This window comes from Podarcis tiliguerta (assembly GCF_965153285.1).
Source record: "Podarcis tiliguerta genome assembly, chromosome: 13".
In the NCBI taxonomy this organism is placed as follows: Eukaryota; Metazoa; Chordata; class Lepidosauria; order Squamata; family Lacertidae; genus Podarcis; species Podarcis tiliguerta.
In genome coordinates, this window is record NC_139546.1 from 41,140,104 (window position 1) to 41,209,997 (window position 69,894).

The 69,894-nt window shown below is 41.4% G+C and overlaps 4 protein-coding genes across 4 annotated transcripts; all 4 read left to right on the plus strand.

Moving 5' to 3' along the window:
- Positions 1-2,565: 2,565 nt before the first annotated feature.
- Positions 2,566-7,454, plus strand: LOC310662341 (vomeronasal type-2 receptor 26-like; the record flags this gene model as incomplete). The annotated part of the gene is made up of 4 exons (XM_083409139.1): positions 2,566-3,420; positions 3,854-4,081; positions 4,822-4,948; positions 6,553-7,454. Exons 1-4 carry the CDS (start codon positions 2,584-2,586, stop codon positions 7,452-7,454), a joined length of 2,094 nt encoding a protein of 697 aa, XP_083265265.1. The 5' UTR covers positions 2,566-2,583.
- Positions 7,455-13,914: 6,460 nt separating this feature from the next.
- Positions 13,915-19,768, plus strand: LOC310663285 (vomeronasal type-2 receptor 26-like). Its single transcript, XM_083410921.1, has 4 exons — positions 13,915-14,769; positions 15,255-15,482; positions 16,437-16,563; positions 18,634-19,768. The coding sequence occupies exons 1-4, from the start codon at positions 13,933-13,935 to the stop codon at positions 19,533-19,535; spliced, it is 2,094 nt and encodes a 697-aa protein (XP_083267047.1). The 5' UTR covers positions 13,915-13,932; the 3' UTR covers positions 19,536-19,768.
- Positions 19,769-27,892: 8,124 nt separating this feature from the next.
- LOC310662997 (vomeronasal type-2 receptor 26-like) lies at positions 27,893-33,629 on the plus strand (the record flags this gene model as incomplete). The annotated part of the gene is made up of 4 exons (XM_083410464.1): positions 27,893-28,747; positions 29,233-29,460; positions 30,415-30,541; positions 32,728-33,629. The coding sequence occupies exons 1-4, from the start codon at positions 27,911-27,913 to the stop codon at positions 33,627-33,629; spliced, it is 2,094 nt and encodes a 697-aa protein (XP_083266590.1). The 5' UTR covers positions 27,893-27,910.
- A 13,474-nt stretch (positions 33,630-47,103) lies between these two features.
- LOC310663286 (vomeronasal type-2 receptor 26-like) lies at positions 47,104-52,445 on the plus strand (the record flags this gene model as incomplete). The annotated part of the gene is made up of 4 exons (XM_083410922.1): positions 47,104-47,958; positions 48,479-48,706; positions 49,243-49,369; positions 51,544-52,445. The coding sequence occupies exons 1-4, from the start codon at positions 47,122-47,124 to the stop codon at positions 52,443-52,445; spliced, it is 2,094 nt and encodes a 697-aa protein (XP_083267048.1). The 5' UTR covers positions 47,104-47,121.
- Positions 52,446-69,894: the final 17,449 nt, after the last annotated feature.

Here is a 69,894-nt window from a genome sequence, read left to right on the forward strand (position 1 = left end):
CGGAGACTTGCAGCCTCAAAATAATGACTAAGGCTGCAAACTTCTGCCCATTTACCTAGGAAGAACAACTTTGCAAATCAGTGGGACGTAGGCTGATGTAAAAATTCTTAAGAATGTCTTGTGAATTAAGAGAATACTGAAGAAGCTCCCATTTCTCAATAGGAAAAATAAATATTGATTTCTTTGATCAGCTAATTTCAATAGGCCTTATCTGAACTAGAGTGTTAGTAAGAACGCATTTTTGAAAAACCTGTTCTGAAGCTGAATATCCTTATGCTTTCATTTTCTGAACTTAGACTAAGCTTTGTTTCAGCACCGAAAGGTACTTATTATGAAGTATAGAATTTAGTGAATTCCAACGACCATCACTGACTCATGAAAATGAAGTCACTGCAGGGAGGGACTAGAGGGACCAGAGACTTTGTAAGTGTCAGAAAAAGACCTCAGACATGTAAGGGAAGTCGTCCCATGGGCCCCACATTAGCAACTCCTGCTCTAGATACACCTTAAAATATTGGAAAACTGGGACAAAAATGACACAAGAATTCCAATACGGAGAAATGCCTAAATCTAAGATGAGGAACACTTGGCTTGCCAGTAGTACATGTGGAAAGGTTCAAGGGATCTGCATCAAGAGAGGTATAGTGTCCTGATGAAAGGAAGTAATAGTACCTCTCTATTCTGCCTTGGTCACCTGGAGTCCTGTGTCCAGTTCTGATCACTACAATTTAAGAAGGATATTGGCAAACTGGAACATGTGCAGAGGATGGCAACAAAGATGGTCTAGAAACCAAGTCAAGTCTTATGAGGAACAGATAAGGGAGTTTGGTATGTTTAGCTATGATGAGAATGAGGGGAGGAATGATAGCCATTTTCAAATATCTCAAGGGCTGTCACCAGGAAGATGGAGCACACTTGTTTTCTCTGGCTTCAGAGGTTAGGACTCAAATTAGCTTCTTCAAGTTACAAGAGAGGAGATTTCAAGTAAACATCAGGAAGAATTTTTCATTGATAAGAGCTGTTGAATAGTAGAATGGACTGTGAGTTAATCCGAATGAACACAATATAATTAATTGCTGTGTTGTTATGTAAAAGGATAGATCTGCTGAAGTTCCTGCTGATACCATTTGCAACTCTCATTCTAGGGTGGTGCCTAAGATTTACCAGCACATCGTGGCCTTGGCATTTGCAGTCAAGGAGGTCAACGAAGACCCTCACATCTTACCCAATATCACCTTGGGCTTCCACTTATATGACAGCTATAACAATGCAAGGAGCACATATCTTGCCACACTGCAACTTTTATCCATGCTGAAGAAATTTGTCCCTAACTATATATGTGATGTTGAAAATAATCTGGCTGGGATCATTGGGGGACTGGATTCTGAAATCTCCTTTTATGTGGCCACTGTTTTGGATATCTTTAAGATTCCACAGGTAAGGCACGCATGCACAATACCTCTATTAGCTTGCATAGAGGAAGAGGCAGGTTCCTCAGCATCAGTTCAGGGTGTATCATCAGTTCTGGGTGAAGATGAAATTACAAGGAGAACCATGTACAGCACCTTGATATCCTTGGAAAATAATGATTGTACATAATTATAATATAAACAAACAAACATCAATAAGGGGAAATGTGCAATACCAGAAAAGATATGTCACTCCCCCCCACCCCGTCTTAGACACACATCTAAAATACTGTTATCACAAAGGCCAGTGATGGGAAAGTGGGCTTCTCCCTCACCAGCTGCTTTTTGGTTATGCAGTACTTTCTGCTTAGTGCGGAGGTTATTTGAATTGAATAACTGGGGTATAGAGGAACTTGCTTACAGGATAAAAGCTGACAGGTAGGTGTCAATAGTAAAATTAGTGATCAGGGCATCTCAAAAAAGCTGCTGGGGAAGAGGGGGGAAATTGCTTATAGCTAAAACAACTGACAGGTAGGTTCCAGTACCATAATTCTTCTTCTTTATTGCACCAAACACAAAGAAGTTATGTAAAATTGAAGATACAATCCAGTTCTGCAGAAGAACAGTAATAATAGAAAGCAGCTGAGTTACAAGTGAAATAAATGTTCATAAATAAAGTCTGAGAAGAATCAGCACAGTTTTGCTGTGTGAGGGGGCATGTGCATCACAAAGAAGAAAGAAGCTCCAGAGAAGAAATATGTATCTGATCCAAATTGCGAATTTGACAAAGGCAGATAATGTCTAGGAATCTGCTGCTTGGGGCATGGTATGTTCCCATTCAGTTTGATCCATTATACAAGACCTTGGCAAATTTTGCAACGACTCAAAAAATGTTTGGTTTTTTAAAAGTAAAATAGACACAATGCCATACTCCAGTCATAAAAGTGAAAGGTTTAAAAATGAGAAAAGGGAGAGGATCCCAGGTTTCAGCCCATCTGCATGTGTGTATTTTGTAAAACTGAGACAGAGGCAAACAAACCATGAAACATTGGCAAAGGGCATATTTGACTAACAGGGTTCAGCACATAATTTATATGAATAGTGTGATAGGAATCTACTTTGTCTCTTCTATTTTCCATTTACTTTTTAGCTCATTTATGGCTCTGCTCCAGTGATGAATGATAAAAGCCCAGGGCTTCCCTTCTACCAGATGGCACCCTCAGAAGCCCTTCAGTATGAGGGAATTCTCTCTTTGCTTCTGCATTTCAGGTGGACGTGGATTGGAGTCATTGCGACGGACAATGAAAATGGAGAAAGATTTGTGCAAACCATTTCCCCAATGTTTACCAAGAGTGGTGTGTGTTTTGCATTCCTAGAAAGAATCCCTGATTTTAGTTTTATTTCTGAAATTAATGGCATGCTACAACAGGGGGCAATTATAAACCATAAAATTCTTAGCAGCAAAGCTAATGTTATTGTGGCAAATGGAGAATCTTATTCCATGGCAACTTTTAGATGGCTTCCATACCTATCAGAACATGATGACATGATAAACAATATAAAAAGTAAAGTATGGATAACAACTGCCCAGATTGAGTTTGCTTCATTTGTCATTCAAAGGAACTGGGATTCAAGAGTATTCAATGGTGCTATAGCCTTTGAAATTCACTTCAGAAACCTACCTGGATTTTATCAGTATGTTATGCACAGAAACCCTTCCAGCACAGATGGGGATGGTTTTATCAGGGACTTCTGGCAACAGGCCTTTGAATGTGTATTTCCAGATATGACTGCAGACAAGGTGGAGGGGAATATTTGCACCGGGGAAGAGATGCTGGAGAGCCTTCCTGGATCATTTTTTGAAATGAGCATGACAGGCCACAGTTACAACATCCACAGTGCTGTATACACCATGGCCCATGCTTTAAATGCCATGTTCACATCCAGACTCAAGCACAGAGGAATGGCATACAGTGGGAGAGGGAAGAATCAGAATCTACAGTTTTGGCAGGTAATAGGCTGGACATCCTCAACTGGAAGAAACCTGCTATTCTCTGATAAAGTATGGGTTTCCAAAATGTTGTCAGTTTGCTCATTCCTCTCAGGGAAAAAACGGTTTTGTATGACAGTAGTTTGGAGATCAATGAAATGCCACTGTATTCACAGATAACAAGCAGTAGTCATGGCCAAGAGAGATGGTCAGCATTCTCTCTATCCCATATACACCAAATCCTCGCTCAGAGCAGGTAGTTGCAAACCACTGTTGTGTCTCCTGAGACGAAGAGGGAGAGAGGAAAAGAAGTGGGGTGGGAGAAAGAAAGACAGTTGACTTAATCAGCGCACACCAATTGCTGTAGGTCCTGCCCATAGGAAAAAAGATACCTCAGTCCTGTATTAGAACAGCAGTCTTTTCCAAACAATTGCCTTTTCTGTTTTCAATCTAGCTCCATCACTTTCTGAGAAGTATCTCATTTAACAATACGGCAGGAGATGTGGTCTTCATCAACCAGAATGGAGAGGTGGTATCTAGCTTAGATATTGTCAATTTGATAATATTCTCCAACCAAAGTTTGCGCAGAGTGAGCGTTGGGAGGATAGATCCGCAAACTTCTCGAGACCAATCATTCATCCTTGATGAAGATGCCATAACATGGCACAGTTGGTTTAATCAGGTAGGACCACATTATCAGATAATTCCAAAGTAATTCAGTATTGCCTAAGCAATGACCATTCACCTGCAGGTCTACTCACTGTCTTTTAAACTGCATGTTCCTGTGTAGAACATGACCAATGCGTACAGAGAGCCAGTGTGGTGATCCTGCTCCTCCACATGCAGCTGCTGGGTGGCCTTGGGGCAGTCACCCTTCTCTGAGGTCTCTCAGCCTCACTCACCTCACAGAGTTTTTGTTGTGGGGGAGGAAGGGAAAGGAGAATGTTAGCCACTTTGAGACTCCTTCGGGTAGTGATAAAGTGGGATATGAAATCCAAACACTTCTTCTTCATCCAAGTACCAGATTAAGAGCCAAAAGCTTACTGCTAGAAGTCACTCAAGGAATAAAGGCAAATATTTTATTTTATTATATTATATTTAGAAATATTTTATAAATATTTCTTAACAATTATAAAATACTGATTTTTAACTGAAGAAAAGAGGATAGATAAGCCCCAAGATTTTGCCTTTCTTGCTAAAAAGTGGGGAACTGCTATGTAATCACAACAGCTACACATCGCAGAACAATAGAGGGATTATTACATCACTTCAAACATTACTACTACTAAAAAAATAAAGCCATTCTACATGTTGTTGGAATGCTGAATCAGTTTAGTAACATAGAAAAGGGCCCAGGAACATGAAGATTTCCAAACTCATTGTTCTCTTGCTGACCCTTCTGCTCTTTCATTTACGGAATAGACTCGGCCTCTTTCTCTCTGTACTGAGAAATGTCTTCCAGGATCCAGCAAGAAAGTGAAGGAGGGACAGCCACCTTGCTGCTACGATTGCATCCCATGTGCAGAGGGGAAGATTGCAATCCAGGATGGTAGGAGAAATAAACAGATTAAATAGATCCAGACTCAGCACTAATAATTGAAAGGTGTTGTAAGGACGGCTGAGTTTATTTTCAAAAAAGATAATCTACTGTATATGTGATCCTGCCTCTTTCTGATCATTGCCTTTCATATAATTTAAATATGCTAATCAAATGAGAATGACCATGCATTCAGAGTAGTTGTGAAGTGTGAAGCAGGTTCCTGACACACCTCACGCTGCAGCTTTTATATCCCCCCACCATCACCCCACAGAAAAATGATTGGTCAAGAAGCCGGGGTGATTGTGGTGCCATCCTGGCATGATGGCATTACTCCGCCCACGCTGGGGGGGGGGGGGACAAGGTTGGGGGCCTGACCGCAAATGATCCCAGTTCTGCTTCTTAGATTACTCATAGCCGAGTAAGATTTTCTTCCATAAACACAGTTTTAACAATGAGTCTGTAAGTGACTTTGGAGGCAAATTCTGGATCCACATGTCCTTCCATAGTGGGGATATTGGTTTCTGGATGAGAGTTGATCATGATGTGGATTTGCCAAGCATGCTTTCTCTTTGCACGTTTCTACCTTGCGTCCTGAGCATATCTAGAGGGGGCTGTGGCACTCCTTCTGACTTACACAGGCTGCACCCTGGCTAGTGTGAATAAACATTCAGATGGCAACGGCACTGGTTGTGGCACTTACAGGACCACATAGCTCTCCACCAGTTAAATTCAAGAATACTGTAGTAATTAAATACAGAGAATTATACCATATAATGTTTTGACATAACAAGCATGCTCAGACTGTGGTCAGACTATTCACGGTAACTAGAGTGAAATAAAATACTGCTGTGGAAACTAATCCTGCACTACAATTTTAGCAGACCACGAGGAAGCTTCTTTGTTTAAACTGGGAGTCAGTATGCATGCTCACACTGTTTGTAATTTGGACCAATCATAAGGAGACAACAAAGTGCCTTAAGAGGAAATGGGGTGAGGGAAACAAAACCTTTCAATTAGATAGGAAATTTAAACTAAATGGAATGTGTGGAATTTGTGCCAAACGTATAAAACTGTTTTGAACCCTTTGTGTGACATTTAGTTGTTTTAGGTTAGTTAGGTTAGTTATCCCCAGTTGAACCTTCTGTGCAGAATTAAATATTTTGGACTACAGTGGTACCTGTGGTTACATACTTAATTCGTTCCGGAGGTCCGTTCTTAACCTGAAACTGTTCTTAACCTGGAGCACCAGTTTAGCTAATGGGGCCTTCCGCTGCCGCCACTCCTCAGCCTTGTGATTTCTGTTCTTATCCTGAAGCAAAGTTCTTAACACAAGTTATTATTTTTGGGTTAGCGGAGTCTGTAACCTGAAGCGTGTGTAACCTGAAGCGTATGTAACCTGAGGTACCACTGTACTTTTCCCCTCAAGGTCTCATGTGGTTTAGTGCCATATCCATGACATAGAGAAAGATTAGATTGCAACAATATCACATTACGTAGCATATGACGGTACTAAACATGTACTTGGTTTTAAACAGAGCTCTTTTCTTCTCAGACAGAAAGTAAACATTTCACTAAACTGAAATCTATGACCTAATATATTTGTTTCCCCCCAGATATGAATGACTGTAATAAATGCCCAGACAAAGACTATCCAAGCAGGAACCGTGACGCATGTCTGCCCAAGGATATAAGCTTCTTGTCTTATGAAGAACCTTTGGGCATAAGTTTAGCCTGTTTCTCTCTTTCCCTCTCCTTGATCACAACTTTGGTACTAGGTACATTTTTGAAACACCACGACACACCCATTGTCATTGCAAACAACCGAAACCTCACCTACACTCTCCTCATCTCTCTCCTGCTCTGCTTCCTTTCTGCATTGCTTTTCATTGGCCGACCTGATAACGTAACATGCCTCCTCCGCCAAACAGCTTTTGGCATCATCTTCTCAACCGCTGTTTCTGGGGTCCTGGCAAAAACCTTCATGGTGGTTTTGGCCTTCATGGCTACAAAACCAGAATCCAGGATGAGGAAATGGGTGGGGAAAGGACTAGGCCACTCCATTCTCCTTTCCTGCTCCATAGTTCAAGTAGGCATATGTACTGTGTGGCTGGCAACCTCTCCCCCATACCCAGATGTGGACATGCACTCAATAACAGAAGAAATTATACTAGAATGTAATGAAGGGTCTGTGACCATGTTTTACTGTGTCCTCATCTACATGAGCTGCCTGGCAACTGTAAGTTTTGCTGTGGCTTTCCTCGCCAGGAAGTTACCAGACAGTTTCAACGAAGCCAAGTTCATCACCTTCAGCATGTTGGTCTTCTGCAGTGTTTGGCTGTCCTTTATTCCTTCCTACCTGAGCACCAAGGGAAAATATATGGTAGCTGTGGAGATCTTCTCCATCTTAGCCTCCAGTGGTGGGTTGCTGGGTTGCATCTTCTTCCCCAAATGTTACATAATCATTCTGAGGCCTGAGCTGAACAATAGGGAACAGCTAATAAGGAAGAAAAATTAAAGAAATGAGAAACCTGTCATCTGCTTTATTTTGTGTTTTCCTCTGTGTTTACAGTAGAATATTTGGAAATATAAGTTCAGCTGCTCCCTTTTACAATTTTTTCTAGACTCCAAATTCCCATAGTTGAAATTTCCTTTGTAAAATTGACTTATTTGCTTTGAGGAAAACAATCATGCATTTACACATACATTATTCTCTTGTAGCATGTGTTGACAAGAAGACTCAGAGCAATTCTTGTCAAAATATACATGTAAGCATATCTGTATCTAGCCTTAATTCTCACAGCTTTCAGCATAATGTGAAACTGTACTATTGCAGGCATGGAATATTTGAGTATTCATTTATGGCCTCTTGTTCTGTACTGCTCACAGTCAGATTTCATCATCAACCTATCCATACTCAAGATCGTAGAAATGTAAGATGATCCTCTTGAGTCAGGCCAATGGCCCATCTTGTATGGCAACCTGTACTCACACTGACCAATCAGATTCCTGTGGGAAATAGAAATACTTTATTGTCACTGTACCACTTGTTTACAGTGAGATTAAACCTTCCAGGCATACCCAAAAGCAAATGCACTGTCTCCACCCTTCTTTCCTATGGCAGTGAGTTCTATATATTATCTATGTACTGTGAAATAATTTACCCCCCCCCCCATTGAATTGGGTTCCCTCCCCCCAAGATTTTGTCTGAATCAGGTCTCCTTGGTGAAATTCAGAGAACTAGATAAGAAAATGTGAATGATTTCTGCCCTGGTGCTTGGAAAAGATGGCAACAAAGAACCATGCACAATTCACTGGGAAAAGCATTCAACAAAGCCACAACTGAAAAGCTTTATTTTCACCAACACAAGTGATGGACCAGAACACTATATTCTTAATACAAATATGTATTGTATTTGTGGCAAGTATATTCTTGTACTTTCCACTGACTGTTGGCATCCTTCAGCCAATGTTTGATGAGCAGTAAAATTGGTTAGACCTAACCATGATGAATGGAGAATACAAGCAAACCAGAGCTTCATCAGATTGAAAGTGGAATCAAAGAGGACAAAGGTTGTATGTGTATTCCCAAAGCGGACCTCAGCTTTCTAGAATTCAGGCTTAACCTCTGAATTATACCTCCTGTTATACAGCTCTTAAGGGCACAAAGCCACAGCTTTCTCTTAATTTCAACCATAAACCAGAGCCTACATTACCAGTTTATCATTTATCTGGGAGCAAGGCCCATTAAATCTTAAAACACTTATTTCTGAGTAGACATCTGTACTGTTATACAGCAAGCTAACTATGTTTGTTAATGAGTGTCTATGTCCAGATATTCAAGTGGTGACAGGAATGGACAGAAGTAGGGCAAATAATGATGATAATGATAGTAATAATTTTATTATTTATAACCCACCCATCTTGCTGGGTTTCCCCAGCCTCTTTGGGTGGCTTACAGCAGATATAGAAACACTGTAAAACATATTATTTCTTATCTTGCTATCTGATTTCCGTCCCCCTAGTGCGGGGATGGGAAGCCTATAGCCCTCCAGATATTGCTAGACTACAGCCCTCATCATTGCTGACCATTTTCCATACTGACTGGGGTTGGTGGGTTTTGGAATCCATCAGCATCTGGAGTGCCACACATCCCCAACCGCTGCCCTAGTGGAAGTGAAGCAGAATACATATTTTAAAAATAAAATTCAGAAGTTTGGAGAAGAAGCCAGAGACATCAGCATCACTGAATGAAGGTGTACACTGACTTAAAATTCACCCAAAACGCTGGAAAGTCAGGCTCGACAACTTTGGGAATCCTGATCCCCTCACCTGGGTGTGGATGAACTGTGGGGTCTGAGATATTTCAAGAATCCTCTGTCTCCCTACGGTACCAGCTGACATAGGCTTACAGAATTAGGAGATAATTTTCATAAGTCGCTATAAAAGGAGTCATACAGAGGGCATGGGGCACCAACTCAACCTCTCCAGAGTCATCAAGTTGGCTTGCATTGACACAAATCCCCTGGAGGTAATGATGATCACCAGCAGTGGAATTTTGTCACTAGTTTCTTTTATTGGCCTGCTCATCTCATATGGATTCATTCTCTACACAATCTGCTCCCAGGGTCCCTATGAAGGGACCACCAAGGCTGCCTCCACATGCACCTCTCACCTCATTGTGGTCACCATGTCTTTGGGCCATGTTTGTTTATTTAAGCCTCACTGCCAGGCCAGACGAGACAGCAGCCAATAACTACAGCCAGCAAGGCACTGCCCTCCAGGAGGCACCAGTGAGTGGCCCATTCATGGTGCCTTTTGGATTGGAAAGACCCCTCCCTTTTGAGATCCACCGGCCAAGGAGAATTCCCCCCCCCCCAAAAAAAGGCCAGCAAATGTGTGTGCCTAGGCCATCGGGGAAGGAGGCTGAAGGTGAGGAAATGCAACTGCCCCCCCTAGAAAAGTGGTGAGGGGTCATTGCCACATGGGTGATGTGGATCTAGGTCCACTCAGTCAAATTTCAAGATGCTGAAAACACCGTACTACGTGTTGGAGACCCCATTGTTTACAAGGTCTTCTATTATGAACTTCTAACATCACCAATATTTATTATTATCCACTGAAAGGGAATTAAACACAACAGTTCTGAATCTGTCACAAACACATTTTCTTCTGCAATTCCACAGGGGTTCACAAGCATTGAATAAATAACTATATTCCAGCTTGGTTATTAACAGGGCTATAATTAAATCTGCTGCTTCTCAAAAAAACCCTGTGGACTTTCAGTGGGCACTTGCAAAAAGATAAAAGATACCCAAATTAACCAGAATGATTTAAATAGGGTCTGGGATCCACAAGTCTGTTCTTACATACTCACAGATTGCATCATCTCAGGAGGCATTACTACCATTCAAATGATACAATTTTAAACTGGAGAAGCTAATTATAATATTGCTTGAGAAATCATGGGTTCTGTGTAGAACAAACAATTGTTTTTTTAGTGAGAATGTTTGTTTTAGTGTTCTTGCTGCTGGAACTGATTTCTTATAATGTATGTCAGGCTCATGTAGCAAAATGTAGGCTCCAAGGTCCACACGATCCTCTTCACATGTATCATCAGCCAGGAGAGTTCCTCATTGGTGGCATTGTTTCCCATGGTGGCTTCATCTCGTCTGCAGCAACATTCACTGAGGAACCCCCACCAGCGCTGCCTGAAGAGCTTGTGTAAGAACTAAGCCACTCATTTATTACATACGTGGAATGATCAAACGTAGAGTTGCAGCCTCAAAATAATGACTAAGGCTGCAAACTTCTGCCCATTTACCTAGGAATAACAACTTTGCAAATCAGTGGGACGTAGGCTGATGTAAAAATTCATAAGAATGTCTTGTGAATTAAGAGAATACTGAAGAAGCTCCCATTTCTCAATAGGAAAAATAAATATTGATTTCTTTGATCAGCTAATTTCAATAGGCCTTATCTGAACTAGAGTGTTAGTAAGAACGCATTTTTGAAAAACCTGTTCTGAAGCTGAATATCCTTATGCTTTCATTTTCTGAACTTAGACTAAGCTTTGTTTCAGCACTGAAAGGTACTTATTATGAAGTATAGAATTTAGTGAATTCCAACGACCATCACTGACTCATGAAAATGAAGTCACTGCAGGGAGAGACTAGAGAGACCAGAGACTTTGTAAGTGTCAGAAAAAGACCTCAGACATGTAAGGGAAGTCGTCCCATGGGCCCCACATTAGCAACTCCTGCTCTAGATACACCTTAAAATATTGGAAAACTGGGACAAAAATGACACAAGAATTCCAATACGGAGAAATGCACAAATCTAAGATGAGGAACACTTGGCTTGCCAGTAGTACAAGTGGAAAGGTTCAAGGGATCTGCATCAAGAGAGGTATAGTGTCCTGATGAAAGGAAGTAATAGTACCTCTCTATTCTGCCTTGGTCACCTAGAATCATAGAATCATAGAGTTGGAGGAGACCACAAGGGCCATCGAGTCCAACCCCCTGCCAAGCAGGAAACACCATCAGAGCACTCCTGACATATGGTTGTCAAGCCTCTGCTTAAAGACCTCCAAAGAAGGAGACTCCACCACACTCCTTGGCAGCAAATTCCACTGTCAAACAGCTCTTACTGTCAGGAAGTTCTTCCTAATGTTTAGGTGGAATCTTCTTTCTTGTAGTTTGGATCCATTGCTCCGTGTCCGCTTCTCTGGAGCCGCAGAAAACAACCTTTCTCCCTCCTCTATGTGACATCCTTTTATATATTTGAACATGGCTATCATATCACCCCTTAACCTCCTCTTCTCCAGGCTAAACATGCCCAGCTCCCTTAGCCATTCCTCATAAGGCATCGTTTCCAGGCCTTTGACCATTTTGGTTGCCCTCCTCTGGACACGTTCCAGTTTGTCAGTGTCCTTCTTGAACTGTGGTGCCCAGAACTGGACACAGTACGCCAGGTGAGGTCTGACCAGAGCAGAATACAGTGGCACTATTACTTCCCTTGATCTAGATGCTATACTCCTATTGATGCAGCCCAGAATTGCATTGGCTTTTTTAGCTGCCGCTTCACACTAAAAAAGCCACACTAAAAAACCTGGAGTCCTGTGTCCAGTTCTGATCACTACAATTTAATAAGGATATTGGCAAACTGGAACATGTGTAGAGGATGGCAACAAAGATGGTCTAGAAACCAAGTCGAGTCTTATGAGGAACAGAGAAGGGAGTTTGGTATGTTTAGCTATGATGAGAATGAGGGGAGGAATGAGCCATTTTCAAATATCTCAAGGGCTGTGACCAGTAAGATGGAGCACGCTTGTTTTCTCTTGCTTCGGAGGTTAGGACTCAAATTAGCTTCTTCAAGTTACAAGAGAGGAGATTTCAAGTACACATCAGGAAGAATTTTTCATTGGTAAGAGCTGTTGAATAGTAGAATGGACTGTGAGTTAATCCGAATGAACACAATATAATTAATTGCTGTGCTGTTACGTAAAAGGATAGATCTGCTGAAGTTCCTGCTGATACCGTTTGCAACTCTCATTCTAGGGTGGTGACTAAGGGTTACCAGCACATCGTGGCCTTGGCATTTGCAGTCAAGGAGATCAACGAAGACCCTCACATCCTACCCAATATCACCTTGGGCTTCCACTTATATGACAGCTATAACAATGCAAGGAGCACATATCTTGCCACACTGCAACTTTTATCCATGCTGAAGAAATTTGTCCCTAACTATATAAGTGATGTTGAGAATAATCTGGCTGGGATCATTGGGGGACTGGATTCTGAAATCTCCTTTTATGTGGCCACTGTTTTGGATATCTTTAAGATTCCACAGGTAAGGCACCCATGTACAATACCTCTATTAGCTTGCATAGAGGAAGAGGCAGGTTCCTCAGCATCAGTTCAGGGTGTATCATCATTTTCTGGGTGAAGATGAAATTACAAGGAGAACCATGGACAGCACCTTGAGATCCTTGGAAAATAATGATTGTACATAATTATAATATAAACAAACAAACATCAATAAGGGGAAAAGTGCAATACCAGAAAAGATATGTCACTCCCCACCCCGTCTTACACACACATCTAAAATACTGTTATCCCAAAGGCCAGTGATGGGAAAGTGGGCTTCTCCCTCACCAGCTGCTTTTTGGTTATGCAGTACTTTCTGCTTAGTGTGGAGTTTATTTGAATTGAATAACTGGGGTATAGGGGAAATTGCTTACAGGATAAATGCTGACAGGTAGGTGTCAATAGTAAAATTAGTGATCAGGGCATCTCAAAAAGCTGCTGGGGAAGAGGGGGAAATTGCTTATAGCTAAAACAACTGACAGGTAGGTTCCAGTACCATAATTCTTCTTCTTTATTGCACCAAACACAAAGAAGTTATGTAAAATTGAAGATACAATCCATTTCTGCAGAAGAACAGTAATAATAGAAAGCAGGTGAGTTGCAAGTGAAATCAATGCTCATAAATAAAGTCTGAGAAGAATCAGCACAGCTTTGCTGTGTGATGGGGCATGTGCATCATGAAGAAGAAAGAAGCTCCAGAGAAGAAATATGTATCTGATCCAATTTGCCATTTTGACAAAGGCAGATAATGTCCAGGAAATCTGCTGCTTGGGGCATGGTATGTTCCCCATTCAGTTTGATCCATTATACAAGACCTTGGCAAATTTTGCAACGACTCAAAAAATGTTTGGTTTTTTAAAAGTAAAATAGACACAATGCCCTACTCCAGTCATAAAAGTGAAAGGTTTAAAAATGAGAAAAGGGAGATGATCCCAGTTTTCAGCCCATCTGCATATGTGTCTTTTGTAAAACTGAGAGAGAGGCAAACAAACCCCGAAACATTAGCAAAGGGCATATTTGACTAACAGGGTTCACCACATAATGTATATGAATACTGCGAAAGGAATCTACTTTGTCTCTTCTATTCTTCCATTTACTTTTTAGCTCATTTATGGCTCTGCTCCAGTGATGAATGATAAAAGTCCAGGGCTTCCCTTCTACCAGATGGCACCCTCAGAAGCCCTTCAGTATGAGGGAATTCTCTCTTTGCTTCTGCATTTCAGGTGGACATGGATTGGAGTCATTGCAACGGACAATGAGAATGGAGAAAGATTTGTGCAAACCATTTCCCCAATGTTTACCAAGAATGGCATCTGCTTTGCATTCCTAGAAAGAATCCCCAATTTTAGTTTTATTTCTGAAATTAATGGCATGCTACAACAGGGGGCAATTATAAACCATAAAATTCTCAGCAGCAGAGCTAATGTTATGGTGGCAAATGGAGAATCTTATTCCATGGCAAATTTTAGATGGCTTCCATACCTATCAGAACATAATGACATGATAAACAATATAAAAAGCAAAGTATGGATAACAACTGCCCAGATTGAGTTTGCTTCATTTGTCTTTCAAAGGAAGTGGGATTCAAGAGTATTCAATGGTGCTATAGCCTTTGAAATTCACTTTAGAAACCCACCAGGATTTCATCAGTATGTTATGCACAGAAACCCTTCCAGCACAGATGGGGATGGTTTTATCAGGGACTTCTGGCAACAGGCCTTTGAATGTGTATTCCCAGATATCACTTCAGACGGGGTGGAGGGGAATATTTGCACCGGGGAAGAGAAGCTGGAGAGCCTTCCTGGATCATTTTTTGAAATGAGCATGACAGGCCACAGTTACACCATCCACAGTGCTGTCTATGCCATGGCCCATGCTTTACATGCCATGTCCACATCCAGACTCAGGCACAGAGGAATGGCGTACAGAGGGAGAAGGAAAAATCAGAATCAACAGTTTTGGCAGGTAATAGGCTGGACATCCTCAACTGGAAGAAACCTGTTATTCTCTGATAAAGTATGGGTTTCCAAAATGTTGTCAGTTTGCTCATTCCTCTCAGAGAAAAAACGGTTTTGTATGACAGTAGTTTGGAGATCACTGAAATGCCACTGTATTCACAGATAACAAGCAGTAGTCATGGCCAAGAGAGATGGTCAACATTCTCTCTATCCCATATACACCAAATCCTCGCTCAGAGCAGGTAGTTGCAAACCACTGTTGTGTCTCCTGAGATGAAGAGGGAGAGAGGAAAAGAAGTGGGGTGGGAGAAAGAAAGACTGGAGAGAGTGGGGAGAGATCACTCACAGTTGACTTAATCAGCTTCACTCACAGTTGACTTAATCAGTGCACACCAATTGCTGTAGGTCCTGCCCATAGGGAAAAAGATACCTCAGTCCTGTATTAGAACACCAGTCTTTTCCAAACAATTGCCTTTTCTGTATTCAATCTAGCTCCATCACTTTCTGAGAAGTATCTCATTTAACAATACGGCAGGAGATGTGGTCTTCATCAACCAGAATGGAGAGGTGGTATCTAGCTTAGATATTGTCAATTGGATAATATTCTCCAACCAAAGTTTGCACAGAGTAAGCGTTGGGAGGATAGATCCGCAAACTTCTCGAGACCAATCATTCATCCTTGATGAAGATGCCATAACATGGCACAGTTGGTTTAATCAGGTAGGACCACATTATTAGATAATTCCAAAGTAATTCAGTATTGCCTAAGCAATGACCATTCACCTGTAGGTCTACTCACTGTCTTTTAAACTGCATGTTCCTGTGCAGAACATGACCAATGCGTACAGAGAGCCAGTGTCCTGATCCCGCTCCTCCACATGCAGCTGCTGGGTGGCCTTGGGCCAGTCACCCTTCTCTGAGGTCTCTCAGCCTCACTCACCTCACAGAGTTTTTCTTGTGGGGGAGGAAGGGAAAGGAGAATGTTAGCCACTTTGAGACTCCTTCGGGTAGTGATAAAGTGGGATATGAAATCCAAACACTTCTTCATCCAAGTAGCAGATTAAGAGCCAAAAGCTTACTGCTAGAAGTCACTAATGGAATAAAGGCAAATATTTTATTTTATTATATTTATAATTTTTTATAAATATTTCTTAACAATTATAAGATACTGGTTTTTAGCTGAGGAAAAGAGGATAAGCCCCAAGATTTTGCCTTTCTTGCTAAGAAGTGGGGAAGTGCTATGTAATCACAACACCTACACATCCCAGAACAATAGAGGGAGTATGACATCACTTCAAACACCTCGGGTTAAGTACTTAATTCGTTCCGGAGGTCCGTTCTTGACCTGAAACTGTTCTTAACCTGAAGCACCACTTTAGCTAATTGGGCCTCCCACTGCTGACGCGCCGCCGGAGCACGATTTCTGTTCTCATCCTGAAGCAAAGTACTTAACCTGAAGCACTATTTCTGGGTTAGCGGAGTCTTTAACCAGAAGCATATGTAACCTGAAGCGTATGTAACCCAAGGTATCACTGTACTAAAAAACCCCCACCATTTTACATATTGCTGAAATGCTGACTCAGCTTAGTAACATAGAGAGGGGCCCAGGAACATGAATATTTCCAAACTCATTGTTCTTTTGCTGATCCTTCTGCTCTTTCATTTACGAAATAGACTCGGCCTCTTTCTCTCTGTACTGAAAGATGTCTTCCAGGATCCAGCAAGAAAGTGAAGGAGGGACAGCCACCTTGCTGCTACGATTGCATCCCATGTGCAGAGGGGAAGATTGCAAACCAGGATGGTAGGAGAAATAAATAGATTAAATAGATCCAGACTCAGCACTAATAATTGAAAGGTGTTGTAAGGACGGCTGAGTTTACTTTTCAAAAAAGATAATCTACTGTGTATGTGATCCTGCCTCTTTCTGATCATTGCCTTTCATATAATTTAAATATGCTAATCAAATGAGAATGACCATGCATTCAGAGTAGTTGGATGGTATGTGGTTCAAAGCACTTCTTCTTCTTCTTCTTCTTCTTCTTCTTCTTCTTCTTCTTCTTCTTGTGTGGCAAGGTCGCCAAACCAGCCCCTTGTTAGAATAAAATTCACACTGACACATAATTTTGGTTTAAGATTATTGGGCAAAATTATAGGCCACAACTATATTGATTACAGAAATGTGAGTGGTATTGGCATAGGAATTGGCAGCAGACCATATCAGACTCCTGCCCCTTTTGCAGGAAGTCAGTAAGGATAAACCAGGCCCTGGATTCCTTTAACAGAATACCCTTGGTCAATGGAGGGGCAGGAGATGGCTGACTTCCCCTCCCCCACAAAGCAATGAGCCAATGCCTCACCGCCAAACCTTACAAAGTTGTGACAATTTCTAAGAGGTAGGCGAAAGCCAAGTGGCCATTGCCAATCTACCAAATGCAAAAATTCCTACCCGGCTCCCGGCCCAAGACAGGTGACCATCCAAAGTCCAAAGTAAGGCCAGAGGACACATAAGATAAAGGGGGGGGTGTTCAGCAGTGTGAAGCAGGTTCCTGACAGCCTCATGCTGCAGCTTTTATTTCCCCCCACGATCACCCCACAGAAAAATGATTGGTCAAGAAGCCGGATTGATCATGGTGCCACCCTGGCATGATGGCGTTACTCCGCCCACGCCAGGGGGCGGGGACCGGGTTGGGGGCCTGACTGCAACCAGGAGACCCTTAAAAATGATCCCACTTCTGCTTCTTCGATTACTCATAGCCGAGTAAGATTTTCTTCCATAAACACAGTTTTAACAATGAGGCCATAAGTGACTGTGGAGGCCAATTCTGGATCCACATGTCCTTCCACAGTGGGGATATTGGTTTCTAGATGAGAGTTGATCATGATGTGGATTTGCCAAGCATGCCTTTCTCTTTGCACGTTTCTACCTTGCGTCCTGAGCATATCTAGAGGGGGCCTTGCCACTCCTTCTGACTTAAACAGGCTGCACCCTGGCTAATGTGAATAAACATTCAGATGGCAATGGCACTGGCTGTGGCACTTACAGGACCACATAGCTCTGAACCAATTAAATTCAAGAATATGGCAGTAATTAAATACAGAGAATTATACCATATAATGTTTTGACATACTGAGCATGCTCAGACTATGGTCAGACTATTCACGGTAACTAGAGTGAAATAAAATACTGACGTGGAAACTAATCCTGCACTACAATTTTAGCAGACCACGAGGAAGCTTCTTTGTTTAAACTGGGAGTCAGTAAGCGGTTCAATTGGATAGGAAATTTAAACTAAATGGAATGTGTGGAATTTGTGCCAAACATATAAAACTGTTTTGAACCCTTTGTGTGACATTTAGTTGTTTTAGGTTAGTTAGGTTAGTTATCCCCAGTTGAACCTTCTGTGCAGAATTAAATATTTTGGACCACAGTGGTACCTTTGGTTACATACTTAATTCGTTCCGGAGGTCCGTTCTTAACCTGAAACTGTTCTTAACCTGAAGCACCACTTTAGCTAATGGGGCCTTCCGCTGCCGCCACTCCGCAGCCTTGTGATTTCTGTTCTTATCCTGAAGCAAAGTTCTTAACACAAGTTATTATTTTTGGGTTAGCGGAGTCTGTAACCTGAAGCGTGTGTAACCTGAAGCGTATGTAACCCGAGGTACCACTGCACTTTCCCCCTCAAGGTCTCATGTGGTTCAGTGCCATATCCATGACATAGAGAAAGCTTAGATTGCAACAATATCACATTACATAGCATAAGACAATACTAAACACGTGCTTTGATTTAAACAGAGCTCTTTTCTTCTCAGACAGAAAGTAAACATTTCACTAAACTGAAATCTATGACCTAATATATTTGTTTCCCCCCAGATATGAATGACTGTAATAAATGCCCAGACAAAGACTATCCAAGCAGGAACCGTGACGCATGTCTGCCCAAGGATATAAGCTTCTTGTCTTATGAAGAACCTTTGGGCATCAGTTTAGCCTGTTTCTCTCTTTCCCTCTCCTTGATCACAACTTTGGTACTAGGTACATTTTTGAAACACCACGACACACCCATTGTCATTGCAAACAACCGAAACCTCACCTACACTCTCCTCATCTCTCTCCTGCTCTGCTTCCTTTCTGCATTGCTTTTCTTTGGCCGACCTGAGAACGTGACGTGCCTCCTCCGCCAAACAGCTTTTGGCATCATCTTCTCAACCGCTGTTTCTGGTGTCCTGGCAAAAACCTTCATGGTGGTTTTGGCCTTCATGGCTACAAAACCAGAATCCAGGATGAGGAAATGGGTGGGGAAAGGACTAGGCCACTCCATTCTCCTTTCCTGCTCCATAGTTCAAGTAGGCATATGTACTGTGTGGCTGGCAACCTCTCCCCCATACCCAGATGTGGACATGAACTCAATGACAGAAGAAATCATACTAGAATGTAATGAGGGGTCTGTGGCCATGTTTTACTGTGTCCTCATCTACATGAGCTGCCTGGCAACTGTAAGTTTTGCTGTGGCTTTCCTCGCCAGGAAGTTACCAGACAGTTTCAACGAAGCTAAGTTCATCACCTTCAGCATGTTGGTTTTCTGCAGTGTTTGGCTGTCCTTTATTCCTTCCTACCTGAGCACCAAGGGAAAATATATGGTAGCTGTGGAGATCTTCTCCATCTTAGCCTCCGGTGGTGGGTTGCTGGGTTGCATCTTTTCCCCCAAATGTTATATAATTATTCTGAGGCCTGAGCTGAACAATAGAGAACAGCTAATAAGGAAGAAAATTTAAAGAAATAATAAACCTGCCCTTTGCCCTCTTTCGTCCTTTTCTCTGTGTGTACAGCAGAATATTTGGAAATATATGTTCAATTGCTGCCTTATATAATTTTTTATGTACTCCAAATTTCCATAGTTCAATAGAGAACAGCTAATAAGGCAGAAAAATTAAAGAAATGAGAAAATGTCACCTGCTGTATGTTATGTTTTTTTCTGTTGTTACAGTGGAATATTTGGAAATATAAGTTTAGCTGCTGCCTTATATAATTTTTTTCTAGAATCCAAATTAGCATAGTTGAAAATTCATTTGTAAAATTGACTTATTTGCTTTGAGGAAAACAACCAAACATTTACACATACTGCTTTTGAACTACCAGGTTGGCAGGAACAGGGACCGGGCAACGGGAGCTCACCCCATTGCAGGGATTTGAACCACTGACCTTCTGATTGGCAAGCCCTAGGCTCTGTGGTTTAACCCACAGCGCCGCCCGCGTCCCTGTCAAAATATACATGTAAGCAAATCTGTATCTAGCCTTAATTCTCAAAGATAAAACTTGTCTCACATCTTTCAGCATAATAGGATCTGTGAAACTGTACTATTGCAGGCCATGGAATATTCGAGTATTAATTTATTTTCTCTTGTTCTGTACTGCTCACAGTCAGATTTCATCCTCAACCTATCCATACTCAAGATTGTAGAGATATAAGATGATCCTCTTGAATCAGGCCAATGGCCCATCTCGTACGGCAGCCTGTACTCACACTGACCAACCAGATTCCTGTGGGAAATAGAAATACTTTATTGTCACTGTACCACTTGTTTACAGTGAGATTAAACCTTCAAGCCGTATCCAAAAGCAAATGCACTGTCTCCAGCATTGTTTCCTATGGCAGTCAGTTCTATAGATTATCTATGTACTGTGAAATAATTCCCCCCCCCCATTGAATTGGGTTCCCTCCCCCCAAGATCTTGTCTGAATCATGTCTCCTTGGTGAAATTCAGAGAACTAAATAAGAAAGTGTGAATGATTTCTGCCCTGGTGCTTGGAAAAGATGGCAGCAAAGAACCATGCACAGTTCACTGGGCAAAGCATTCAACAAAGCCAGAACTGAAAAGTTTTATTTTCACCAACGCAAGTGATGGATCAGAACACTGTATTCTTAATACAAATACGTACAGTGGTATCTAGGGTTACAGATGCTTCAGTTTACAGGCTCCACTAACCCAGACATAGTACCTCGGGTCAAGAACTTTGCTTCAGGATTAGAACAGAAATCGTGTGGCAGCATGGTGGCAGCAGGAGGATCCATTAGCTAAAGTGGTACCTCACATTAAGAAAAGTTTCAGGTTAAGAACAGACCTCCAGAAAGAATTAAGTTCTTAACCAATGTTACCACTGTATTATATTTGTGGCAAGCATATTGTTGGACTTTCCATTGACTGTTGGCATCCTTCAGCCAATGTTTGATGAGCAGATAAAATTGATTAGACCTAACCATGATGAATGGAGAATACAAGTAAACCAGAGCTTAATCAGATTGAAAGTGGAATCAAAGAGGACAGAGAGACTTCAGGTTGCATCTGTATTCCCATAATGGACCTCAGCTTTCTAGAATCCAGGCTTAACACCTCTGAATTTACTCCTGTTATACAGCTCTTAAGGGCACAAAGCCACTGCTTTCTCTTAGTTTCAACCATAAACCAGAGCCTACGTTGCCAGATTGTACTCACTTCTCTGGGAGTAAGGCCCATTAAATCTTAAAACACTTATTTCTGAGTAGACATCTGTACTGTTATACAGCAAGCTAACTATGCTTGTTAATGAGTGTCTGTAAGATTATGTCCCCCCCTTGGAGAATGTCCAGGTATTCAGGTGGAGAAAGTAATGGAAAGAAGTAGGACTAATAATAATGATAATGATAGTAATAATTTTGTTGTTTATAACCCACCCATCTGGCTGTGTTCCCCAGCCGCTTTAACACAGTAAAATATATTATTTCCTTTCTTGGTTTCAATCCCCCTAGAGCAGGGATGGGAAGCCTATAGTCCTCCAGATATTGCTAGACTACAGCCCTCATCATTGCTGACCATTTTCCATACTGACTGGGGTTGGTGGGTTTTGGAATCCCTCAACATCTGAAGTGCCACACATCTCCAACCCCTGCCCTAGCCGAAGTGAAGCAGAATACATATTTAAAAAATAAAATGCATAAGTTTGCAGATGAAGCCAAAGACATCAGCATCACTGAATGTATTTGGACACAATTAAAATTCACCAAAAAGCAGGAAAGTCAGACTCAGCAACTTTGTGAATCTTGAACCCCACACCTGGGTGTGGATGAACTGTGGGGTTTGAGAGATTTCAAGAATCCTCTTTCTCCCTACGGTACCAGCTGACATAGGCTGACAGAATTAGGAGAGAGTTTACATAAGCCACTATAAATGGAGTCATACAGGAGGGCATGGGGCACCAACTCAACCTCTCCAGAGTCATCAAGTTGGCTTGCATTGACACAAATCCCCTGGAGGTCATGATGGTCACCAACAGTGGAATTTTGTCACTAGTTTCTTTTATTGGCCTGCTCATCTCATATGGATTCATTCTCTACACAATCTGCTCCCAGGGTCCCTATGAAGGGACCACCAAGACTGCCTCCACATGCACCTCTCACCTCATTGTGGTCACCATGTATTTAGGCTCTGTTTGTTTAATTACCTGCCTCCATCAGCCCAGTTCATGATCGATAAAGTGTTTTCTGTCTTCCATATCTGTGTCACCCCCTTGCAAAACCCAGCCATTTATGCTTTGAAGAAGGAGGAGGTAAAGGCTGCAATCAGAAGCCTTTCAACAAGGCTTTCTGGGCAGGTTTCCTCTCAGGGCCATCCCCACCATTAGGCAGCATGAGGCAGCCACCTCTAGCAGCTGATTTTGGCTGTCTCAGAACGGTCAGTTATTTAATTCACTGTTTCAATGCATTTATACAAGGTGGAAAAAGTGAATAAGGAGAAGTGAATAAGGAGAGATTTTCCCCTCTCCTGATTGTATAACCCAGGCTCATTCAATGAAGCTGAAAAGAAAATAATTCTTTATATTGCACACTTTGGAACAATAGACTTTGCTTGGGCCAAGTTCAGGAAAGACAGGCACAGATTGTCCCAGTATGGGGTGGGATATGCAGAGTGATCTGGAATTTTCAGGGTTTGAGTGGTGGGTGGGAAGGCTGCGACAGTCTATTTCACCACCATGTTCCCTGCAGAAACTTCTGCTTAGCAGCTGGTTTGGGGGAGAATTTGATTCAGCTGGTTTCAGGGTGCTCCTATGCAAGCAGCACCCATCAGGATTCAATTCCTGTTCTCAGTTGGGAGTGGAGGAAGGGGACACATCATCTCCTTTTTTAATACATGAAATAAGACAAAAAATATAAATTAAACTTTGATTGCTGTGCACAGATTGCATTTTTAGTATAGATGTGTGTGTTATGCTATAATAACATGTTCCCTTTATTCAAAACCAATTGCCTCTCCATAACCAGGGAGAGTTTTCTGTCTAAACAGCCACAGGTTCTCTGTACCTGCAGTTGCCAGTTTGTTACAGCAGGGATATTTAATTATTAATCACCCATCATTCACCCTATTAAAAACAGTTTAAAACAACATTAGTCAATCAGGTTTCTAGGTCCCAGGCTGTACAGAGCTTTAGGCACCAGTGGCTGGTGAAGTCATTTGGGTAAAGGGGGCAGAAAATTGCAGAAATATGAGGGCTTTGCGCAGTTCCATCACCCTCAACCTGGGGTGACCATCCAGTCAGGACTCAAGGTAATTTTGGGTGCAGGTAGAGCTAATGGGGTACCCAGAATACATCGCTCATTCGGTCCTTGGGGAGCCACTACTTCACCCAATGCTTGAAGACTGGGATTGCACCTGTGGCGATCACACAGGGCCCCCGGACGTTTCACGGTCTATTTACCTTGTCCCGCCACTGCGGTTGCTTTCTTCGCTGCCACCACCCCGCTGCCACCACCCCGTCCAGACAGTTGTTAACATAAACAAATAATCAAGTTTATTTTTAAGTGCAGGAATAAGCGTATGGTGTTGGTTTATTTTGCTCTTGTCAGTTTCTTAAATCTTAGTTCCTACAACTTCAAACTGAATTATTCCCAACTATCTATCTAACTCCCTAACAATTCCTCTCACTCCCTCACAATACAACTCAACCACCCCACTGTGTGTTCCACCCTCTTCCTTCTCCAACCCCCAAGCCTCAACTCCCAACTGACAAACCTCCACTCCCAACTCCCAAACATCTTTCAAAACCTCCCACTCTATCTTTTACTCCCCCCTTGCATTCTCACTGGCCAATCACACCCATTTTAACCCTTTCCTTGACCCATCCTAGGACGCAAACGCCACAGCACCCAATGACTTAACCACCAAAAGTTTTGAAGTTTTGCTACTAGGAAGGCAAAACCTACGGCCAATTTGTCTAAAGGCAAATTCCTTCCCAGCTCTGAATAAGGCAACTGTAAGCAACCATAGTAAGGTCAGCAGGTAGAAGAAAAATAAAGTGGTCAAACGGAATGACGCTTAGGGAGAAGAGCTATTTTAGATAATGACCTGAAAAGGAAAATACATTTTACAAGCACAATAATTAATTGACCTGAATTGTGAATGGATATAAAAAGGGAGGGTGGGAGGGTGTCACTCTTCACCCAGCCTTGCTGCGAGAGCCTCCTGCAACCATCCTTTTAAGCCTCACTGCCAGGCCAGACGAGACAGCAGCCAATGGCTACAGCCAGCAAGGCACTGCCCTCCAGGAGGCACCAGTGAGTGGCCCATTTATGGTGCCTTTTGGGTTGGAAAGACCCCTTCCCTTTGAGATCCAGCAGCCAAGAAAAATTCCTCTCCAAAGGCCAGCATATGTGTGTGCCTAGGCCATCAGGGAAGGAGGCTGAGAGTGAGGTTACGAAACTGTCACCCCGTGGGAAAGTGGTGAGCAGCCATTGTACTCATGCCACATGGTTGATGTGGATCCAGGTCCACTCAACCAAATTCCAAGATGCTGAAAACACCATAATACATTTTGAAGTCTCCATTTTTTACAAGGTCTTCTATTATGAACTTCAAACTTCAAAATTCACCAATACACCACTGGTCCCTTATTATCTACTGAAAGGGAATTAAACACAACAGTTCTGAATCTGTCACAAACACATTTTCTTCTGCAATTCCACAGGGGTTCACAAGCATTGAATAAATAACTATATACCAGCTTGGTTATTAACAGGGCTATAATTAAATCTGCTGCTTCTCAAAAAACCCTGTGGACTTTCAGTGGGCACCTGCAAAAAGATAAAAGATACCCAAATTAACCAGAATGATTTAAATAGGGTCTGGGATCCACAAGTCTGTTCTTACATACTCACAGATTGCATCATCTCAGGAGGCGTTACTACCATTCAAATGATACAATTTTAAACTGGAGAAGTTAATTATAATATTGCTTGAGAAATCTGTGTAGAACAAACAGTTGGTTTTTTAGTGAGAATGTTTGTTTTAGTGTTCTTGCTGCTGGAACTGATTTCTTATAATGTATGTCAGGCTCACGTAGCAAAATGTAGGCTCCAAGGTCCACACAATCCGCTTCACATGTATCATCAGCCAGGAGAGTTCCTCATTGGTGGCATTGTTTCCCATGGTGGCTTCATCTCATCTCCAGCAACATTCACTGAGGAGCCCCCACCAGCGCTGCCTGAAGAGTTTGTGTAAGAACTAAGCCACTCATTTATTACATCCGTGGAATGATCAAACGTAGAGTTGCAGCCTCAAAATAATGACTAAGGCTGCAAACTTCTGCCCATTTACCTAGGAATAACAACTTTGCAAATCAGTGGGACGCAGGCTGATGTAAAAATTCATAAGAATGTCTTGTGAATTAAGAGAATACTGAAGAAGCTCCCATTTCTCAATAGGAAAAATAAATATTGATTTCTTTGATCAGCTAATTTCAATAGGCCTTATCTGAACTAGAGTGTTAGTAAGAACGCATTTTTGAAAAACCTGTTCTGAAGCTGAATATCCTTATGCTTTCATTTTCTGAACCTAGACTAAGCTTTGTTTCAGCACTGAAAGGTACTTATTATGAAGTATAGAATTTAGTGAATTCCAACGACCATCACTGACTCATGAAAATGAAGTCACTGCAGGGAGAGACTAGAGAGACCAGAGACTTTGTAAGTGTCAGAAAAAGACCTCAGACATGTAAGGGAAGTCGTCCCATGGGCCCCACATTAGCAACTCCTGCTCTAGATACACCTTAAAATATTGGAAAACTGGGACAAAAATGACACAAGAATTCCAATACGGAGAAATGCACAAATCTAAGATGAGGAACACTTGGCTTGCCAGTAGTACATGTGGAAAGGTTCAAGGGATCTGCATCAACAGAGGTATAGTGTCCTGATGAAAGGAAGTAATAGTACCTCTCTATACTGCCTTGGTCACCTGGAGCCCTATGTCCAGTTCTGATCACTACAATTTAAGAAGGATATTGGCAAACTGGAACATGTGCAGAGGATGGCAACAAAGATGGTCTAGAAACCAAGTCAAGTCTTATGAGGAACAGAGAAGGGAGTTTGGTATGTTTAGCTATGATGAGAATGAGAGGAGGAATGATAGCCATTTTCAAATATCTCAAGGGCTGTGACCAGTAAGATGGAGCATGCTTGTTTTCTCTTGCTTCGGAGGTTAGGACTCAAATTAGCTTCTTCAAGTTACAAGAGAGGAGATTTCAAGTAAACATCAGGAAGAATTTTTCATTGATAAGAGCTGTTGAATAGTAGAATGGACTGTGAGTTAATCCGAATGAACACAATATAATTAATTGCTGTGCTGTTATGTAAAAGGATAGATCTGCTGAAGTTCCTGCTGATACCGTTTGCAACTCTCATTCTAGGGTGGTGCCTAAGATTTACCAGCACATCGTGGCCTTGGCATTTGCAGTCAAGGAGGTCAACGAAGACCCTCACATCTTACCCAATATCACCTTGGGCTTCCACTTATATGACAGCTATAACAATGCAAGGAGCACATATCTTGCCACACTGCAACTTTTATCCATGCTGAAGAAATTTGTCCCTAACTATTTAAGTGATGTTGAGAATAATCTGGCTGGGATCATTGGGGGACTGGATTCTGAAATCTCCTTTTATGTGGCCACTGTTTTGGATATCTATAAGATTCCACAGGTAAGGCACCCATGTACAATACCTCTATTAGCTTGCATAGAGGAAGAGGCAGGTTCCTCAGCATCAGTTCAGGGTGTATCATCATTTTCTGGGTGAAGATGAAATTACAAGGAGAACCATGGACAGCACCTTGAGATCCTTGGAAAATAATGATTGTACATAATTATAATATAAACAAACATCAATAAGGGGAAATGTGCAATACCAGAAAAGATATGTCACTCCCCCCACCCTGTCTTACACACACATCTAAAATACTGTTATCCCAAAGGCCAGTGATGGGAAAGTGGGCTTCTCCCTCACCAGCTGCTTTTTGGTTATGCAGTACTTTCTGCTTAGTGCGGAGGTTATTTGAATTGAATAACTGGGGTATAGGGGAACTTGCTTACAGGATAAAAGCTGACAAGGTAGGTGTCAAGTAAAATTAGTGATCAGGGCATCTCAAAAAAGCTGCTGGGGAAGAGGGGGGAAATTGCTTATAGCTAAAACAACTGACAGGTAGGTTCCAGTACCATAATTCTTCTTCTTTATTACACCAAACACAAAGAAGTTATGTAAAATTGAAGATACAATCCAGTTCTGCAGAAGAACAGTAATAATAGAAAGCAGCTGAGTTACAAGTGAAATAAATGTTCATAAATAAAGTCTGAGAAGAATCAGCACAGTTTTGCTGTGTGATGGATTATGTGCATCACGAAGAAGAAAGAAGCTCCAGAGAAGAAATATGTATCTGATCCAATTTGCCGTTTTGACAAAGGCAGATAATGTCCAGGAAATCTGCTGCTTGGGGCATGGTATGTTCCCCATTCAGTTTGATCCATTATACAAGACCTTGGCAAATTTTGCAACGACTCAAAAAATGTTTGGTTTTTTAAAAGTAAAATAGACACAATGCCCTACTCCAGTCATAAAAGTGAAAGGTTTAAAAATGAGAAAAGGGAGAGGATCCCAGGTTTCAGCCCATCTGCATATGTGTCTTTTGTAAAACTGAGAGAGAGGCAAACAAACCATGAAACGTTGACAAAGGGCATATTTGACTAACAGGGTTCAGCACATAATATATATGTATACTGTGAAAGGAATCTACTTTGTCACTTCTATTTTCCATTTACTTTTTAGCTCATTTATGGCTCTGCTCCAGTGATGAATGATAAAAGCCCAGGGCTTCCCTTCTACCAGATGGCACCCTCAGAAGCCCTTCAGTATGAGGGAATTCTCTCTTTGCTTCTGCATTTCAGGTGGACGTGGATTGGAGTCATTGCAACGGACAATGAGAATGGAGAAAGATTTGTGCAAACCATTTCCCCAATGTTTACCAAGAATGGCATCTGCTTTGCATTCCTAGAAAGAATCCCTGATTTTAGTTTTATTTCTGAAATTAATGGCATGCTACAACAGGGGGCAATTATAAACCATAAAATTCTCAGCAGCAGAGCTAATGTTATGGTGGCAAATGGAGAATCTTATTCCATGGCAAATTTTAGATGGCTTCCATACCTATCAGAACATAATGACATGATAAACAATATAAAAAGCAAAGTATGGATAACAACTGCCCAGATTGAGTTTGCTTCATTTGTCTTTCAAAGGAAGTGGGATTCAAGAGTATTCAATGGTGCTATAGCCTTTGAAATTCACTTTAGAAACCCACCAGGATTTCATCAGTATGTTGTGCACAGAAACCCATCCAGCACAGATGGGGACGGTTTTATCAGGGACTTCTGGCAACAGGCCTTTGAATGTGTATTTCCAGATATCACTTCAGATGGGGTGGAGGGGAATATTTGCACCGGGGAAGAGAAGCTGGAGAGCCTTCCTGGATCATTTTTTGAAATGAGCATGACAGGCCACAGTTACAGCATCCACAGTGCTGTATACGCCATGGCCCATGCTTTACATGCCATGTTCACATCCAGACTCAGGCACAGAGGAATGGCGTACAGAGGGAGAAGGAAGAAGCAGAATCAACAGTTTTGGCAGGTAATAGGCTGGACATCCTCAACTGGAAGAAACCTGTTATTCTCTGATAAAGTATGGGTTTCCAAAATGTTGTCAGTTTGCTCATTCCTCTCAGAGAAAAAACGGTTTTGAATGACAGTAGTTTGGAGATCACTGAAATGCCACTGTATTCACAGATAACAAGCAGTAGTCATGGCCAAGAGAGATGGTCAGCATTCTCTCTATCCCATATACACCAAATCCTCGCTCAGAGCAGGTAGTTGCAAACCACTGTTGTGTCTCCTGAGATGAAGAGGGAGAGAGGAAAAGAAGTGGGGTGGGAGAAAGAAAGACTGGAGAGAGTGGGGAGAGATCACTCACAGTTGACTTAATCAGCTTCACTCACAGTTGACTTAATCAGTGCACACCAATTGCTGTAGGTCCTGCCCATAGGGAAAAAGATACCTCAGTCCTGTATTAGAACACCAGTCTTTTCCAAACAATTGCCTTTTCTGTATTCAATCTAGCTCCATCACTTTCTGAGAAGTATCTCATTTAACAATACGGCAGGAGATGTGGTCTTCATCAACCAGAATGGAGAGGTGGTATCTAGCTTAGATATTGTCAATTGGATAATATTCTCCAACCAAAGTTTGCACAGAGTGAGCGTTGGGAGGATAGATCCGCAAACTTCTCGAGACCAATCATTCATCCTTGATGAAGATGCCATAACATGGCACAGTTGGTTTAATCAGGTAGGACCACATTATTAGATAATTCCAAAGTAATTCAGTATTGCCTAAGCAATGACCATTCACCTGCAGGTCTACTCACTGTCTTTTAAACTGCATGTTCCTGTGCAGAACATGACCAATGCGTACAGAGAGCCAGTGTCCTGATCCCGCTCCTCTACATGCAGCTGCTGGGTGGCCTTGGGCCAGTCACCCTTCTCTGAGGTCTCTCAGCCTCACTCACCTCACAGAGTTTTTCTTGTGGGGGAGGAAGGGAAAGGAGAATGTTAGCCACTTTGAGACTCCTTCGGGTAGTGATAAAGTGGGATATGAAATCCAAACACTTCTTCATCCAAGTAGCAGATTAAGAGCCAAAAGCTTACTGCTAGAAGTCACTAATGGAATAAAGGCAAATATTTTATTTTATTATATTTATAATTTTTTATAAATATTTCTTAACAATTATAAGATACTGGTTTTTAGCTGAGGAAAAGAGGATAAGCCCCAAGATTTTGCCTTTCTTGCTAAGAAGTGGGGAAGTGCTATGTAATCACAACACCTACACATCCCAGAACAATAGAGGGAGTATGACATCACTTCAAACACCTCGGGTTAAGTACTTAATTCGTTCCGGAGGTCCGTTCTTGACCTGAAACTGTTCTTAACCTGAAGCACCACTTTAGCTAATTGGGCCTCCCACTGCTGACGCGCCGCCGGAGCACGATTTCTGTTCTCATCCTGAAGCAAAGTACTTAACCTGAAGCACTATTTCTGGGTTAGCGGAGTCTTTAACCAGAAGCGTATGTAACCTGAAGCGTATGTAACCCAAGGTATCACTGTACTAAAAAAACCCCACCATTTTACATATTGCTGAAATGCTGACTCAGCTTAGTAACATAGAGAGGGGCCCAGGAACATGAAGATTTCCAAACTCATTGTTCTCTTGCTGATCCTTCTGCTCTTTCATTTACGAAATAGACTCGGCCTCTTTCTCTCTGTACTGAGAGATGTCTTCCAGGATCCAGCAAGAAAGTGAAGGAGGGACAGCCACCTTGCTGCTACGACTGCATCCCATGTGCAGAGGGGAAGATTGCAATCCAGGAAGGTAGGAGAAATAAATAGATTAAATAGATCCAGACTCAGCAGTAATAATTGAAATGTGTTGTAAGGATGGCTGAGTTTACTTTTAAAAAAAGATAATCTACTGTGTATGTGATCCTGCCTCTTTCTGATCATTGCCTTTCATATAATTTAAATATGCTAATCAAATGAGAATGACCATGCATTCAGAGTAGTTGGATGGTATGTGGTTCAAAGCACTTCTTCTTCTTCTTCTTCCTCTTCTTCTTCTTCTTCTTCTTCTTCTTCTTCTTCTTCTTCTTCTTCGTCTTCTTGTGTGGCAAGGTCGCCAAACCAGCCCCTTGTTAGAATAAAATTCACACTGACACATAATTTTGGATTAAGGTTATTGGGCAAAATTTTAGGCCACAACTATATTGATTACAGAAATGTGAGTGGTATTGGCATAGGAATTGGCAGCAGACCAAATCAGACTCCTGCCCCTTTTGCAGGAAGTCAGTAAGGATAAACCAGGCCCTGGATTCCTTTAACAGAATACCCTTGGTCAATGGAGGGGCAGGAGATGGCTGACTTCCCCTCCCCCACAAATCAATGAGCCAATGCCTAACCGCCAAACCTTACAAAGATGTGGCGATTGCTAAGAGGTAGGCGAAAGCCAAGTGGCCATTGCCAATCTGCCAAATGCAAACATTCCTACCCGGCTCCTGGCCTAAGACAGGTGACCAACCAAAGTCCAAAGTAAGGCCAGAGGACACATAAAATAAAGGGGGGGGGTGTTCAGCAGTGTGAAGCAGGTTCCTGACACGCCTCACGCTGCAGCTTTTATATCCAACCACAATCACCCCACAGACAAATGATTGGTCAAGAAGGCATGGTGATCGTGGTGCCACCCTGGCATGATGGCGTTACTCCGCCCACGCCGGGGGGGGGGAACCAGGTTGGGGGGCTGACCGCAACCAGGAGCACCCTTAAAAATGATCCCACTTCTGCTTCTTCGATTACTCATAGCCGAGTAAGATTTTCTTCCATAAACACAGTTTTAACAATGAGTCTGTAAGTGACTTTGCAGGCAAATTCTGGATCCACATGTCCTTCTACAGTGGGGACATTGGTTTCTGGATGAGAGTTGATCATGATGTGGATTTGCCAAGCATGCCTTTCTCTTTCCACATTTCTACCTTGCGTCCTGAGCATATCTAGAGGGGGCTGTGGCACTCCTTCTGACTTACACAGGCTGCACCCTGGCTAATGTGAATAAACATTCAGATTGCAATGACACTGGCTGTGGCACTTACAGGACCACATAGCTCTCAACCAATTAAATTCAAGAATACTGTAGTAATTGAACACAGAGAATTATACCATATAATGTTTTGACATACTGAGCATGCTCAGACTGTGGTCAGACTATTCATGGTAACTAGAGTGAAATAAAATACTGACGTGGAAACTAATCCTGCCATAAAATTTTAGCAGACCACGAGGAAGCTCCTTTATTTAAACTGGGAGTCAGGATGCATGCTCACACTGTTTGTAATTTGGACCAATCATAAGGAGACAACAAAGTGCCTTAAGAGGAAATGGGGTGAGGGAAACAAAGCGTTTCAATTGGATAGGAAATTTAAATTTAATGGAATGTGTGGAATTTGTGCCAAATGTATAAAACTGTTTCGAACTCTTTGTACGACGTTTAGTTGTTTTAGGTTAGTTAGGTTAATTATTCCCAGTTGAACCTTCTGCGCAGAATTAAACATTTTGGACTACTGTGGTACCTCTGGTTACATACTTAATTCATTCCGGAGATCCGTTCTTATCCTGAAACTGTTCTTAACCTGAAGCACCACTTTAGCTAATGGGGCCTCGCGCTGCCGCTGCACCGCCGCGCGATTTCTGTTCTCATCCTGAAGCAAAGTTCTAAACCCGAGGTATTATTTCTGGGTTAGCGGAGTCTGTAACCTGAAGCATATTTAACCTGAAGCGTATGTAACCCAAGGTACCACTGTACTTTTCCCCTCACGGTCTCATGTGCTTTAGTGGCATATCCATGACACAGAGATAGGTTAGATTGCAACAATACCACATTGCATTGCATAAGACTGTACTAAACATGTACTTGGATTTAAACAGAGCTCTTTTCTTCTCAGACAGAAAGTAAACATTTCAGCAAACTGAAATCTGTGACCTAATATATTTGTCCCCCCCCCCCCCCAGATATGAATGACTGTAATAAATGCCCAGACAAAGACTATCCAAGCCGGAACCGTGATGCATGTCTACCCAAGGATATCAGCTTCTTGTCTTATGAAGAACCTTTGGGCATCAGTTTAGCCTGCTTCTCTCTTTTCCTTTCTCTGATCACAGTTCTAGTACTAGGTATATTTATGAAGCACCATGACACACCCATTGTCATTGCAAACAACCGAAACCTCACCTACACTCTCCTCATCTCTCTCCTGCTCTGCTTCCTTTGTGCTTTGCTCTTCATTGGCCGACCTGAGAAGGTCACATGCCTCCTCCGGCAACCAGCTTTTGGCATCATCTTCTCAACTGCTGTTTCTTGTGTCCTGGCAAAAACCTTCACGGTGGTTTTGGCCTTCATGGCTACAAAACCAGAATCCAGGATGAAGAAATGGGTGGGGAAAGGACTAGGCCACTCCATTCTCCTTTCCTGTTCCATAGTTCAAGCAGGGATATGCACTGTGTGGCTGGCAACCTCTCCCCCATACCCAGATGTGGACATGCACTCAATGACAGAAGAAATTATACTAGAATGTAATGAAGGGTCTGTGACAATGTTTTACTGTGTCCTCATCTACATGAGCTGCCTGGCCACTGTAAGTTTTGCTGTGGCTTTCCTTGCCAGGAAGTTACCAGACAGTTTCAACGAAGCCAAGTTTATCACTTTCAGCATGTTGGTCTTTTGCAGTGTTTGGCTGTCCTTTATTCCTTCCTACCTGAGCACCAAGGGAAAATACATGGTAGCTGTAGAGATCTTCTCCATCTTAGCCTCCGGTGGTGGGTTGCTGGGTTGCATCTTCTTCCCCAAATGTTATATAATCATTCTGAGGCCTGAGCTGAACAACAGAGAACAGCTAATAAGGAAGAAAAATTAAAGAAATGAAAAACCTGTAATCTGCTGTATTTTGTGTTTTTATCTGTGTTTACAGATAAATATAAGTTCAGCTGCTCCCTTTTATAATTTTTTCTAGAGTCCAAATTCCCACAGTTGAAAATACATTTGTAAAATTGACTTATTTGCTTTGAAGTAAACAATTATACATTTCCACATACATTATTCTCTTGTAGCATGTGTTCACAAGAAGACTCAGAGCAATTCTTGTCAAAATATGCATGTAAACAAATCTGTATCTAGCCTTAATTCTCAGTGATAAAACTTGTCTCATAGCTTTCAGCATAATGGGATCTGTGAAACTGTAATATTGCAGGCCATGGAATTTTCAAGTATTTATTGATTTTCAAGTATTCATTCTGAGTTCAAGTAGGCGACATCCACATCAAAATGGTTCACCTTCCAACCTCTTTGTGCAGCAACAGCTAGGAGCATGCGCAAAGTTTCACTTCTGGATGTCTGAGAATACACTTCCGTGAATTGGACTCCTTTCCTCTGCATGAAACCTCTTGCCTTGTACTCTGGTTCTCCTGACTCTGTGGGTTTAAGGCGATAAACCCATCTGCAGCAAACAGCCTGTTTGCAGCCGACAAATGTGTGAGGGAGAACACACCTAGAGACTCCATTGAGTTCATCTCCTTCTGCATCGCCTCATGCAATTTGCTAGCTTCTTCCTGAGGCAACTTCTGAACATCCTCAAAGGATTCAGGTTCACACCTAGCCACACCAACCCTCACACTAGTGGCTTCATACCTGCCAGGAGAGGCTGGAGGGTTACTGGACCCAGGGGCAGTTTCACCATCTCCTGACAGGGCTGGGAGAGTCGCACCTGCAGGCAATGGATCCTCTTTTTTTAAAAAAAAAAAAATTATTAGGTATTTTATACTTATATCAAGAAAGACAATAAAGAATAATAAAAGAAAAAGAATAAAACAATACACAAATTCAACAAACAATACATCCACAATAGAAACTGAGATAAAAACAATATAACAATACAACATAAAAAACAAAAAAACAAAAGTAAAAACACACATCCAGATTTTATATCCACATCTTTCATTAGCTTATTTCCTCGACTTCCTCACACCTCCCTTTTTTGTATTCTAGTTCAAATTACCTAATTCAACAAATCCTTTCCCTCTTCGTCAATTTAATCTTTAATTTATCATAATACAATTTAATTTTCAATTTCCCAACTTAACGCATTAACACCTACTGTTCATCATTCTTAATATTCCTTCTGCTAAAACCGTATAGCTTCATTCCAATATACTTCTAACATTCATTAATTTTACAATATTTTTGTAAATATACTTTAAATTTTTTCCAATCTTCTTCCATCGTCTCTTCTCCCTGGTCTCTGATTCTGCCGGTCATTTCCGCCATTTCCATATAGTCCATCAGTTTCATCTGACATTCTTCCCGAGTGGGTAGTTCTTGTGCCTTCCAGTACTTTGCGATGAGTATTCTTGCTGCTGTTGTGGCGTACATAAAAAAGGTTCTATCTTTCTTTGACACCAATTGGCCGACCATGCCCAGGAGAAAGGCCTCTGGTTTCTTCAGAAAGGTATATTTAAATACCTTTTTCATTTCATTATATATCATCTCCCAGAAGGTCTTAATCCTCGGGCACGTCCACCAAAGGTGAATGAAAGTCCCTTCTACTTCTTTACATTTCCAGCATTTATTGTCAGACAAATGGTAGATTTTTGCAAGCTTGACTGGTGTTAGGTACCACCTATACATCATTTTCATTAAATTCTCCTTTAAGGCATTACATGCCGTAAATTTCATACCGGTGTTCCATAACTGTTCCCAGTCAACCATCATAATATTATGTCCGACATCCTGTGCCCATTTAATCATAACAGATTTCACCATTTCATCTTGAGTATTCCATTTCAACAGCAACTTATACATTCTTGACAAATTTTTAACTTTGGGTTCTAACAATTCTGTTTCCAACTTTGATTTTTCCACCTGGAAGCCTAATTTTTTGTCCAATTTATATGCCTCCATTATTTGATAATAATGGAGCCAATCTCTCACTCTATTCTTTAATTTTTCAAAGCTCTGCAGTTTTAGCCTGTCTCCCCCTTGCTCCAAAATTTCACAATATTTCGGCCACTTGGCCTCCATATTGAGTTTTTTCAATGCTTTCGCTTCCATTGGTGACAGCCATCTTGGGGTTTTACTTTCTAACAAATCTTTGTACCTTATCCAAACGTTAAACAGTGCTTTCCTAACAATATGGTTCTTAAATGCCCTATGGACCTTGGCCTTATCATACCAGAGATAAGCATGCCAACCAAATACATTGTTAAAACCTTCCAAATCCAGAACATCAGTGTTTTCAAGAAGCATCCATTCTTTCAGCCAGCAAAATGTGGCTGATTCATAATAGAGTTTAAGGTCTGGCAGGGCAAATCCACCTCTTTCTTTAGCATCTGTTAATAACTTAAATTTTATTCGAGGCTTCTTGCCCTGCCAGACGAATTTAGAGATATCTCTCTGCCACTTCTTGAAAGAATCCATTTTATCCACAATTTGCAATGTTTGGAATAAAAACAGCATCCTTGGCAATACATTCATCTTTATAACAGCAATTCGGCCTAGCAATGATAGTTTCAAGTTTGACCATATTTCTAGATCTTTTTTCACTTCAGACCAGCATTTTTCATAGTTATATTTAAATAAGTTAGCATTCTTAGAGGTCATGTTAACCCCTAAATATTTCACTTTCTTAACCAATAATAGTCCTGTCTCCTTCTGGAACTTATCTCTCTCCATTGCAGTTAAGTTTTTTCCCAGTACTTTTGTTTTCATTTTATTTAACTTAAAACCTGCCACCTGACCAAAATCTTGGATTAATTTCAGTGCTCTTTTGGTACTAGTCTCCTGCTCCTGTAAAGTTAATACCAGGTCATCAGCAAATGCTTTTAATTTGTACTGTTTAGCCCCCACCTGTATCCCTTCCACCTGCTGGTCCCTTCTTGTCATATTCAGCAAAACCTCCAGGACCGATATAAAGAGCAATGGAGAGATTGGGCACCCTTGTCGCGTTCCTTTCTCAATCTTAATTTCTTCCGTCACCACATTGTTCACAATTAATTTGGCCTTCTGTTCTGTATAAATTGCGCCTATACCATTTCCAAATCTTTCACCAACCCCCAATCCCTTTAAATTCTTTTTCATAAAACTCCAAGAAATGTTGTCAAAGGCTTTCTCCACATCCACAAATATCAGAACTGCTTTAGTATTTATATTCTCCTGTAATTTTTCAATAATATTAATTATGTTCCTCGTGTTGTCCTTCACATGTCTGCCTGGGAGAAAGCCCGCTTGATCTTTATGAATTACTTCTGCTACTACCTTTTTTAGTCTTTTAGCCAATATATCTGCAAAAATTTTGTAATCCACATTAAGCAGTGATATGGGGCGGTAGTTCTTAAGTTGTGTCTTTTCAGTCTCTGTTTTTGGTATAAGTGTAATATAAGCCTCTTTCCACGACTCCGGTGCCTTTTCCCCCTCCAATATTTCATTACAGACTTCTTTTAAAGGTTGTATTAACCATTCTTTCAAAGTTCTGTAGTATCTTGAAGTCAGTCCATCCTGTCCTGGAGATTTGCCCAACTGCATATTCTGTATGGTCCCTTCTACTTCCTGCTCTGTAATTTTATGATTCAACATTAACTTGTTTTCCTGAGAGATTTTTTGTAGTCCATTTACTTCCAAAAATCTATCATTGTCCATTCCTTTCTGTTTCTCCTGTGTATACAATTGCTTGAAATACTTCTGGAAGCATCTTCTGATTTCCACCGGATTCTGTATATTCTTTCCATCCACTTCCAAATTCGTGACTGTGTTTAATTTCTGTCTTTTTTTCAATTGCCATGCCAAGAGTTTCCCACACTTATTTGCCGATTCAAATGTCTTTTGTCTCATCTGTCTAATCTTCCACTCTATTTCCTCGTTCATCAATTTCATATATTGTACTTGGTATAACTTTATCTCTTTCAGAATCTCTTGCGACTTTGGTTTCACTCTCAATTTTTTCTTTCCTTCCTTTATTTTTTCCAGAATTTTATCTTTTTTCTCATTTTGTGTCCTTTTCTTAATTGCATTCTGTTGTATCAAAAAAACCTCTCATAACTGCCTTGCTTGCATCCCAAATAACTCTTTTTTCCACTGTAGTATTCATATTTATCTCAAAGTAGTCTCTCAGAGTTTTTTGGGCCTTCTTGGTGAATTCCTCACTTCGAAACAGGGCATCATTCATTCTCCATCTGAAGGAACCAGCTGGCGCCAGTTTCATTTCCATCATAACCGCATTGTGATCAGAACAGGTTTGGGGGCTGATTTCTACCTTGTTTGTCTTAGGTACCAGACTTCTGGTTACCCAGATTTGGTCAATTCTCATCCATGTCATCTTAGCCTCAGAGAAGAAAGTTCCCTCTCTTCCTAAAGGATTCTTAGTTCTCCAAATGTCCACTAAATCCATATTCTCAGTCATGTCAAAAAAGGTTTTTGGTAGTCTGCCGTCATTAGTAACTACCTGTCTCTGTGCCTTGTCCATATTTGTAGACACTACTCCGTTCATATCTCATATCAAGATCATATTATATTCCATATAGTCCATAAGAGTCTCATGTAACTTCTTAAAAAATTCCGATTTTCCTTCATTTGGCGCATAGATACCTATTATCAAAAATTTCTCTCCTTGTGAATTTATTTCAATTGCAACAATTCTTCCTTGTTCATCTTTCAACATAAATGTTGGTGATAGGCTCTCTTTTGCATATAGGACTACTCCTCTTTTTTTTTTAACTTTATCTGATGAGATAAATTCTTGGCCCAATCTTTTGTTAATTAATAACTTCCTGTGTAGCCTTGTCACGTGTGTTTCTTGTAAACAAATCAAGTCCAAATGTTCCTTTTTAAGTAAATGAAAGATCTTTTTCCTTTTCTCAGGAGAGTTAGCGCCATTAATGTTCCAACTCAATATTTGTAGTGCCATTATGTAGTTGTTTTCTCCTTGCCTCCAACTGCCCCAAGTGCTTGCTCTTCTTCCTTCGGTGTTGTGTTCGTCGGGCCTACTTTTTCAAGTTCTTTCTGCAGATCTTCCTCGTGTTTATTCAAAAATTTATCTCTGTCTTCTTCTGATCTTATTTTTATCTTCCTTCCTTTAAAGGTAAAGGAGAGACCTTGGGGGAATTCCCACCTAAAAATGATTTGATTCCTTCTCAACAAGGCAGCCAATCCAACGCAGTTGGACCTAAGGTCCAGAAGATGTTTCGGAATGTCTTTAAAAATTTCCACTCTTGATTGCTCTATCACCAAGGATTTCTTGTAGTGCTGACTCAAAATTATGTCTCTTTCCTCTTTGGTTCTTAGGGTAATCAGACAATCTCTTACTCTGTTCTTCTCTTTCCTCCCTCCTCTTCCAAGCCTGAAGGCTCTCACGATTCTGAAATCCTCTTGTTTCAGTTCCCAAAATTCTACAAATTGTTGCGTGAGAAAGTCTGCCAAGTTATCTTTCTCGACCTCGGGTATCGCTCTGATCCTTAGATTAACCTGTTTGTCCTTGAGCTCTAACATAGAAAATTTTAATTTATGGTCCTCCAGTTGTCTCGCCAGGTCTGGGACACTTTCTGCCTCCAATTGGTCCAATTTAGCTTCCACAACTGCAACTTTTTCCCTTGCCTCGTCTGCCGTGTCAAATTAGATTCTTTAATCAGCTGTACAATAGATTCTGTGTTACTATTGGCTTTCTGTTCCAAACTGATCAATCTTTCTGTATTCTCGTCAATTTTCTTAATTGTGTTGTCCACCTTTTGATTGGTAGCATCAACTTTCTTGCTAAGTTGTTCCAAAGAGTCATTAATTTTTTTAAAAGCATTAGCCACACCTTCATCTGAAGCCATTTCTTTTACTTTGGGTTGAGGTAAGGCGAATGGAGTTGTTGATCCAGATACTGAAGCTCTTCTCAGCAATTTCCCAGACCTTGTCGTTGATGTGCTTATTTTCCCTTTCCCATCTGCCATAACAATTCCCCAGCTCAAGGTTAGATCTCACAGTCCCGAAGTCATAACATAGAATGGGGAATTTCCACTTTAGACACTTGTCAGTTGTAGCAATTTCAAAAGTTTCCTCTAGAGGGACAAAGTTGCTGGCTGAATTTAACTTGGTCTTTTTCCCCTTTATATCACTTAACTGCAACAGTAAAATTAATTTGTAACTATTCCCAGTCTCTTTAGCCCTTTTGTAGCAAGGGCAGACAGTCCAAAACAATGTTGCGTCTTTTAAGTAACGTTTCCAATACAACCGGTATATATTCCACTGGCAGTCCGATCGCAGGGTCTGGACGATGGGGTTTTAAGATCTTCTCTACCACTTCGCAGGTCTATTCAGTCTCAAATAAAAGCTCCCCCCACTTCTCCTGCCTTCAAGGGGGGGTTTGTTAATTTCAATATTAGAACTTAGCCGTTAATTAAGTATTTTCAGGGGTTTTAGCTCAGTCTCTTTGTTTCCGCTTGTTTACAAAAAGGGGGAGGCGGACTTCCTGTTTCTGACCTCCCCGATCGTAGCCCGCCCGATTCATCAATTTATCCTTTTTTTAAAAAATTCCAAATTCCCCTTTACTCATGGGTTGTTGCTGTCAAATGTTCCAAATTGCCAGGAAAAAGTTGACGCTCTCCGACGAAAGATTAGCGGCTTCACTCCACAGAAGTAGCGATCGATCCTCAGCACCGTGCCACACCCCCCCTCTCCGACAGGGAAATCCCTAAGAAAAAAAGGGGTTTCCCTTGCTTCTGGGGGGAGCGCAATGGTGCCCGCCGGATCCCAAGCTCACAGGCTTCTCCCGCCTGTGATTTCTAGAGGGTCTCTGCCTTCGCCGTGGCAGCCAGACCCAATTTCTGTGGAGCGGACTTCTCCGTGCAGAGAAGTTCCTCCTTTCGCCAATGGCACCAACTCCGGAAGTGAGGCAATGGATCCTCAATCACCTCCAGAGCCAGAGTGGATGCAACTGGCGTCTGCTCCTGAGGATCTGGCACAGGTGCAGGCCCTTCAGACTCAAGCCCCTGTCCCAGCTCAGCCGGCCCTGGAGGTGGGGACTCCTGTGCAGGCTAGAATGTAATGAAGGGTCTGTAACAATGTTTTACTGTGTCCTCATCTACATGGGCTGCCTGGCAACTGTAAGCTTTGCTGTGGCTTTCCTCGCCAGGAAGTTACCAGACAGTTTCAACGAAGCCAAGTTTATCACTTTCAGCATGTTGGTCTTCTGCAGTGTTTGGCTCTCCTTTATTCCCTCCTACCTGAGCACCAAGGGAAAATACATGGTAGCTGTGGAGATCTTCTCCATCTTAGCCTCCGGTGGTGGGTTGCTGGGTTGCATCTTCTTCCCCAAATGTTACATAATCATCCTGAGGCCTGAGCTGAACAATAGGGAACAGCTAATAAGGAAGAAAAATTAAAGAAATGAGAAACCTGTCATCTGCTGTATTTTGTGTTTTCCTCTGTGTTTACAGTAGAATATTTGGAAATATAAGTTCAGCTGCTCCCTTTTACAATTTTTTCTAGACTCCAAATTCCCATAGTTTAAATTTCCTTTGTAAAATTGACTTATTTGCTTTGAGGAAAACAATCATACGTTTACACATACATTACTCTCTTGTAGCATTTCTGACAAGAAGACTCAAAGCAATTCTTGTCAAAATATATGCAAGGAAATCTTTATCTGTCCTTAATTCTGAATGATCAAACTTGTCTTACAGCTTTCAGCATAATGGAATATACAAGTACTCATTTATGAATTATTGTTCTGTTCTGCTATTGTTTTGTATTATTGTTTTGTACTGCTAACAGTCATATTTCACCATCAACCTTTCCATACCCAAGAACGTATAAATGGAAGATGATCCTCTTGAAGCAGACCAATGGCCCATCTGGCCCAGCAGCCTGTACTCTCACTGACCAACCAAATGCCTGTGGGAAACCTTCAAGCCGTACCCAACTGCAAATGCACTGTCCCCACCATTGTTTCCTGTGTCAGTCAGTTCCATAGTTTATCAATGTACTGTAACATATTCGCCATTGAATTGGGTTTCCCTCCCCACAAGATTTTTTCTGAATCATGTCTCCTTGAAGAAATTCAGAGTCCTAGATAAGAAAATGTAAATGAATTCTGCCCTCCCATTCTTGGAAAAGATGGCAGCAAAGGACCATGCAGACCTCACTGCGCAACACATTTGACAGATAAGTAAAGGTAAAGGGACCCCTGACCATTAGGTCCAGTCATGAACGACTCTGGGGTTGTGGTGCTCATCTCGCTTTACTGGCCGAGGGAGCCGACGTTTGTCCACAGGCAGTTTTTCCAGGTCATGTGGCCAGCATGACTAAGCCACTTCTGGCAAACCAGAGCAGCGCACGGAAACGCCGTTTACCTTCCCGCCGGAGTGGTACCTATTTATCTACTTGCACTTTGACATGCTTTCGAACTGCTAGGTTGGCAGGAGCAGGGACCGAGCAACGGGAGCTCACTCTGTTGTAGGGATTCGAACCGCCGACCTTCTGATCGGCAAGTCCTAGGCTCTGTGGTTTAACCCACAGTGCCACCCGCATCCCGTTATTTGACAGCTAAAAAGCTACAATTGAAAAGTTTTATTTCACCAATACTTGTGATGTATCAGAACACTCTATACTTAATACATATACGTATCATTTATGTGACAAGTATATTGTTGGATATTCCACTGACTGTTGGCACCCTTCATCAAATGTTTGATGAGCAGATAAAATTGATTAGATCTAACCATGATGAATGGAGAATGCAAGTAAACCAGAGTAAGCCCCATTAAACCTTAAAACGTTTATTTCTCTGTGGACATCTTTGGACTATGCTTGTTAAGTATTGTCTGTAAGATTATGCCCTTCTTGCAGAAGGTCCAGGGTATTTAAGTGGAGACAGGAATGGAAGGAAGTAGGACTAATAATAATAATAATAATAATAATAATTTTATTATTTATAACCCACCCACCTGGCTGAGTTCCCCCGGCCACTTTGAGTGGCTTACAGCAGATATAAAAACACAGGCAAACATATTATTTCTTTTCTTGTTAGTTGCTTTTAATCCCCTAAAGTTTGGCCGGGAAGCCTATAGTCCTCCACATATTGCTAGACTACAGCCCTCATCATTGCTGACCATTTTCCATACTGTCTGGGGTTGAGTGGTTTTGGAAGTTCCACACATCCCCAACCCTTGCCCTAGTGTAAGTGAAGCAGAATACATATTTAAAAAATAAAAGGCAGAAGTTTGCAGAAGAAGCCAGAGATATCAGCATCACTGAATGAAGGTGGACACTGAATTAAATTGACCCAAAAGGCTAGAAAGTCAGGCTCAGCAACTTTGGGAATCATGACCACCCTCAGCTGCACCTGGATGAACTGTGGGGTCTGAGAGATTTCAGGAATACTTTTTCTCCCTAAGTTTCTAGCTCATGGAGGCTGACAGAATCAAGAGAGATTTTACACAAGGCTCTATAAAAGGAGTCATACAGGAGGACCTGGAGCACCAACTCAACCTCTCCAGAATCACAGGGGCATTTGTCCTTGAGGGTTTGAGCAAACATGCATTCCCAAGGCACAGGGGAAGGAGGCTGAGAGCCAGTGGACACAACTGGAATCCTACAGAACAGCACTGAGCAGCCATTCCAGTCATGCCAGATGCTCGTGTGACTCCAGGTCCACTCAGCCAAATTCCAAGATGCTGACTGCACCATGCTACATGTTGGAGTCTTCATTGGCTACAAGGTCTTCTATTATGAGCTTCTAACGTCTAATTTCACCCATACACCACTAGTCTATTATTATCTAATGAAAGGGAAATTAAAATAACAGTTCTGAATATTTTCTTCAGCATTTTTCTTCTACAATTCCACAGGGAATCCCGAGCATTGGATGAACAACTACACTCCTGCTTGGTTATTAACAGGGCTATAATTAATATGCTGCTCCTCAAAAATCCCTGTGTATTCTTTGTGGCCACTGGCAACATAACACAAAGGATACTACAATTTAACCAGAATTATTTAAATACTGTCTGGGATCAGCAAGTCTAATTTTGGATACTTCCATATTGTGTCCCCTCAGGAAATTAATCTACCATTTAAAAGAGACAATTTTTATCTTGGAAAAACCTATTCTAGTATTGCCAGAAAAAAACATAGTTTCTGCATAAAACAAAGAGTTGCCTTTGTATTAAGGATGGTGTTTTTAGTGTTCTTGCTGCTGGAACTGATTTCTTACAATGTATGTGAGGCTGACATAGCAAAATGCAGGCTCCAAGGTCCACACCATCCACTTCACACGTATCATCAGCCAGGAGAGTTCCTCATTGGTGGCATTGTTTTCCATGGTGGCTTCATCTCAACTCCAGCAACATTCACTGAGGAACCCCCACCAGCGCTGCCTGAAGAGCTCATGTAAGAACTAAGCCACTCATTTCATTACATCAAAGGAATGATCAAACCTAGAGTTGCAGCCTCAGAATAATGAGTGAGGCAGCAAATGTTTACCCTTTTATCTGGGGGAATCCACTTTAGATATGAATGGGACTTATGCTGGTGCAAAAAAAAAGGAACAAATGTCTTGTGAATTAAGAGAATATAGGAGAAATTCCCATTTCTAGATAGAGAAATGAATATAAATGTATTGAAATGTATGTATGCATGTTTGTGTGTTTGGGAGAGGCCTTATAAGCAGCCCATTTTGTTAGACTTTATCTGAACTACTAGACTATTAGTAAGAATGTATTTTTAAAAACCTGTTCTGAGGCTGAATGTCCTTATGCTTTCATTTTCTGAACTTAGACTAAGCTTTGTTTCAGCACTGAAAGGTACTTATTATGAAGTATGCAATTCAGTGAATTCCAACGACCATCACAGACTCACGAAAATGAAGTCACTGCGGGGAGAGACCAGAGAGACCAGAGACTTTGTATGTGTCAGAAAAAGACCTCCGACATGTAAGGGAAGATGTCCCATTACCCCACATTAGCAACCCCTACTCTAGATACTACTGAGTTTAAAATATTTAAAAACTTGGACAAAAGTAAGAGCGGTACCTACAAATACACAAATCTAAGATGAGGAAAACTTGGCTTGCCAGTAGTACATGTGGAAAGGTTCAAGGGATCTGCATCAACAGAAGTATAGTGTCCTGATCAAAGGAAGTAATAGTACTGCTCTATTCTGCCTTGGTAACCTGAAGTCTGTGTCCAGTTCTGATCACCACAATTTAAGAAGGATATTGACAAGCTGGAACATGTGCAGATGAGGGCTACAAAGATGGTCTGGAAACCAAACCTTATGAGGAACGGATGAGGGGTTTGGTATGTTTATCTATGATGAGACTGAGGAGAGGAATGATAGCCATTGTAAAATATCTCAAGAGCTGTCACCAGGAAGATGGAACACGCTTGTTTTCTCTTGCTCCAAATCAGGGTATTCAATTTACAAGAAAGGAGATTTCAAATAAACATCAGAGAGAACCTTCTATTGATAAGAGCTATTCAATAGTGGATCAGCCTGAGAGTTAACCCCACTGAACTCAATATGATTAACTACTCTGTTTATATGTAAAAGAATACGTGTTTTGAAGTTCCTGCTGATACATTTGCAACTCTCATTATAGGGTGGTGCCTAAGGGTTACCAGCACATTGTGGCCTTGGCATTTGCAGTCAAGCAGATCAACGAAGACCCTCACATCCTACCCAATATCACCTTGGGCTTCCACTTATATGACAGCTATATCAGTGCAAGGAGCACATATCTTGCCACACTGCTGCTTTTATCCATGGTGGAGAAATTTGTCCCTAACTATATATGTGATGTTGAAAATAGTCTGACTGGGGTCATTGGGGGACTGGATTCTGAAATCTCCTTTTATGTGGCCACTGTTTTGGATATCTATAAGATTCCGCAGGTAGGACACCTATGTACAATACCTCTATTAGCTTGCATAGAGGAAGAGGCAGGTTCCTCAGCATCAGTTCCGGGTGAAGATGAAATTGCAAGGAAATCCATGTACACCACCTTGAGATTCTTGGAAAATAAAGATGGTACATAATTGTAATATTAGCAAACAACAGACAGACAGACAGACAGACAGACAAACCTGTGATGGGGTGAGCTCTCGTTGCTCTGTCCTAGCTCCTGCCAACCTAGCAGTTCGAAAGCACGTCAGAGTGCAAGTAGATAAATAGGTACCGCTCCTGCGGGAAGGTAAACGGTGTTTCCATGCGCTGCTCTGGTTTGCCAGAAGTGGCTTAGTCATGCTGGCCACATGACCTGGAAGCTGTATGCTGGCTCCCTCGGCCAATAAAGCGAGATGAGCGCCGCAACCCCAGAGATGGTCACGACTGGACCTAATGGTCAGGGGTCCCTTTACCTTTACTGCAATAAAAAATATATGTAACTCTAACGTCTTACACACAAATTTAGATCACTTACCGTATATAAGAAATGCCACTGATGGGACAGTGGGCTTCTCTCTCACCAGCAGTTTTTGGTTATGCATCATTTTCTGCTTAGTTAGGAGGGTATCTGAATTGAGCTGCTGAGTAAAGGGGGAATTGCTTACTGGATAAAAGAAATAAGATTTTAGGCACCAGTGGAAAAATTAGTGAGGGGGGCATGTCAAATAAGCTGGGAAAGTGGGGAAAATGCTTACAGCTACAAAAACCTTACAGGTAGGAGCCAGTACAATAACTATTCCTCTTTAGCACACCCAACATAATGAAAGACACAGAGAGGTTATGGGAAATTGCAGATAGAATCCAGTTCCGCAGGAGAAAAGTAATAGTAGATAGCAGCTGATTCACAAGTGAAATAAATGTTCATAAATAAAGTCTGAAAAGAATCAGCACAGCTTTGCTATGTGATGGGGCATGTGCATCATGAAGAAGAAAGACGAAACTCCAGAGAAGAAATGTGCATCTAACCCAAGTTGCAATTCTGACATAGACAGAAAATGTCCAGGAAATCTGCTGTTGGGGGCATGGTATGTTCCCCCATCCAGTTTTATCCATTTTTGAAGACCATGCCAAATTTTGCAATGACATAAAAAAACTTTTGTTTGTTTTTAAGTGAAGTAGACACAATGCCCTGCTCCAGTCATCAATGTGTAAACAAGGTTCATAAAAATAATATAAAACAGACAAATTTCCCTCTCCATTCATCAAATCAAAGGTTTAAAAATGAAAAAAGGGAGATGATCCAAGTTTTCAGCCCATCTGCATGTGTGTCTTTTGTATAAATGAGAGAGATGCACCAAACCATGAAATGTTGACAAAGGGCATATTTGACTAACAGGGTTCACTACATAATGTATATGAATACTGTGAAAGGAATCTACTTTGTCTCTTCTCTTCCTCCATTTACTTTTTAGCTCATTTATGGCTCTGCTCCAGTGATGAATGATAAAAGCCCAGGGCTTCCCTTCTACCAGATGGCAGCCTCAGAAGCCCTTCAGTATGAGGGAATTCTCTCTTTGCTTCTGCATTTCAGGTGGATGTGGATTGGAGTCATTGCAATGGACAATGAAAATGGAGAAAGATTTGTGCAAACCATTTCCCCAATGTTTACCAAGAGTGGTGTCTGCTTTGCATTCCAAGAAAGAGTCCCCAGTATAAGTTTTATTTCTGAAATAAATGGCATGCAACAACAGGGGGCAAGTATAAATCATAAAATTTTTAGCAGCACAGCTAATATAATAGTTACCCATGGAGAATCTTATTACATGACAATTTTGAGATGGCTTCCATACCTATCAGTACATGATGACATGACATACAATATAAAAAGTAAAGTATGGATAATAACAGCCCAGGTTGAGTTCGCATCAGTAGTCATTCAAAGGAACTGGGATGCAGGAATATTCAATGGTGCTATATCCTTTGAAATACACTTCAGAAACCCACCAGGATTTCATCAGTATGTTGTTCACAGAAACCCTTCCAGCACAGATGGGGACGGTTTTATCAGGGACTTCTGGCAACAGGCCTTTGGATGTGTATTCCCAGATATGACTGCAGACAAGGTGGAGGGGAATATTTGCACCGGAGAAGAGAAGCTGGAGAGCCTTCCTGGATCATTTTTTGAAATGAGCATGACAGGCCACAGTTACAGCATCTACTGTGCAGTTTATGCCATGGCCCATGCTTTACATGCGATGCTCTCATCCAGACTCAGGCACAGAGAAATGGCATACAGAGGGAGAGGGAAGAATCAGAATCAACAGTTTTGGCAGGTAATAGGCTAAACTTCCTCAACTGGAAGAGGCCTGTTATTCCCCCACAAGATATGGGTTTCCAAAATGTTGTCAACTTGCTCATTCATCTCTGACAAGGAAAATCACTTCCATGGGAGAAGTATGGAGACCACTGGGATGCCACTGCATTCACAGATAAGAGGCAGTGGTCATGGTCAAGATAAATGTTCAGCATTCTCTCTATCCCATATACACCAAATCCTCCTTCAGATCAGGTGATCACACACCACTCTGGTGTCTCCTGAGATGAACAGGGACAGAGGAAAAGAGGTGTGGGGCGGGGGAGATAAAGAAAGGTTGTTAAAACGGGAAAGGGAGGGAGAGGGATGTGGGAGAGAGAAAATTGGTGGTCTCTCCATCCTTGGACCTGACTCTACTCACAGTTGACTGTATCACCACCCACCACTTTCTGTAGGTCCTGCCCAAAGGATAAAGATACCTTAGCCATGTATTAGAATTGCAGCCTTTTACAAACGTGCTTTTTCTGTTTTCAATCTAGCTCCATCACTTTCTGAGAAGTATCTCATTTAACAATACGGCTGGAGATGTGGTCTTCATTAACCAGCATGGTGAGGTGGTATCTAGCTTGAATATTGTCAATTGGATTATATTCAACAACCAAAGTTTGCAAAGAGTGAGTGTTGGGAGGATAGATCCACAGGCTTCTCCAGACCAATCATTCACCCTTGATGAAGATGCCATAACATGGAACGGTTGGTTTAATCAGGTAGGGCCAAATTGTTATATAATTCCAAGGTGATTCAGTCTTGCATAAGCAATGAATATTCACCTGCATGTCTACTCATTGTCTTTTAAGCTAATGTCACGGTTTAGAATACAACCAAAGCATCCAAGTACCACATTAAGAGCCAAAAGCTTACTGCTAGAAGTCACTCAAGGAATAAAGGCAAATATTTTATTTTATTTTATTTTATTATATTTATAAATATTTTATAAATATTTCTTAACAATTACAAAATACTGATTTTTAACTGAAGAAAAGAGGATAGATAAGGCCCAAGATTTTGCCTTTCTTGCTAAATGTGAGGAACTGCTATGTAATCACAAAACATACACATCCCAGAACAATAGAGGGAGTATGAAATCACTTCACCCATTACTACTACTAAAAAAATATAGCCATTCTACATATTGCTGAAAGGGTGACTCAGCTTTGCATCATAGAGAGGGGCCCAGGAACATGAAGATTTCCAAACTCATTGTTCTCTTGCTGATCCTTCTGCTCTTTCATTTACGGAATAGACTCGGCCTCTTTCTCTCTGTACTGAGAGATGTCTTCCAGGATCCAGCAAGAAAGTGAAGGAGGGACAGCGACCTTGCTGCTACGATTGCATCCCATGTGCAGAGGGGAAGATTGCAAACCAGGATGGTAGGAGAAATAAATAGATTAAATAGATCCAGACTCAGCACTAATAATTGAAAGGTGTTGTAAGGACGGCTGAGTTTACTTTTCAAAAAAGATAATCTACTGTGTATGTGATCCTGCCTCTTTCTGATCATTGCCTTTCATATAATTTAAATATGCTAATCAAATGAGAATGACCATGCATTCAGAGTAGTTGGATGGTATGTGGTTCAAAGCAGTTCTTCTTCTTCTTCTTCTTCTTCTTCTTCTTCTTCTTCTTCTTCTTCTTCTTCTTCTTCTTCTTCTTCTTCGTCTTCTTGTGTGGCAAGGTCACCAAACCAGCCCCTTGTCAGAATAAAATTCACACTGACACATAATTTTGGTTTAAGGTTATTGGGCAAAATTTTAGGCCACAACTATATTGATTACAGAAATGTGAGTGGTATTGGCATAGGAATTGGCAGCAGACGATATCAGACTCCTGCCCCTTTTGCAGGAAGTCAGTAAGGATAAACCAGGCCCTGGATTCCTTTAACAGAATACCCTTGGTCAATGGAGGGGCAGGAGATGGCTGACTTCCCCTCCCCCACAAATCAATGAGCCAATGCCTAACCGCCAAACCTTACAAAGTTGTGGCGATTGCTAAGAGGTAGGCGAAAGCCAAGTGGCCATTGCCAATCTGCCAAGTGCAAACATTCCTACCCGTCTCCTGGCCTAAGACAGGTGACCAACCAAAGTCCAAAGTAAGGCCAGAGGACACATAAAATAAAGGGGGGGTGTTTAGCAGTGTGAAGCAGGTTCCTGACACGCCTCACGCTGCAGCTTTTATATCCCCCCACAATCACCCCACAGACAAATGATTGGTCAAGAAGCCAGGGTGGTCGTGGTGCCACCCTGGCATGATGGCGTTACTCCGCCCAAGCCGGGGGGGGGGAACCAGGTTGGGGGCCTGACCGCAACCAGGAGCACCCTTAAAAATGATCCCACTTCTGCTTCTTCAATCACTCATAGCCAAGTAAGATTGTCTTCCATAAACACAGTTTTAACCATGAGGCCTTAAGTGACTGTGGAGGCCAAGTCTGGATCCACATGTCCTTCCACAGTGGGGATATTGGTTTCTGGATGAGAGTTGATCATGGTGTGGATTTGCCAAGCATGCCTTTCTCTTTGCACATTTCTACCTTGTGTCCAGAGCATATCTAGAGGGGGCTGTGGCACTCCTTCTGACTTACACAGGCTGCACCCTGGTAATGTGAATAAACATTCAGATGGCAATGGCACTGGCTGTGGCACTTACAAGACCACATAGCTCTGAACAAATTAAATTCAAGAATACTGTAGTAATTAAATACAGAGAATTATACCATATAATGTTTTGACATAACGAGCATGCTCAGACTGTGGTCAGACTATTCACGGTAACTAGAGTGAAATAAAATACTGACGTGGAAACTAATCCTGCCATAAAATTTTAGCAGACCACGAGGAAGCTTCTTTGTTTAACCTGGGAGTCAGTATGCATGCTCACACTGTTTGTAATTTGGACCAATCATAAGGAGACAACAAAGTGCCTTAAGAGGAAATGGGGTGAGGGAAACAAAGCGTTTCAATTGGATAGGAAATTTAAATTTAATGGAATGTGTGGAATTTGTGCCAAATGTATAAAACTGTTTCGAACTCTTTGTACGACGTTTAGTTGTTTTAGGTTAGTTAGGTTAATTATTCCCAGTTGAACCTTCTAAACATTTTGAACTACAGTGGTACCTCTGGTTACATATTTAATTCATTCCGGAGATCCGTTCTTATCCTGAAACTGTTCTTAACCTGAAGCACCACTTTAGTTAATGGGGCCTCGCGCTGCCGCTGCACCGCCGCACGATTTCTGTTCTCATCCTGAAGCAAAGTTCTAAACCCGAGGTATTATTTCTGGGTTAGCGGAGTCTGTAACCTGAAGCATATTTAACCTGAAGCGTATGTAACCCAAGGTACCACTGTACTTTTCCCCTCACGGTCTCATGTGCTTTAGTGGCATATCCATGACACAGAGATAAGTTAGATTGCAACAATACCACATTGCATTGCATAAGACTGTACTAAACATGTACTTGGATTTAAACAGAGCTCTTTTCTTCTCAGACAGAAAGTAAACATTTCAGCAAACTGAAATCTGTGACCTAATATATTTGTTTCCCCCCCAGATATGAATGACTGTAATAAATGCCCAGACAAAGACTATCCAAGCCGGAACCGTGATGCCTGTCTACCCAAGGATATAAGCTTCTTGTCATATGAAGAACCTTTGGGCATCAGTTTAGCCTGCTGCTCTCTTTTCCTTTCTCTGATCACAGTTCTAGTACTAGGTATATTTATGAAGCACCATGACACACCCATTGTCATTGCAAACAACCGAAACCTCACCTACGCTCTCCTCATCTCTCTCCTGCTCTGCTTCCTTTGTGCTTTGCTCTTCATTGGCCGACCTGAGAAGGTCACGTGCCTCCTCCGGCAACCAGCTTTTGGCATCATCTTCTCAACTGCTGTTTCTTGTGTCCTGGCAAAAACCTTCACGGTGGTTTTGGCCTTCATGGCTACAAAACCAGAGTCCAGGATGAAGAAATGGGTGGGGAAAGGACTAGGCCACTCCATTCTCCTTTCCTGTTCCATAGTTCAAGCAGGGATATGCACTGTGTGGCTGGCAACCTCTCCCCCATACCCAGATGTGGACATGCACTCAATGACAGAAGAAATTATACTAGAATGTAATGAAGGGTCTGTGACCATGTTTTACTGTGTCCTCATCTACATGAGCTGCCTGGCCACTGTAAGTTTTGCTGTGGCTTTCCTTGCCAGGAAGTTACCGGACAGTTTCAACGAAGCCAAGTTTATCACTTTCAGCATGTTGGTCTTTTGCAGTGTTTGGCTGTCCTTTATTCCTTCCTACCTGAGCACCAAGGGAAAATACATGGTAGCTGTAGAGATCTTCTCCATCTTAGCCTCTGGTGGTGGGTTGCTGGGTTGCATCTTCTTCCCCAAATGTTACATAATCATTCTGAGGCCTGAGCTGAACAATAGAGAACAGCTAATAAGGAAGAAAAATTAAAGAAATGAAAAACCTGTAATCTGCTGTATTTTGTGTTTTTATCTGTGTTTACAGATAAATATAAGTTCAGCTGCTCCCTTTTATAATTTTTTCTAGAGTCCAAATTCCCACAGTTGAAAATAAATTTGTAAAATTGACTTGTTTGCTTTGAAGTAAACAATTATACATTTCCACATACATTATTCTCTTGTAGCATGTGTTCACAAGAAGACTCAGAGCAATTCTTGTCAAAATATGCATGTAAGCAAATCTGTATCTAGCCTTAATTCTCAGTGATAAAACTTGTCTCACAGCTTTCAGCATAATGGGATCTGTGAAACTGTAATATTGCAGGCCATGGAATTTTCAAGTATTTATTGATTTTCAAGTATTCATTCTGAGTTCAAGTAGGCGACATCCACATCAAAATGGTTCACCTTCCAACCTCTTTGTGCAGCAACAGCTAGGAGCATGCGCAAAGTTTCACTTCTGGATGTCTGAGAATACACTTCCGTGAATTGGACTCCTTTCCTCTGCATGAAACCTCTTGCCTTGTACTCTGGTTCTCCTGACTCTGTGGGTTTAGGGCGATAAACCCTTCTGCAGCAAACAGCCTGTTTGCCAGCCGACAAATGTGTGAGGGAGGACACACCTAGAGACTCCATTGAGTTCATCTCCTTCTGCATCGCCTCATGCAATTTGCTAGCTTCTTCCTGAGGCAACTTCTGAACATCCTCAAAGGATTCAGGTTCACACCTAGCCACACCAACCCTCACACTAGTGGCTTCATACCTGCCAGGAGAGGCTGGAGGGTTACTGGACCCAGGGGCAGTTTCACCATCTCCTGACAGGGCTGGGAGAGTCGCACCTGCAGGCAATGGATCCTCTTTTTTTTAAAAAAAAAAATTATTAGGTATTTTATACTTATATCAAGAAAGACAATAAAGAATAATAAAAGAAAAAGAATAAAACAATACACAAATTCAACAAACAATACATCCACAATAGAAACTGAGATAAAAACAATATAACAATACAACATAAAAAACAAAAAAACAAAAGTAAAAACACACATCCAGATTTTATATCCACATCTTTCATTAGCTTATTTCCTCGACTTCCTCACACCTCCCTTTTTTGTATTCTAGTTCAAATTACCTAATTCAACAAATCCTTTCCCTCTTCGTCAATTTAATCTTTAATTTATCATAATACAATTTAATTTTCAATTTCCCAACTTAACGCATTAACACCTACTGTTCATCATTCTTAATATTCCTTCTGCTAAAACCGTATAGCTTCATTCCAATATACTTCTAACATTCATTAATTTTACAATATTTTTGTAAATATACTTTAAATTTTTTCCAATCTTCTTCCATCGTCTCTTCTCCCTGGTCTCTGATTCTGCCGGTCATTTCCGCCATTTCCATATAGTCCATCAGTTTCATCTGACATTCTTCCCGAGTGGGTAGTTCTTGTGCCTTCCAGTACTTTGCGATGAGTATTCTTGCTGCTGTTGTGGCGTACATAAAAAAGGTTCTATCTTTCTTTGACACCAATTGGCCGACCATGCCCAGGAGAAAGGCCTCTGGTTTCTTCAGAAAGGTATATTTAAATACCTTTTTCATTTCATTATATATCATCTCCCAGAAGGTCTTAATCCTCGGGCACGTCCACCAAAGGTGAATGAAAGTCCCTTCTACTTCTTTACATTTCCAGCATTTATTGTCAGACAAATGGTAGATTTTTGCAAGCTTGACTGGTGTTAGGTACCACCTATACATCATTTTCATTAAATTCTCCTTTAAGGCATTACATGCCGTAAATTTCATACCAGTGTTCCATAACTGTTCCCAGTCAACCATCATAATATTATGTCCGACATCCTGTGCCCATTTAATCATAACAGATTTCACCATTTCATCTTGAGTATTCCATTTCAACAGCAAGTTATACATTCTTGACAAATTTTTAACTTTGGGTTCTAACAATTCTGTTTCCAACTTTGATTTTTCCACCTGGAAGCCTAATTTTTTGTCCAATTTATATGCCTCCATTATTTGATAATAATGGAGCCAATCTCTCACTCTATTCTTTAATTTTTCAAAGCTCTGCAGTTTTAGCCTGTCTCCCCCTTGCTCCAAAATTTCACAATATTTCGGCCACTTGGCCTCCATATTGAGTTTTTTCAATGCTTTCGCTTCCATTGGTGACAGCCATCTTGGGGTTTTACTTTCTAACAAATCTTTGTACCTTATCCAAACGTTAAACAGTGCTTTCCTAACAATATGGTTCTTAAATGCCCTATGGACCTTGGCCTTATCATACCAGAGATAAGCATGCCAACCAAATACATTGTTAAAACCTTCCAAATCCAGAACATCGGTGTTTTCAAGAAGCATCCATTCTTTCAGCCAGCAAAATGTGGCTGATTCATAATAGAGTTTAAGGTCTGGCAGGGCAAATCCACCTCTTTCTTTAGCATCTGTTAATAACTTAAATTTTATTCGAGGCTTCTTGCCCTGCCAGACGAATTTAGAGATATCTCTCTGCCACTTCTTGAAAGAATCCATTTTATCCACAATTTGCAATGTTTGGAATAAAAACAGCATCCTTGGCAATACATTCATCTTTATAACAGCAATTCGGCCTAGCAATGATAGTTTCAAGTTTGACCATATTTCTAGATCTTTTTTCACTTCAGACCAGCATTTTTCATAGTTATATTTAAATAAGTTAGCATTCTTAGAGGTCATGTTAACCCCTAAATATTTCACTTTCTTAACCAATAATAGTCCTGTCTCCTTCTGGAACTTATCTCTCTCCATTGCAGTTAAGTTTTTTTCCAGTACTTTTGTTTTCATTTTATTTAACTTAAAACCTGCCACCTGACCAAAATCTTGGATTAATTTCAGTGCTCTTTTGGTACTAGTCTCCTGCTCCTGTAAAGTTAATACCAGGTCATCAGCAAATGCTTTTAATTTGTACTGTTTAGCCCCCACCTGTATCCCTTCCACCTGCTGGTCCCTTCTTGTCATATTCAGCAAAACCTCCAGGACCGATATAAAGAGCAATGGAGAGATTGGGCACCCTTGTCGCGTTCCTTTCTCAATCTTAAATTCTTCCGTCACCACATTGTTCACAATTAATTTGGCCTTCTGTTCTGTATAAATTGCGCCTATACCATTTCCAAATCTTTCACCAACCCCCAATCCCTTTAAATTCTTTTTCATAAAACTCCAAGAAATGTTGTCAAAGGCTTTCTCCACATCCACAAATATCAGAACTGCTTTAGTATTTATATTCTCCTGTAATTTTTCAATAATATTAATTATGTTCCTCGTGTTGTCCTTCAAATGTCTGCCTGGGAGAAAGCCCGCTTGATCTTTATGAATTACTTCTGCTACTACCTTTTTTAGTCTTTTAGCCAATATATCTGCAAAAATTTTGTAATCCACATTAAGCAGTGATATGGGGTGGTAGTTCTTAAGTTGTGTCTTTTCAGTCTCTGTTTTTGGTATAAGTGTAATATAAGCCTCTTTCCACGACTCCGGTGCCTTTTCCCCCTCCAATATTTCATTACAGACTTCTTTTAAAGGTTGTATTAACCATTCTTTCAAAGTTCTGTAGTATCTTGAAGTCAGTCCATCCTGTCCTGGAGATTTGCCCAACTGCATATTCTGTATGGTCCCTTCTACTTCCTGCTCTGTAATTTTATGATTCAACATTAACTTGTTTTCCTGAGAGATTTTTTGTAGTCCATTTACTTCCAAAAATCTATCATTGTCCATTCCTTTCTGTTTCTCCTGTGTATACAATTGCTTGAAATACTTCTGGAAGCATCTTCTGATTTCCACCGGATTCTGTATATTCTTTCCATCCACTTCCAAATTCGTGACTGTGTTTAATTTCTGTCTTTTTTTCAATTGCCATGCCAAGAGTTTCCCACACTTATTTGCCGATTCAAATGTCTTTTGTCTCATCTGTCTAATCTTCCACTCTATTTCCTCGTTCATCAATTTCATATATTGTACTTGGTATAACTTTATCTCTTTCAGAATCTCTTGCGACTTTGGTTTCACTCTCAATTTTTTCTTTCCTTCCTTTATTTTTTCCAGAATTTTATCTTTTTTCTCATTTTGTGTCCTTTTCTTAATTGCATTCTGTTGTATCAAAAAAACCTCTCATAACTGCCTTGCTTGCATCCCAAATAACTCTTTTTTCCACTGTAGTATTCATATTTATCTCAAAGTAGTCTCTCAGAGTTTTTTGGGCCTTCTTGGTGAATTCCTCACTTCGAAACAGGGCATCATTCATTCTCCATCTGAAGGAACCAGCTGGCGCCAGTTTCATTTCCATCTTAACCGCATTGTGATCAGAACAGGTTTGGGGGCTGATTTCTACCTTGTTTGTCTTAGGTACCAGACTTCTGGTTACCCAGATTTGGTCAATTCTCATCCATGTCATCTTAGCCTCAGAGAAGAAAGTTCCCTCTCTTCCTAAAGGATTCTTAGTTCTCCAAATGTCCACTAAATCCATATTCTCAGTCATGTCAAAAAAGGTTTTTGGTAGTCTGCCGTCATTAGTAACTACCTGTCTCTGTGCCTTGTCCATATTTGTAGACACTACTCCGTTCATATCTCATATCAAGATCATATTATATTCCATATAGTCCATAAGAGTCTCATGTAACTTCTTAAAAAATTCCGATTTTCCTTCATTTGGCGCATAGATACCTATTATCAAAAATTTCTCTCCTTGTGAATTTATTTCAATTGCAACAATTCTTCCTTGTTCATCTTTCAACATAAATGTTGGTGATAGGCTCTCTTTTGCATATAGGACTACTCCTCTTTTTTTTTTTAACTTTATCTGATGAGATAAATTCTTGGCCCAATCTTTTGTTAATTAATAACTTCCTGTGTAGCCTTGTCACGTGTGTTTCTTGTAAACAAATCAAGTCCAAATGTTCCTTTTTAAGTAAATGAAAGATCTTTTTCCTTTTCTCAGGAGAGTTAGCGCCATTAATGTTCCAACTCAATATTTGTAGTGCCATTATGTAGTTGTTTTCTCCTTGCCTCCAACTGCCCCAAGTGCTTGCTCTTCTTCCTTCGGTGTTGTGTTGGTCGGGCCTACTTTTTCAAGTTCTTTCTGCAGATCTTCCTCGTGTTTATTCAAAAATTTATCTCTGTCTTCTTCTGATCTTATTTTTATCTTCCTTCCTTTAAAGGTAAAGGAGAGACCTTGGGGGAATTCCCACCTAAAAATGATTTGATTCCTTCTCAACAAGGCAGCCAATCCAACGCAGTTGCACCTAAGGTCCAGAAGATGTTTCGGAATGTCTTTAAAAATTTCCACTCTTGATTGCTCTATCACCAAGGATTTCTTGTAGTGCTGACTCAAAATTATGTCTCTTTCCTCTTTGGTTCTTAGGGTAATCAGACAATCTCTTACTCTGTTCTTCTCTTTCCTCCCTCCTCTTCCAAGCCTGAAGGCTCTCACGATTCTGAAATCCTCTTGTTTCAGTTCCCAAAATTCTACAAATTGTTGCGTGAGAAAGTCTGCCAAGTTATCTTTCTCGACCTCGGGTATCGCTCTGATCCTTAGATTAACCTGTTTGTCCTTGAGCTCTAACATAGAAAATTTTAATTTATGGTCCTCCAGTTGTCTCGCCAGGTCTGGGACACTTTCTGCCTCCAATTGGTCCAATTTAGCTTCCACAACTGCAACTTTTTCCCTTGCCTCGTCTGCCGTGTCAAATTAGATTCTTTAATCAGCTGTACAATAGATTCTGTGTTACTATTGGGTTTCTGTTCCAAACTGATCAATCTTTCTGTATTCTCGTCAATTTTCTTAATTGTGTTGTCCACCTTTTGATTGGTAGCATCAACTTTCTTGCTAAGTTGTTCCAAAGAGTCATTAATTTTTTTAAAAGCATTAGCCACACCTTCATCTGAAGCCATTTCTTTTACTTTGGGTTGAGGTAAGGCAAATGGAGTTGTTGATCCAGATACTGAAGCTCTTCTCAGCAATTTCCCAGACCTTGTCGTTGATGTGCTTATTTTCCCTTTCCCATCTGCCATAACAATTCCCCAGCTCAAGGTTAGATCTCACAGTCCCGAAGTCATAACATAGAATGGGGAATTTCCACTTTAGACACTTGTCAGTTGTAGCAATTTCAAAAGTTTCCTCTAGAGGGACAAAGTTGCTGGCTGAATTTAACTTGGTCTTTTTCCCCTTTATATCACTTAACTGCAACAGTAAAATTAATTTGTAACTATTCCCAGTCTCTTTAGCCCTTTTGTAGCAAGGGCAGACAGTCCAAAACAATGTTGCGTCTTTTAAGTAACGTTTCCAATACAACCGGTATATATTCCACTGGCAGTCCGATCGCAGGGTCTGGACGATGGGGTTTTAAGATCTTCTCTACCACTTCGCAGGTCTATTCAGTCTCAAATAAAAGCTCCCCCCACTTCTCCTGCCTTCAAGGGGGGGTTTGTTAATTTCAATATTAGAACTTAGCCGTTAATTAAGTATTTTCAGGGGTTTTAGCTCAGTCTCTTTGTTTCCGCTTGTTTACAAAAAGGGGGAGGCGGACTTCCTGTTTCTGACCTCCCCCGATCGTAGCCCGCCCGATTCATCAATTTATCCTTTTTTAAAAAAATTCCAAATTCCCCTTTACTCATGGGTTGTTGCTGTCAAATGTTCCAAATTGCCAGGAAAAAGTTGACGCTCTCCGACGAAAGATTAGCGGCTTCACTCCACAGAAGTAGCGATCGATCCTCAGCACCGTGCCACACCCCCCCTCTCCGACAGGGAAATCCCTAAGAAAAAAAGGGGTTTCCCTTGCTTCTGGGGGGAGCGCAATGGTGCCCGCCGGATCCCAAGCTCACAGGCTTCTCCCGCCTGTGATTTCTAGAGGGTCTCTGCCTTCGCCGTGGCAGCCAGACCCAATTTCTGTGGAGCGGACTTCTCCGTGCAGAGAAGTTCCTCCTTTCGCCGATGGCACCAACTCCGGAAGTGAGGCAATGGATCCTCAATCACCTCCAGAGCCAGAGTGGATGCAACTGGCGTCTGCTCCTGAGGATCTGGCACAGGTGCAGGCCCTTCAGACTCAAGCCCCTGTCCCAGCTCAGCCGGCCCTGGAGGTGGGGACTCCTGTGCAGGCTAGAATGTAATGAAGGGTCTGTAACAATGTTTTACTATGTCCTCATCTACATGGGCTGCCTGGCAACTGTAAGCTTTGCTGTGGCTTTCCTCGCCAGGAAGTTACCAGACAGTTTCAACGAAGCCAAGTTTATCACTTTCAGCATGTTGGTCTTCTGCAGTGTTTGGCTCTCCTTTATTCCCTCCTACCTGAGCACCAAGGGAAAATACATGGTAGCTGTGGAGATCTTCTCCATCTTAGCCTCCGGTGGTGGGTTGCTGGGTTGCATCTTCTTCCCCAAATGTTACATAATCATCCTGAGGCCTGAGCTGAACAATAGGGAACAGCTAATAAGGAAGAAAAATTAAAGAAATGAGAAACCTGTCATCTGCTGTATTTTGTGTTTTCCTCTGTGTTTACAGTAGAATATTTGGAAATATAAGTTCAGCTGCTCCCTTTTACAATTTTTTCTAGACTCCAAATTCCCATAGTTTAAATTTCCTTTGTAAAATTGACTTATTTGCTTTGAGGAAAACAATCATACGTTTACACATACATTACTCTCTTGTAGCATGTCTGACAAGAAGACTCAAAGCAATTCTTGTCAAAATATATGCAAGGAAATCTTTATCTGTCCTTAATTCTGAATGATCAAACTTGTCTTACAGCTTTCAGCATAATGGAATATATAAGTACTCATTTATGAATTATTGTTCTGTTCTGCTATTGTTTTGTATTATTGTTTTGTACTGCTAACAGTCATATTTCACCATCAACCTTTCCATACCCAAGAACGTATAAATGGAAGATGATCCTCTTGAAGCAGACCAATGGCCCATCTGGTCCAGCAGTCTGTACTCTCACTGACCAACCAAATGCCTGTGGGAAACCTTCAAGCCGTACCCAACTGCAAATGCACTGTCCCCACCATTGTTTCCTGTGTCAGTCAGTTCCATAGTTTATCAATGTACTGTAACATATTCGCCACTGAATTGGGTTTCCCTCCCCACAAGATTTTTTCTGAATCATGTCTCCTTGAAGAAATTCAGAGTCCTAGATAAGAAAATGTAAATGAATTCTGCCCTCTCATTATTGGAAAAGATGGCAGCAAAGGACCATGCAGACCTCACTGCGCAACACATTTGACAGATAAGTAAAGGTAAAGGGACCCCTGACCATTAGGTCCAGTCATGAACGACTCTGGGGTTGTGGTGCTCATCTCGCTTTACTGGCCGAGGGAGCCGACGTTTGTCCACAGGCAGTTTTTCCAGGTCATGTGGCCAGCATGACTAAGCCACTTCTGGCAAACCAGAGCAGCGCACGGAAACGCCGTTTACCTTCCCGCCGGAGTGGTACCTATTTATCTACTTGCACTTTGACATGCTTTCGAACTGCTAGGTTGGCAGGAGCAGGGACCGAGCAACGGGAGCTCACTCTGTTGTAGGGATTCGAACCGCCGACCTTCTGATCGGCAAGTCCTAGGCTCTGTGGTTTAACCCACAGTGCCACCCGCATCCCGTTATTTGACAGCTAAAAAGCTACAATTGAAAAGTTTTATTTCACCAATACTTGTGATGTATCAGAACACTCTATACTTAATACATATACGTATCATTTATGTGACAAGTATATTGTTGGATATTCCACTGACTGTTGGCACCCTTCATCAAATGTTTGATGAGCAGATAAAATTGATTAGATCTAACCATGATGAATGGAGAATGCAAGTAAACCAGAGTAAGCCCCATTAAACCTTAAAACGTTTATTTCTCTGTGGACATCTTTGGACTATGCTTGTTAAGTATTGTCTGTAAGATTATGCCCTTCTTGCAGAAGGTCCAGGGTATTTAAGTGGAGACAGGAATGGAAGGAAGTAGGACTAATAATAATAATAATAATAATAATTTTATTATTTATAACCCACCCACCTGGCTGAGTTTCCCCGGCCACTTTGAGTGGCTTACAGCAGATATAAAAACACAGGCAAACATATTATTTCTTTTCTTGTTAGTTGCTTTTAATCCCCTAAAGTTTGGCCGGGAAGCCTATAGTCCTCCACATATTGCTAGACTACAGCCCTCATCATTGCTGACCATTTTCCATACTGTCTGGGGTTGAGTGGTTTTGGAAGTTCCACACATCCCCAACCCTTGCCCTAGTGTAAGTGAAGCAGAATACATATTTAAAAAATAAAAGGCAGAAGTTTGCAGAAGAAGCCAGAGATATCAGCATCACTGAATGAAGGTGGACACTGAATTAAATTGACCCAAAAGGCTAGAAAGTCAGGCTCAGCAACTTTGGGAATCATGACCACCCTCAGCTGCACCTGGATGAACTGTGGGGTCTGAGAGATTTCAGGAATACTTTTTCTCCCTAAGTTTCTAGCTCATGGAGGCTGACAGAATCAAGAGAGATTTTACACAAGGCTCTATAAAAGGAGTCATACAGGAGGACCTGGAGCACCAACTCAACCTCTCCAGAATCACAGGGGCATTTGTCCTTGAGGGTTTGAGCAAACATGCATTCCCAAGGCACAGGGGAAGGAGGCTGAGAGCCAGTGGACACAACTGGAATCCTACAGAACAGCACTGAGCAGCCATTCCAGTCATGCCAGATGCTCGTGTGACTCCAGGTCCACTCAGCCAAATTACAAGATGCTGACTGCACCATGCTACATGTTGGAGTCTTCATTGGCTACAAGGTCTTCTATTATGAGCTTCTAACGTCTAATTTCACCCATACACCACTAGTCTATTATTATCTAATGAAAGGGAAATTAAAATAACAGTTCTGAATATTTTCTTCAGCATTTTTCTTCTGCAATTCCACAGGGAATCCCGAGCATTGGATGAACAACTACACTCCTGCTTGGTTATTAACAGGGCTATAATTAATATGCTGCTCCTCAAAAATCCCTGTGTATTCTTTGTGGCCACTGGCAACATAACACAAAGGATACTACAATTTAACCAGAATTATTTAAATACTGTCTGGGATCAGCAAGTCTAATTTTGGATACTTCCATATTGTGTCCCCTCAGGAAATTAATCTACCATTTAAAAGAGACAATTTTTATCTTGGAAAAACCTATTCTAGTATTGCCAGAAAAAAACATAGTTTCTGCATAAAACAAAGAGTTGCCTTTGTATTAAGGATGGTGTTTTTAGTGTTCTTGCTGCTGGAACTGATTTCTTACAATGTATGTGAGGCTGACATAGCAAAATGCAGGCTCCAAGGTCCACACCATCCACTTCACACGTATCATCAGCCAGGAGAGTTCCTCATTGGTGGCATTGTTTTCCATGGTGGCTTCATCTCAACTCCAGCAACATTCACTGAGGAACCCCCACCAGCGCTGCCTGAAGAGCTCATGTAAGAACTAAGCCACTCATTTCATTACATCAAAGGAATGATCAAACCTAGAGTTGCAGCCTCAGTATAATGAGTGAGGCAGCAAATGTTTACCCTTTTATCTGGGGGAATCCACTTTAGATATGAATGGGACTTATGCTGGTGCAAAAAAAAAGGAACAAATGTCTTGTGAATTAAGAGAATATAGGAGAAATTCCCGTTTCTGGATATAGAAATGAATATAAATGTATTGAAATGTATGTATGCATGTTTGTGTGTTTGGGAGAGGCCTTATAAGCAGCCCATTTTGTTAGACTTTATCTGAACTACTAGACTATTAGTAAGAATGTATTTTTAAAAACCTGTTCTGAGGCTGAATGTCCTTATGCTTTCATTTTCTGAACTTAGACTAAGCTTTGTTTCAGCACTGAAAGGTACTTATTATGAAGTATGCAATTCAGTGAATTCCAACGACCATCACAGACTCACGAAAATGAAGTCACTGCGGGGAGAGACCAGAGAGACCAGAGACTTTGTATGTGTCAGAAAAAGACCTCCGACATGTAAGGGAAGATGTCCCATTACCCCACATTAGCAACCCCTACTCTAGATACTACTGAGTTTAAAATATTTAAAAACTTGGACAAAAGTAAGAGCGGTACCTACAAATACACAAATCTAAGATGAGGAAAACTTGGCTTGCCAGTAGTACATGTGGAAAGGTTCAAGGGATCTGCATCAACAGAAGTATAGTGTCCTGATCAAAGGAAGTAATAGTACTGCTCTATTCTGCCTTGGTAACCTGAAGTCTGTGTCCAGTTCTGATCACCACAATTTAAGAAGGATATTGACAAGCTGGAACATGTGCAGATGAGGGCTACAAAGATGGTCTGGAAACCAAACCTTATGAGGAACGGATGAGGGGTTTGGTATGTTTATCTATGATGAGACTGAGGAGAGGAATGATAGCCATTGTAAAATATCTCAAGAGCTGTCACCAGGAAGATGGAACACGCTTGTTTTCTCTTGCTCCAAATCAGGGTATTCAATTTACAAGAAAGGAGATTTCAAATAAACATCAGAGAGAACCTTCTATTGATAAGAGCTATTCAATAGTGGATCAGCCTGAGAGTTAACCCCACTGAACTCAATATGATTAACTACTCTGTTTATATGTAAAAGAATACGTGTTTTGAAGTTCCTGCTGATACATTTGCAACTCTCATTATAGGGTGGTGCCTAAGGGTTACCAGCACATTGTGGCCTTGGCATTTGCAGTCAAGCAGATCAACGAAGACCCTCACATCCTACCCAATATCACCTTGGGCTTCCACTTATATGACAGCTATATCAGTGCAAGGAGCACATATCTTGCCACACTGCTGCTTTTATCCATGGTGGAGAAATTTGTCCCTAACTATATATGTGATGTTGAAAATAGTCTGACTGGGGTCATTGGGGGACTGGATTCTGAAATCTCCTTTTATGTGGCCACTGTTTTGGATATCTATAAGATTCCGCAGGTAGGACACCTATGTACAATACCTCTATTAGCTTGCATAGAGGAAGAGGCAGGTTCCTCAGCATCAGTTCCGGGTGAAGATGAAATTGCAAGGAAAACCATGTACACCACCTTGAGATTCTTGGAAAATAAAGATGGTACATAATTGTAATATTAGCAAACAACAGACAGACAGACAGACAGACAGACAGACAAACCTGTGATGGGGTGAGCTCTCGTTGCTCTGTCCTAGCTCCTGCCAACCTAGCAGTTCGAAAGCACGTCAGAGTGCAAGTAGATAAATAGGTACCGCTCCTGCGGGAAGGTAAACGGTGTTTCCATGCGCTGCTCTGGTTTGCCAGAAGTGGCTTAGTCATGCTGGCCACATGACCTGGAAGCTGTATGCCGGCTCCCTCGGCCAATAAAGCGAGATGAGCGCCGCAACCCCAGAGATGGTCACGACTGGACCTAATGGTCAGGGGTCCCTTTACCTTTACTGCAATAAAAAATATATGTAACTCTAACGTCTTACACACAAATTTAGATCACTTACCGTATATAAGAAATGCCACTGATGGGACAGTGGGCTTCTCTCTCACCAGCAGTTTTTGGTTATGCATCATTTTCTGCTTAGTTAGGAGGGTATCTGAATTGAGCTGCTGAGTAAAGGGGGAATTGCTTACTGGATAAAAGAAATAAGATTTTAGGCACCAGTGGAAAAATTAGTGAGGGGGGCATGTCAAATAAGCTGGGAAAGTGGGGAAAATGCTTACAGCTACAAAAACCTTACAGGTAGGAGCCAGTACAATAACTATTCCTCTTTAGCACACCCAACATAATGAAAGACACAGAGAGGTTATGGGAAATTGCAGATAGAATCCAGTTCCGCAGGAGAAAAGTAATAGTAGATAGCAGCTGATTCACAAGTGAAATAAATGTTCATAAATAAAGTCTGAAAAGAATCAGCACAGCTTTGCTATGTGATGGGGCATGTGCATCATGAAGAAGAAAGACGAAACTCCAGAGAAGAAATGTGCATCTAACCCAAGTTGCAATTCTGACATAGACAGAATCATAGAATCATAGAATCATAGAATCATAGAGTTGGAAGAGACCACAAGGGTCATCGAGTCCAACCCCCTGCCAAGCAGGAAACACCATCAGAGCACTCCTGACATATGGTTGTCAAGCCTCTGCTTAAAGACCTCCAAAGAAGGAGACTCCACCACACTCCTTGGCAGCAAATTCCACTGTCGAACAGCTCTTACTGTCAGGAAGTTCTTCCTAATGTTTAGGTGGAATCTTCTTTCTTGTAGTTTGTATCCATTGCTCCGTGTCCGCTTCTCTGGAGCAGCAGAAAACAACCTTTCTCCCTCCTCTATGTGACATCCTTTTATATATTTGAACATGGCTAGGAAAATGTCCAGGAAATCTGCTGTTGGGGGCATGGTATGTTCCCCCATCCAGTTTTATCCATTTTTGAAGACCATGCCAAATTTTGCAATGACATAAAAAAACTTTTGTTTGTTTTTAAGTGAAGTAGACACAATGCCCTGCTCCAGTCATCAATGTGTAAACAAGGTTCATAAAAATAATATAAAACAGACAAATTTCCCTCTCCATTCATCAAATCACAGGTTTAAAAATGAGAAAAGGGAGATGATCCAAGTTTTCAGCCCATCTGCATGTGTGTCTTTTGTATAAATGAGAGAGATGCACCAAACCATGAAATGTTGACAAAGGGCATATTTGACTAACAGGGTTCACTACATAATGTATATGAATACTGTGAAAGGAATCTACTTTGTCTCTTCTCTTCCTCCATTTACTTTTTAGCTCATTTATGGCTCTGCTCCAGTGATGAATGATAAAAGCCCAGGGCTTCCCTTCTACCAGATGGCAGCCTCAGAAGCCCTTCAGTATGAGGGAATTCTCTCTTTGCTTCTGCATTTCAGGTGGATGTGGATTGGAGTCATTGCAATGGACAATGAAAATGGAGAAAGATTTGTGCAAACCATTTCCCCAATGTTTACCAAGAGTGGTGTCTGCTTTGCATTCCAAGAAAGAGTCCCCAGTATAAGTTTTATTTCTGAAATAAATGGCATGCAACAACAGGGGGCAAGTATAAATCATAAAATTTTTAGCAGCACAGCTAATATAATAGTTACCTATGGAGAATCTTATTACATGACAATTTTGAGATGGCTTCCATACCTATCAGTACATGATGACATGACATACAATATAAAAAGTAAAGTATGGATAATAACAGCCCAGGTTGAGTTCGCATCAGTAGTCATTCAAAGGAACTGGGATGCAGGAATATTCAATGGTGCTATATCCTTTGAAATACACTTCAGAAACCCACCAGGATTTCATCAGTATGTTGTTCACAGAAACCCTTCCAGCACAGATGGGGACGGTTTTATCAGGGACTTCTGGCAACAGGCCTTTGGATGTGTATTCCCAGATATGACTGCAGACAAGGTGGAGGGGAATATTTGCACCGGAGAAGAGAAGCTGGAGAGCCTTCCTGGATCATTTTTTGAAATGAGCATGACAGGCCACAGTTACAGCATCCACTGTGCAGTTTATGCCATGGCCCATGCTTTACATGCGATGCTCTCATCCAGACTCAGGCACAGAGGAATGGCATACAGAGGGAGAGGGAAGAATCAGAATCAACAGTTTTGGCAGGTAATAGGCTAAACTTCCTCAACTGGAAGAGGCCTGTTATTCCCCCACAAGATATGGGTTTCCAAAATGTTGTCAACTTGCTCATTCATCTCTGACAAGGAAAATCACTTCCATGGGAGAAGTATGGAGACCACTGGGATGCCACTGCATTCACAGATAAGAGGCAGTGGTCATGGTCAAGATAAATGTTCAGCATTCTCTCTATCCCATATACACCAAATCCTCCTTCAGATCAGGTGATCACACACCACTCTGGTGTCTCCTGAGATGAACAGGGACAGAGGAAAAGAGGTGTGGGGCGGGGGAGATAAAGAAAGGTTGTTAAAACGGGAAAGGGAGGGAGAGGGATGTGGGAGAGAGAAAATTGGTGGTCTCTCCATCCTTGGACCTGACTCTACTCACAGTTGACTGTATCACCACCCACCACTTGCTGTAGGTCCTGCCCACAGGATAAAGATACCTTAGCCATGTATTAGAATTGCAGCCTTTTACAAACGTGCTTTTTCTGTTTTCAATCTAGCTCCATCACTTTCTGAGAAGTATCTCATTTAACAATACGGCTGGAGATGTGGTCTTCATTAACCAGCATGGTGAGGTGGTATCTAGCTTGAATATTGTCAATTGGATTATATTCAACAACCAAAGTTTGCAAAGAGTGAGTGTTGGGAGGATAGATCCACAGGCTTCTCCAGACCAATCATTCATCCTTGATGAAGATGCCATAACATGGAACGGTTGGTTTAATCAGGTAGGGCCAAATTGTTATATAATTCCAAGGTGATTCAGTCTTGCATAAGCAATGAATATTCACCTGCATGTCTACTCATTGTCTTTTAAACTAATGTCACGGTGTAGAATATGACCAAAGCATCCAAGTACCACATTAAGAGCCAAAAGCTTACTGCTAGAAGTCACTCAAGGAATAAAGGCAAATATTTTATTTTATTTTATTATATTTATAAATATTTTATAAATATTTCTTAACAATTACAAACTACTGATTTTTAACTGAAGAAATGAGGATAGATAAGGCCCAAGATTTTGCCTTTCTTGCTAAATGTGAGGAACTGCTATGTAATCACAAAACATACACATCCCAGAACAATAGAGGGAGTATGAAATCACTTCTCCCATTACTACTACTAAAAAAATATAGCCATTCTACATATTGCTGAAAGGGTGACTCAGCTTCGCATCATAGAGAGGGGCCCAGGAACATGAAGATTTCCAAACTCATTGTTCTCTTGCTGATCCTTCTGCTCTTTCATTTACGAAATAGACTCGGCCTCTTTCTCTCTGTACTGAGAGATGTCTTCCAGGATCCAGCAAGAAAGTGAAGGAGGGACAGCCACCTTGCTGCTACGATTGCATCCCATGTGCAGAGGGGAAGATTGCAAACCAGGATGGTAGGAGAAATAAATAGATTAAATAGATCCAGACGCAGCACTAATAATTGAAAGGTGCTGTAAGGACGGCTGTGTTTACTTTTCAAAAAAGATAATCTACTGTGTATGTGATCCTGCCTCTTTCTGATCATTGCCTTTCATATAATTTAAATATGCTAATCAAATGAGAATGACCATGCATTCAGAGTAGTTGGATGGTATGTGGTTCAAAGCAATACTACTTCTTCTTCTTCTTTTTCTTCTTCTTCTTCTTCTTCTTCTTGTGTGGCAAGGTCGCCAAACCATCCCCTTGTTAGAATAAAATTCACACTGACACATAATTTTGGTTTAAGGATATTGGGCAAAATTTTAGGCCACAACTATATTGATTGCAGAAATGTGAGTGGTATTGGCATAGGAATTGGCAGCAGACCATATCAGACTCCTGCCCCTTTTGCAGGAAGTCAGTAAGGATAAACCAGGCCCTGAATTCCTTTAACAGAATACCCTTGGCCAATGGAGGGGTAGGAGATGCCTGACTTCCCCTCCCCCACAAATCAATGAGCCAATGCCTAACTGCCAAACCTTACCAAGTTGTGGCGATTGCTAAGAGGTAGGCGAAAGCCAAGTGGCCATTGCCAATCTGCCAAATGCAAACATTCCTACCCGGCTCCCGGCCCAAGACAGGTGACCAACCAAAGACAAAGCAAGGCCAGAGGACACATAAAATAAAGGGGGGGGTGTTCAGCAGTGTGAAGCAGGTTCCTGACACGCCTCACGCTGCAGCTTTTATATCCCCCCACAATCACCCCACAGACAAATGATTGGTCAAGAAGCCAGGGTGGTCGTGGTGCCACCCTGGCATGATGGCGTTACTCCGCCCAAGCCGGGGGGGGGGGAACCAGGTTGGGGGCCTGACTGCAACCAGGAGCACCCTTAAAAATGATCCCACTTCTGCTTCTTCAATCACTCATAGCCGAGTAAGATTGTCTTCCTTAAACACAGTTTTAACAATGAGTCTGTAAGTGACTTTGGAGGCAAATTCTGGATCCACATGTCCTTCCATAGTGGGGATATTGGTTTCTGGATGAGAGTTGATCATGGTGTGGATTTGCCAAGCATGCCTTTCTCTTTCCACATTTCTACCTTGCGTCCTGAGCATATCTAGAGGGGGCTGTGGCACTCCTTCTGACTTACACAGGCTGCACCCTGGTAATGTGAATAAACATTCAGATGGCAATGGCACTGGCTGTGGCACTTACAGGACCACATAGCTCTGAACAAATTAAATTTAAGAATACTGTAGTAATTAAATACAGAGAATTATACCATATAATGTTTTGACATAACGAGCATGCTCAGACTGTGGTCAGACTATTCACGGTA

What these genes read in the sequence shown, in the direction of transcription:
- LOC310663285 (XM_083410921.1), top strand. Translation starts at nt 13,933, where the DNA reads ATGAATGATAAAAGTCCAGGGCTTCCCTTCTACCAGATGGCACCCTCA. An exon ending in AGAATCAACAGTTTTGGCAG is followed by an intron (nt 14,770 to 15,254) that starts GTAATAGGCTGG and finishes TATTCAATCTAG; the next exon opens with CTCCATCACTTTCTGAGAAG. An exon ending in GGCACAGTTGGTTTAATCAG is followed by an intron (nt 15,483 to 16,436) that starts GTAGGACCACAT and finishes TTTACGAAATAG; the next exon opens with ACTCGGCCTCTTTCTCTCTG.